This window comes from Telmatherina bonti (assembly GCF_933228915.1).
Source record: "Telmatherina bonti genome assembly, chromosome: 20".
NCBI classification, from domain to species: Eukaryota; Metazoa; Chordata; class Actinopteri; order Atheriniformes; family Telmatherinidae; genus Telmatherina; species Telmatherina bonti.
The window spans coordinates 11,570,029-11,642,117 of record NC_136618.1 but is presented as its reverse complement, the minus strand read 5'-3'; the positions used below and the strand labels follow the sequence as shown (position 1 = coordinate 11,642,117).

Here is a 72,089-nt window from a genome sequence, read left to right as displayed (position 1 = left end):
TTTCCCAGAGGCAGCAAAAGAAAATCTTATCACATCACAGGAATATTAAAAGCTTGTAAAACTGAAATGATCCACGTTGTATAAGAGGCTGACCTGGTGTGGTTTTATGATGGATCACAAAGAGCTCTTCTTCATATTATAAATGCTACATTTTATTATTATTAAACTCAAAACTCTGCTTCTCTTCCTCAGATGAAGACGAGAAAGCAACATTGGATTATCTTGAGTTTAAAAGCTCTACAATGGCTTCCAGACTAATTTTTAATCACTATTAGGTTTTAAAGCGGTAAAAGGCTTTTAGTCCAAAGTATTTATCCAACTTGCTTTTAGTTTGTAAGGTCTCAGATCACCAGAGACTGGTCTCTTTAAGCTACGTTCAGACTGCAGGCTGAAGTCATCCAAATTTAGTTTTTTGCCCCCATGTGATCTGTATCGGATCTTTTTATAACAGTCTGAATGACACAAATTCAATACTTTTCAAATGCAACCCGGCCACTTGGATTTGTGGTCCTAAATCCGATATGTGTCTTATCTTTTGTAACGCGACTTCAGTCTGAACAGCTAAGCGGAATTAATCCAACCTAGACGTCAGTTATGAATAAACTCCTTATCAGTAAAGGCGCTCATGTCGATCTCCCACGATTCCTGGCTGCGACTTCGTACCTTTCTCTGTCCAGATTTTGATGCCACTTCTCCACAAGATGCCATGGCCAAAATTCTGACTCTCCTTTTTAATTTTCTTAAATACTATGCCATGGCAAGTGTACTGGTTCCAAATTGGACAACAACTTTAAAATAGCAAGATACACTCTGCTGTTACCATCCATTAGGGCTGTAACAATATGATTTCGTCCCAATTTAATTCTATTACAATTTTATTGGGCATCGATTCAAATTGTGATTCTCGTGATTTTTTGATATTGCTGATTTTTTGTTGACTAAAAACAAACAAAAAAAATGTAAAAAACATTTTTGCTCATCATTTTTCTTATTTTCACTTAGGAAAGAACAACACAGTAGCCAGACCATCATTCTGCTGCTATAATGCCAAAGAAGACAAGTAAAAAAAATAATAGAAATGGTAAAAATGAAAAAATTTGATAATGGATTTGCTTTTATTTATTTGAGAAAAAAAGTCTCATTTAAAATTGTGAAGCAAAAAATTCCAATATTTGAGTTTTTCAACAGGATTCTCTACCCCTACCATTCATGTTAACTTCAGCACACATGACGACGTGCTAACAGTCACGTTGTTGTTTCTTCTACGCATGCAGGACACTTTGGTGTCCACGAGGTTCATACAGGGTATCACATACACGTAGCATTTAATGGAAATGGTAACGAACTCTCAAAAAATAGAATTCACAAAAAATCGGAAATGAGCATAATGCCCTGCAGTCTGAATGTCGCCTTACTCAGTCCTAAAGTAGAGACTAAGGATCTAAGCGTCTTTTAATTTTTACGGTCCTTGCCTGTGAAACAGCCTTCCTGAGGACCGGAGAGCAGACAAGCAAAGTTTAATACAAAAGGCTGCGATATACTTTCTGTGAGCGACGCATCTGTGTGCATATCATTGCAGCCACACGTTCTCAGCACGTTTGGCATGTTGGCCACTGGCATTGATGCGAAGTAACGTGTTGCGTGTGCGAGTTGCAATATTGACTTCACCGCTTGAGGCAATCCTGTGAAGAAGAGCACAAACACCAGATCAGAGCGCCTCTCAGGCCTTGTTCGCAACTACCAGCAGCTGTTGCACCTTTTCCTACTGTTGAACAGCGACAAGCAGTCTTTAAAAGTTAGCAAGAGATTGGTAAATAAGCCTTTTCACTTTTTCAGAGTCCATATGCTGTGTACTACCCCTTACTGGTGACCTCCAGAATTAAACGTTGTGGTTGCAACATTTTTTAGTTGTTTCCAGTGAGTATATACAGATGTACTCATAGTAGTAGCAATAGTTTAATTGAAGTTCAACAATATTCATAATTGGCATTTTACTATTGATTTAGCTCCTCGTGTTACATATTAGATCTGGTTTTATTTTTTGTTTTCCCAATTTTTTTATTAATGACCTAATTTGGACGTTTACATGCTGTGCATTATTAATGAATTTTTAAAGCAGTGTATAAAGCATTTTGTGCACATTTTTTTGTATAAAAAATGCTTTCCACATAAAGGTAGTTGGTTTGATTTATTATACTAGTCTATAGGATTTTTATTTACATTTTTTTCCCAATTATTGCTATATTGATATATTGTTTATGGTTTATTTTATTTATTTACATCCAAGATTGGTCTGACCTGAGATTGTTAAAAAAGTCTCACTAACACACATCTTGTCAGTCATTTAATGATTTTATTGATATGAGATTTTTTCATGTGTAAATGAATCCTAAGAATTTTTAAAAAAAATTTGTTCTTTTGCTGAAAAGCACTTTTGGGTGTCGTTAAAATAAAATTAATTTTATTTATTATCATTACTTATATAATCATGTCATCAATGCACCTTTTTCTTTATAGAATTCTGTTTCTTTTTTAGCATGTCACAACTTATTAAGTAGTCACAAGAACAAACTACTTGGTAGAATTCGTAATTAATTTATTTCTAATATATCTAATTAATAAAATTAGAAGAGGTATTGTCAGTTAACTGTAAAGTTGCATTTTTGAATATTAAAAAAGAACCAAAGCAAGAGAAAAATGTGTCTGCAGTAGCACACTTGTTGTAAATAAAAACATCCGAAGCATCGTTCGAACCATTAAAATGAAATCCTGATATTACACAAGCAATAAAATTGCTTTCATTGTTGTTGTTTGGAGGACAATCTAATGAAGTTATGGTGACACAAGATTCAGAAGTAACATTACGTTACAGACTTTGGCTTCAGTCTGGGTATCTGTGTAGATAAAACATGTCTGAATTGTAATGTTGTATCTCTACTCCAAATTCTACAACAAAGCATGAAAGTCCTGCTTGAAAGTGACTCAGCTTAATGTGATGTCACGTCTGCCTTACTGGTCCTGTGGATCATGAAGTGGTGAAGGTATGGAGTTTGCAGAATTCACTGGGTTAATTGGTTTGGAAATATTTTTACTTCAGCTGGTTGGGTCTTTTTCTGTTAGCCTCTGCTATGCTGCAGCTAAATGAAAGCTTATGGGGGTGATACAGGCTGTAATGGTTTTCTTATTGTACTTGTGAGGATTATTGTTGCTAAGCCTGAAACTGTAAATAATGTAATTTTTTTCTTTTACCAGGATGTCCCAGCAAACTTTATGATTAGGACCATTTAAACTACAATAGAGCGACAGAGCAGATCGTTTGTTTACACCAAAACCACGGAGCAATAACACCATAAAAACAACAAAATGACATGGAATGTCTTAATCCAACCCATCCACATATGCAGAAGTTATAAACTTCCAAGTTTTTCCATGATTTCATCTTCCTGGTCATGTAGAAGCTTGTCTGAAGCATCAGATAGTTTCAGATTTCTGGGAAATGAACTGACGGATAAATTGTTCTTGCATATTGTGTACAGTTACGTCATGTTTTTTAATTTGGAATGAAATCATTCGGAATAAACGTATTCTCATACAAGTTTACATGAAAATAATAATTCTGAATGAAGGTTTATGTGAAACACGTCTTCACTTAATTCCTCTTTAGAGCGGCGGGTTGGGAAGGTTCTGATTGGACAGAGGGTGCATGTGACGTATGACGTATACCGGAAATAAACAAGGTTGGCTCCCTGCTTCCCGTCTTTTCAGTCGTAACTTGTAAAAGCTACATAAGTACCGGTTTCACAGCTAGTTTTATCATAAATTTGAAGTACCAGCTCAACAAGAGCACACTACTTCACTTTTTGCAGCAACTGAGAAGGAGAAGAAAGATAGACCACCGAACACGGGAGGCAAAACAACGCGCGTCATCGGGACAGGACAAGGTAACAAGCATGCGCAGAACGACTGAAATTAACTTAGAGCGGAATTAAGGTTTATATGACAGAGAAATTAAATAGTTCGGAATTAAAATGCGAATAAACCAGCCACTTAGGTTGGAATTAAGTTTAATTCTGAATAGAAATTTGCATTAGGAATTAAGTGTTTACATGGTCGTTTTTTATCTGTTTAAAGCTGAATTAGCTTTTATTCGGAATTAAACAGGAATTAAAACTCCCATATAAACGTAACGATTGTGTAAAGATCTGAGCTATCGGATAGGTCATCTCTTCTAAGCTATTCAGTATGCAAACTCGCTTTTAAGATGTGGAAATACTTGAATAACATCTCCCATTAATAATTTATCTTTATTTTGATTTTGTTCACCAGATGTTTGTGTTTCTTCAAGTCGGGTGCTTGAATGTGAGGAATACGGACCAAAATCCACAATAAATGTTCCAGTTTGTAAATTGCTTTCTGAGATGATAATCTTCTGTTCGGCGGGTGCTTCAACTGTTGTTTCCAAGACATTAATGTGATTTCTTACATTTGCCATTTTTAGCAGATATCTCCCGACCTTATAAAAGCCAAAGTTGTTGTGGGGTCGTGGTTTTATGTGTTTTCTCAGTTCTGGTTTCCTCTTTTATTTAGTAGTTTTTCCTGTTTAGCCTTGTCTCTGTTCATCAGTTCACCTGGGTTCATTTAGTTCATCCATTTCACCTGTGTCTAGCTCTATTCTTGTGTGTATTTATACCCCTCAGTTGCAGTTTTTGAGTTACTTGTTCATTGTGTAGGTAAGCTGCTTTTTGTGTCCAGTTCTATTTATTGAAGAATATTCTTGGCACCACCTCTACTTCCCTGCCTTCCATCTCTGCGATTGCGTCCACTAGTCCACGTTTCCATGGTCTCTATAACAAAAGTGTTGCAGTACTACAGTTATTATCTGCTAAAAATTGCCCACCTGCTTCACTTCCACTTGTCCAAGCTCTGACTTTTTTTTTTATAACATACAGGAAATCAATTTAGGATCTTCCATGTCCTCATCTTGGAGTATCCAATCTTTAATAAAATGAAGTTTAATGGAAATATAGTGTATCCTCACAGGGGAATTATAAAGTATAATTATATATGACGATTAGACTCTACAGGCTCTTTTCCTCCCTGATCATAGGATCACTCTGAAAGCACTGTGTGTGGGAAAGTCTGCAATTACAGTGCTGAAATGATAATGATAGGGTGCTAAAAGGTCACCTATGCTTTGATCATTCTGTCAAATTGAAAATTTCACTGCCCACCTTATAGTCCCCACTGCACAGCAGCTCTCAGCAGTCATTTAAGCTGCTGAGTCGATGTCAATGGTGAGAATCAATGGATTTGTTGTGCTTTCTAAAAACTCGGACACATGTCAAATTCTGTTCCTATTTTAATTTTTGTTCCAGCCTAAAGATAAAATTAAAAAATGTAAGAAATAGTGTAAGAAATAATATGGAGCATCATTTTTTAAGAAAACAAAAATAAACTAATAGAAAAACTTATTTAGTAAATTTAATGTTCTATAAGAACTGAAAAAAAATTGTTTAATTTAATCATTATTGATATTATAATGCTGTGTTTTATCTTGAAATTACCACTTTAATAGAAGTAAATGATCAATTTAGCCATTTCTTCAGTGAAATGAATGAAAATGAATGACAAATACTTTATTAATCCCCAAAGGGAAATTCAACATTGTAGTATATAATAATTAACTAGAGGAGGTCTTGTTCCGGAGGCTGATGGCTGCTGGCAGGAATGACCTTGTGTATCTTTCAGTCTTACAGCAGACCTGAAGAAGCCTGTCACTGAACACACTTTGTTGTTTCATCACTTTGTTGTTTCAAGTCAACTAAAAGAAAACAAAATGAATTTCTATCATTTCCAAAATGCCAGAAGATCTATGAGAACAAGGATTAGTTCACAAGTCTACATAACGTTTCTGTATTTGCAGCCCATTTCTGTTTTTGCAGCACATTTCTGTTTTTGCATCGAGTGTCTGTATATGCTACACTTTTCTGTTTCTGCAGCACTCCTGCGTACTTGCAGCTTTTTGTGTTAGCATTTCTGTTTGTGTATGCAGCATGCTTTTGTGTATGAAGCACATTTCCACCTGTCAGCCACCATAGTTAACAGTCTCATCAAGAAAAACTATCAGCACAGGATTGCGAACTAGTACAGGATACAGATTCATGGACAATGCTTACAACACAACTGTATTTCTGGAAAACAGAAATAAAACAGAATAGTAACAACATGTGCACATGACAATGCTAACAACATGGTGTTAGCAAACACTAAACATCTGCTCAGGGTGGAGTATTGGAAAAATGTTTGAATAATTCTGATTAACTTTGAATGCATCATCTCTACTTTGAAGATACGTGTACTAATCATCTGATTTCTCTGCTCTACTTAGCCATAGAGCTTTACCTAATTTGACGATTAAAATTCAGAGCTTCAATCAATATAAATCAAATTTATACAGGGAGTTTACAATAAAAAATCAAGAAGCTCAGCTGATGTTTAAACAAGCAACTTATCATGACTGACCTGAGGCTTTCTTTGTTTTGATGGTTTGCAGAGCTGATGACTAATTGTTATTTCTGAGAGCCTCTTTGGGCTGCAGCGTTATGCAGCTAAAACGTGGTTAATGCTGTGTTCTTTTATACTTGAGGTCAGCCTTGCTGTGGGTGTGTGCCCAATCTGCCAACTAGCACTTACATAACCACAAGGATTCAGCCTGAATTAAAGAGTGGGTGTGAGCTCAGCGCTGACAAACATGTGCAATGTTCCAATTTCTGCAAATGATTTACATCATAAACTCCCTTTTTTAAAAGTTACAGTCAAAGGGAGTGTAATAACTTAGCATAGTCTGTGTGAGTCTTAACAAAAGGTAGCCAGGACAAAGTGAGACTTGTTCTTCTGCAGCCACACCTTCACTGCAAGCCAGGTTCTCAAAGAGCTGTTTGTCTTGCAACCTATAGGCAGGTATACATTGGCAGGTTTAAGGGGAATTAGCTGGAGGATTGCACAGAATAAACACAGTTTGGAGCATATATATGCACAAACAATATCTTTGGGTTTATATGGCTGCTTGCAGAGTTGGCTTTGCATGTATCAGCTCGTCTGCTGCAACACTGAACACGAACCAGCATCACCAAGCTGTTATCTAGTCAAATGTATGGTAAACACTCACTAACACACACTCAACCACGAAAAGCATCACTTTTGTGAATGCATACCGTCTCAGCCTTTGGAGTTTTGGAGGCTGCGTCACATTTTTAAGTTAGAAGAAGAAGAACTCCAAGTAAAACGTAGTAAAAAATTCTAGTAACTTGTAATAACTAACGTTTGTTAACCCTTTCTTGAAATATGATATCCGATGGTACCAATATTCGTCAAGATATCTTATAACTCAGACACAAGTTAAATGTAAGCATTATTTCAAAAGTTAAACCCGCCGTGATAAGCTGTCAAATGCAAGGCATACGGTGGGGGTAATTTTCAGCAGTGACAAACATATACATAGGAAAATAACGACACCACATCAATGCCGAATTGAAAGAAATATTATAAATAATTGATTTGCGTTTTAATTTGTGTAGAAGACACGCAAATATTTTCAGAGAAGCGTAAAATCGTTAAATGCGCGGAAATTTAAACGCGATTTGGCGTGAAGGTTCCTTTCGCTTCATGACAACGCGAGTAAAAGGCACACAGAGGCAGAAATATGGCTCAGCGTCATATTAAAGAATACTAAAAAGCATAGGCATAGCATATTAGTAAGAAACTAAAAGGTAAAGTGAACTTTAATGTGTTTTTTTTCACCTACTTTGCAGCTGGATTCCGTGTGGGTCTCGGGGCTCGACATGGAGGCGTCTCTCCTCCTGCAGCTCTGAGCTTCAGCTCTGCTGCGTCACTTGTTGACATCCTACTTTAACTGGTCCACTCAGCCTGCAGGGTTCCGGCCCGGAGCATCCTAAAAATGCAGCGTGGGATTCGCTGCAAAGCTCATGAGAGCCTGACACGTATCCACGAAGATCAAAGTCATGGTGGGTTAAAGTTCAACACCTCCCGTGACAGACAGGTGAGCGCGCGGCGACTCAGGGCCAGGTGATCACAGCTGGCCGCGTTCCCTTTTCTGGAAGTTTCACCCCCTTGTCCGTTTCCTTCCGGACTTCTTCCCAGTGTTTTCCTTTCTATAACCACTATGAGTTTTTTTTTTTTTTTGTGGGGTTAATTTGTTAACCGGCTGCTAAAATGATAATTTACAGTTTAATAACAGCCTAAACGTGAAATATGGCAACTGTTTCATTAGAAAGAAGAAATACATTTCTCTTCCTTGTGATAATTGTTTGATTTATCCTTATAATGGCTCGATTGTAAAATAATAAAATAATTCAAGGTGCATAAATAAGCATTATTAGTCTTAATACATTTGACTCATTTATTATTGATAAATCAGCTTGCTTGAATAAAAAAGGAATAGATGTATCTATAAATCTATTTTTTAGATTTAGCCATTCTAATAAAAAATGTGTAGCGTAAAAACATAACTTTTGATTTATACTCATGGACTAAAATAATTTAATAAAAATGAATCTGTATTTTAAAAAAAATCTTATTTAAGATAAGTCATTTAACTTAAACAATTGTAGATATTTTTAATAAATATTAATGTATTTAAATTCCCCAGGATTTTGGAGATTAATGAAAAAATAAACTTTCTCTACATTATAATCTGATTTATCTTTTTACTTTCTTACATGAGAAATTAAATTGTTTTGAGTCAACTCAAGTAAATACAGATATACTCATTTGTTATAAATACAAAGTAATGTATTACAAATGTATTTATTCAAAACAAAGCATCATATTAATTGAAGATTCTTTTAAAAAAAGACTTTTAATCATTAAATATAATAATTTACAAAGTATTAATCACAACATTTTGTTTCATTTCACTAAAATAAATCTATTTTTCTGGCTTTCCACCTCCAGCACCTGCAGATCTGTATCAGTGTTGGCTCAGCTTCTGTAGGGAGAACAGCACCCTCTTCCTCTACGGACGCTGTTATTTTTCCACTGGAATGCAGGAAACATTACTGAGAAAGTGACAGACAACAATGGAGAGTAAGTGGACAACAATGGAAAGATATCATGTTTGGGAGAAATGAGTAAGCTTGACGGTAACCAGTCAGTTCAGTTATTTTGCTAAAGTGAACGTTGATTTAAGTGGGAAAAAAAACAACAAAACAAAGAGCTTGACTATAATCTATAATATTTTCTGATGGCTTCAGTGACAACAGAAGAGAAAATAAAATTAAGTTTCTTTTATTCAACGAAGCGATAAAATCAGTCTTTAAAGTGTGTAACAGAAAACTGCTGAGCAAAGAGAAGCTGAAGCAACATTAAGGCTGAAGAGGAAGAAGAATAGATGGATGATGGACGGAGGACGGTGGAAGGGTGGGGTTTAAAAGAAGGATAGATTAAAGAAGTAAAGATGGATGAGTGAGGAAGAGGGAGGCAGGAGAGGTGAGGAGGAATGGGAGGATGTTTAATGAAGGGAAAGGAGGGATAAAAGGGGGAGGTTGGAAGAATGGATGATGAAATAATGGAATACTGAGGGATGGTGAGAATGGAAAAATAGATAAGAGTAGGGAAGGATGTATAGGTGAGTGAAGAGAGAGACAAGGGTGAGGATAGATGGATGGATGCATGGTGGATGGATGTATGGATGGATGCATGATGGATGGATGGATGTATTATGGATGATGGATGGATGATAGATTGACAGATAGATGGATAATGGATGGATGGATGGATGCATGATGGATGGGTAGATGGATGCATGAGGGATGGATGGATGTATTATGGATGATAGATTGATGATAGATTGACGGATAGATGGATAATGGATGGATGGATGGGTGGGTGGATGGATGGATGTATGCATGATGGATGGATGATAGATTGACGGATAGATGGATGATGGATGGATGATGGATGGATGATGGATGGATGGATGGATGGATGATGGATGGATGGATGGATGCATGATGGATGGATGCATGATGGATGGATGGATGGATGCATGATGGATGGGTGGATGGATGCATGATGGATGGATGGATGTATTATGGATGATGGATGGATGCATGATGGATGGATGGATGGATGCATGATGGATGGGTGGATGGATGCATGATGGATGGATGGATAATGGATGGATGGGTGGGTAGATGGATGGATGGATGGTGCATAAGGGAGAGAAGGACTAACATTTGTGGGAAAAAGAGGGAATATAGATGGTAGATGAGGGAGATGGAGGACTGGTGATTAAGTGGAGGGAGAAAAGATGACGGATTGATGGATAAATGAGGGCTTGGGATCAGAACGATAGATGATGGAAAAGAGGGAAGAATGGATGAGAAGAGTTGAGAGGATGTTGGGTAGGAGATAAAGAGACATGATAGAAAGGTAGATGAGGGAGGGGTAGGATGGATAGGTAAAGCAAAGGAGAGAGAAGGATGGATGAATGAAGGAAGAGAAGGAAGGAGGTATAAAAGAAAGTGATGAAAAAACGAGTGAAGATGAAATAGGAAAGACGTCATGATGGAGATCGGAGGCGTCTGAATCTCATTTTCTGAATTTTACAACATTTTAAATAAGAACTCACTGATCAAATTCACCGATTTCTTCGTGGGTTTAACCTTTTATCACCACAAACATGTTTTAATCAATCAGAGACAGAAAATACTCCCAGATAAAACCAGTTTCAGCATTTTTAATGACCATTTCTTTAAAACTGTTGAATTGAATGATACAGAAATGGTTAGAAATGAAACAGGATCATGAGACAGAAGATAAAATCAGGGTTTCTACAGTCGACGTTTGTTGTTCTGCCAAATAAGCAAGAGACTAAGAACAGATACTTCCTCTCCTACAAAACACAACTACTTTCACACAAACCCGGAGAAAGTTGGAAAGGAAACTGTGCTCTGTATCAGAGGAAAGCCACTCAGCACGAGAAGATAAAACTTCTTGTATAATAGAGGGGAAAAAAGCCTTCTGCATGGAGGCGTCTTTATATTATTTCTTATTATTCTAAAAAAAACAAACAAAAAAAAAAAAACCACATTTATTTTTATCCCCGTGATCACAAAGAGTTACAGAGCTGGAGAACAAAACATTCCCTCAGTGCTGAGCAGTGACTTAATGAGCCTCCAGATGAATAAATTCTGTATGATAGAGGAGACAACAGTCTCTCATCATGTTTACTGGTTTCAGCTACATGGCCCTGCTTTTTTATACCAGTCAGAAATAACAGTAGTGGTCATTTAAATCCCCCCTGTTGACGTCCTCACCAGTTAAATGATTATAACTAGGTGTTGTGCAGGAAAGACAAACCTGAAAAGCTTGGACTTTTTTAGGGATACCTTTAAAGAAAGGAGGGATGGGATCACCATTCCTCCCAGTGTCCACAGACAGAGTGAGTTCATAAAAATCCACATGGTTAAATCTGAACATTATCTATCGCAGTCCCCCCCCGAAGATTAAGGAGCCTGAACAGATATTCCAGATGGCACGTTGGCACGTTTCCATCCTCCATTTCGGATTCATGACGTTTCATATTTTCAGGACCATAAAATACCAGAACAGAGATTTTACGACCGTACAGCGTGGGCTCGGGACACCACCCCTCACTTTCTCTCTTTCTGTTGTTCTTACTGGTTTTAGTTTTTCTTGTTTTAGTGGGATCAGCTGCTGACATGAAGGCACAACTGGTTCTTTATTGAGTTGAAATGCTCTGCTGTTGCATAACTTTAATGTGCTGAATGAAGGAGATGTTATGTGAAAAACAAACCAGATGAGGTCAGTGTTGTTTCATGGAAGAACATCAGAAGTTTGGCTCCAAGAACATTTTTGTAGATCATTAAATCAATACATTTATATTTAAATTGGGCAACAATTTTATTGTTTAAATTAGTTTATTACGCGTTTATTACTTTAAAATTGTAATAATCTTAAATAAATTTATGCTAACTTGATAAAACATTTTGATTAAAGTATGTTTTCTAATATGAAACTACAATGAGTCTTATTTTATATTTGTCCTGTTAAACTGTTATTTTTTCTTCTGCATGCATCTGTAACACATCTGCAGAGTGTTAACAGTGTAGGATCCATCATGCTTGGCATGGAGGACCCCCAGCGCCATCATCCTCCCCCCCTCCCCCCGCGGAGGATGCAGGATGGAGCGGTCCTCCGGAGCCTCTGACGGCTCAGAGAAGCAGAGACCCGCTCCGAGTCCAAGTCGACCTCCTGGGATCCGACTCCTCTTCATTTTCTGTTTACTTATCTGTTTTCTGATTTCCCCTCCTGTCTCCTCTCTGCACGCGCCACCGTGTCTCGTGACAGCATGACCAAACGCGCACATTTGGGATAAATTTTTTTATTTCAACTATGGTTCGATTGAAGCGCAGATTTTGCCGGAGCTGCAGCTGAAGGTTTCATTCACTGTCCGACGTGGTTTCTCGCAGCGTGATGGATACACATGAGCTCGCCGTGCTGAAACTTTTTCTTGTTGGGGTTTTGGGTGAGTACACCTTACTTTTATTTGTTTGTGCATTTATTTATTTGTTTTATTAATTGCAGAGCACAAGTTGCAGACTGAAACCCTTCAGAGCATCACTCCCCATCAGCAAGTAGTCTCTCTGAGTTGTTAATGGGGGAGAAAAAAATGCTTAAACATCATTAAATCTCAGCTGGTTTCACCGACTTTTCTAATATGCTTTTATAATTTTATGCAACTGCACTGTCCTATGTATGAGGGCTGGAGTATCTCTCACAGGATGCACTGGAGGAGGAATATGCAGCATTGTACTATGGCATCATGCCCCAGTGGACAGACCTGACCTATATCAGGGTAAATGGGAATTTCTGGATCTAGCTCATTAGCTGGTGAGAAGAAATCATGTATGAAATTGTTTCTCATTTGGTGCCAGGAAGCGAGTGATGACTCCACTCCTGGATATGGCTTGACTTTGTGATTGAGATGGTTTAATTGATGCTCTGTACAGAAACAACCACCTCTGCTTGAGAAATCGAGCTTGAATTTTAAACAACTTGCTGTTCTCACCCAAAGCCACGTTTAGGACCATAACTGCTTGCAGTAAAGGCAGTGCCAGTAAGCTGAGGGCTCTTAGAAAGCAGATGTGTGCTGATATTCCGTCTTTGCACCATCTGTTCTTGCACTGATTGAATATACTTGGATTCCCCCAACGGACAAGCCTGGTAATGCAGGATTTTAATTTCAAGGTCTGTGGTTACGGACTTCAAGCTGGGTTTCTTATCTTGTAGGTGCTGCCCTGATTCTCTGGCAGGGTGAGCACGAGGTGAACGCAGTGGTGCTTGCAAGTCGAGAGATGTTACATTTCTGAATTAATGTGACCTAAAACATGAATGGATTCTCAGGTTGAGTCAGTTTCTCTAAAAAGTTTGGGACAGACTGTAAAATACTACAAAAATGATGGTTATGTTTTACTTATTTACTTTCCTTCTGATTTATCATTTGTTTGGCTGTAATGCTCACTTGCGCTAATGTTGACAAAACAACATGGTTATCTAAACTTGTAATGGATGGAATTGATTACATTAATCCATGGACTCCCATTACTCACAGCAGGAAAGTCCAGGAGGGACTCAGTTCAACTAAGCTGAGAAATCTTTCTTTGGTCTGGTTTGTTTTTACACTTTACTGAAGTAAAACAACCTTTCTTGAGCAATGCCATGTAGTTCCAACAGCTGTTTGCTAGAGGGCGACATTTCCCAAAATGACCACTGACCAATAAGAAAGCAGAAGAAAATCTGACTTATTGATTGGCCGGAACACAAACAATTTGTTAACCACAAGAAAATACTGACGGAACAATGAAGTTGGTGTTTGTCTTTTTGTTTGGTGTCATAAAGTTGCCTCTTAAGGTACAGTGAGCTAACGAGCATAAAGAAGCTAAATGGTGCATTTACATCAGGATAGTCCGCTCAACTCGGTCCGATTGGGGACTCGGCTTATAGTTGTAGGGCGGTGTATCCATTCAGACCGAGATCATGTTCACGCTGCACTTCGGTCAAACGAGCCAAACATTAGAATAATATATCCCCATTCCCACCAAAGGTGGCGCTGTGCTAGAATTTAGTGAAAGAGAGGACAAGAAAACTGTTTCTTCCACTTGCAAGTCAAAAATGGAGACGAAACTATCCCTGTTTTTTTGTTTTTTTTATTGTATCGTATGCAAGTATACTGCAGAAATACTCTGCAACAATGGACGCAGTATGAACAGCAGACAAGGCAGAGGACCCTAAACGCGATCGCTATGTCTTTACTTACAATGCAATGCTACGTCAGATGCAGGAAATGAGTTTTTGTAGTCCACTTTAGTCCACTTGAAATGGGCCTGTGTTTGTAGGCAGACAGAGTCCGCTTCTTTGACCCGAATCAGAACTTGTTTGGCACATTCACATTTCCCCAAACTAAGCGGACTTTCTGAGCAAACAGACTCAGATTCATATCAAAAAAGCTAATGTGAATGTGCCCTATAATGCCAAAACTTTATTTAGTTTTTGCTATTTTTGGTTCACTTGTTTTATATTATTTTTTTTGTAAATGTAAAACTTTTTTTTTTAGCATTTAAGCAAGCAGAATGATAGTCTGAATGGTGTTCTACTGGGCAAATTTACTTTGCCAAGAGGAGCTTTACTGGTATAATGATCCCATTAATTTTTCTGGATTCTTTTTATTTCTCTATTTATTTTGCATAATTGTTTGTAATACAGAGTTTCCACTCCTGGACCAGACTGGAGAGGATAGGAGAGACAGAAAGACAAAGGGAAAGAGAAAAAAAAAAAAACACATTTGCATGCATACGCATATAGACCCATACACATTTGCCTATATAAATGCATGTACATACACATATACACAAAGAGGCCAACCTTAGATTCATATTACCCCTGCGGAGGAGCGTAAATGTAAAACTCCATGTAGAAGCTGAACCTTTTGTTACAGTCAACATACTGACATGCTTTCAGGACAGCTTCAGCCATCAGAAAACAAGACTAAAATAATGTACAATGAATTTAAAAGCATCAAAAAGGCCAACTAAAACTACAAAATACAATTTATTACTGACACTGAAGGAAAACCAACAAAACTGTGTTGTACATTTTGACACTATTTTTTTCAACGTTTTATTTTTTGTTTTCTGATATTTACAGATTTTTACACTCCTGTTTACGTACTATCCTCACTAAGCTCAGTTTTGGTGACTGTGCATCAAAAACATCTTTCTGCTCTATTCCAGTCATATTTTTATTGACTCTAGTCTACAAATAACTCATTTAGCGACCTCCATGACAAGATATAAAAACCTGAACAACATGCACAGATCACCTAAAGGCGAAGCTATTAATCACCGTTTAACACTGTTACTGTTGTGGTGTAGGACAAACAAGGACCCAAGTGCAGATTGGATGTGGATACTAGGACAGGTTTATTGTTCTCCTGGGCAGAATGGTAGGTGGCCAGGCAGGCAGGTTGACGGGCAGGCAGGCAGGCAAGAATCATGCACTGGTGACAGAACAGACAGTTGTGAAACAAGCAGTTTAAATTCTTAAGCAGAAATGCTGCAATGGCCGAGAGCTGTTACCACAGATGAAACAACAATCAGGCGATGACTGGTGAACTGAGCTGGCCTTTTATCTTGCTGCTGCTGATTTCCCGATGAGAACCTGGTGTGGACTTGATTGCCAGGGAAACAGGCACACCCACTGCAGCACAGGTCAGAGCAGGAACCACAACAGTTACACACTAGTGTTCTAGAGAAAGGTTTGCTCTCAAAGTCTGGTTCACATCAATAACACACACATCTAAGAAGGAAATTCTGGTCGACATAAAACCCACCACCACCACCAAATGCAGGAAGTGGACTACAGCCTATCACATGTCTTGTTTTATCCTGTAGTGCTGCCTCAGATAACGAAGGGTTCCCTTAAAAAGGCTCAGTTCTTCTAAAAAGGCTTATGAGAACACAAAGTACAAGTGAATCCCTAATCCAGTGGACTACTAGGTGTGACATTACACACTTTCTGGTGAGACTGGGCTCCTCCTGCACTAGAAATATTACCGCCTCTGTGAAACACAGCGGTGGTAGCATCATGATTTGGGTCAGAGCTTTCCAACGTTGCTGGAACGAGCAAATTCTAACATAAAATGTAGAATAAAGAGTTAACAAAGAATAAAACAGTAAAGCAATAAAGTCCCGTATTTCTAATGTGGGATTTCTCAAAGGATTTGTAAAGTTATGTTTGTGAAATGTTGACATATTTAAATGGTTCACAGATTATCAAGCTAAAAACATCATTGTTAAGTTAAGGAAGTTCTGTTCTCATTGCAAAGAGCTGAGCTCGTTTTAGAAAGAGGTTCTTGTCCACTGTTTGTCCTGCCAGACTTTCAGTCTGGACTCTGCTGGATTTCTGCCACGTAGCAGCTGTGGCTCTCAGACAACTGTTTAGCCAAGCTGAAAATGAACTTACTTTCTGACTGAAAGCATGTTTTCATGCCCCATCTCCGTCTAAGCTGCAGGAAAAAGAAGCCAGGTGCACGCGGCGACTTAAAAAAGAAATAAATAGAACAAACATAAAAAACATAAAAGAGAACCTTCTACTTTGGTGCCGTATGAACGTGCAAGAGTGGTCTCCCATGATAGCTCCTGTCTAGACTGAAAGGTTTTCTCATCAGGATCCCCAGATGCAGTGTGTTTAACGGAAAGTAGAACACGACGCAGTGAGTCACGTTGATATGTGGCTCCTAATGTTGGGCCGGCGGTCGATTCTGCATCGTATGAGGTCTCCATCTGCACAACAGAGGAAGAGTGATTCCCTCTGAATGCAAAGGATCTGTTTTCCCTGTAAACAGCGACTCAAACAGGGAAGCCGCCTCGGGGCTCCATTGTTTCTCAGCAGTCCCAACAAAACATAGCTTTTTTTAAAAAAAAAAACTGCATGATCTCTGCCTATAAAGTGCTATTTATAGAATTTCAGTCAGCTTTTTATGCACACGCTTGATGCTTTTTTAAACACATGCATGTTGTTAGTGGTGCTCATCACGACATAACAGACCTGAAATGCTTTTAATGTTTTTGATTAAGACACATGTTAAAAAGAAGCCTCACTCTGCTCCACAAGCTTATTTAACAGTGTTTAGCTAAGTTTGGAGAAGTAGTGTTTTTAAAAATGCTGGCTAGAAATGAAGTTGGAAGATAATTTGAGTTTTTTTTTTGGGTCAAGGACAAGTTTGTAACACCGTCAGCATATTTGACCAATGTCAAGGATTCATCAACAAAATGCTGACTAATTATCCAGATTGCTTGTATTGGGACATTACACCCCTCTCTATTGTTAAGAGAGGGATGTAATGTCAGCTCGTTGTAGATCAGGGGTTTGGTCCCTGAGATCTACTATCCTGCAACTTTCAGACCTTGTCCACAAGGAGCCGTGCTTTTTTAAAACCGAATATTTTCCCCCCTCCAGCCAATAAAAATGAGTCCACACAACCTCGTTTTTCCAAATACAAATCCATCCACATATGTCCACAGAACCGCGTTGTTAAGCACATCCATAAGCATATGAAACCTTTAGAAGCGCCTGTAATCCTGTCCAATCAGAATAACCTTCCATCTCACGGCGTCACTTCCACCAAACAGGAAACATGCCTCCAACGTGATCTGGTTTGGTGTAAATGTAAAAGAGTTCATGTGTTCAGTAAGCGGTTTTATTTTGAAAAGGCCAGACCGGAAGTCTGCACTGTGTTGGTGAAAGTTGGACGGTGCAGACTAATACTAAAAGATGAAATCTGCATTTTGGTGTGGATGACAGGCCAAATCAGAGAATTTTGTGAGATACCTGCGACGTGTGGACATGGCCTCAGATTCATCCCTTCTCTAACACACCTGAATCGAATGAATGACTCATTACCGGGCCTCTGAAGAGCCGAATGACAGGGCTTTCAGGAAATTAAGCCATTTTTATTGAGTTGTGCTGGAGAATGGTTGCGTTTAGGAGCTGCAGGATCGTAGCTCTTGAGGACCAAACCCCTGTTGAAAATATTGTACATGTATACTGCAGTGATTTAAAGGATGAAACTATTACAGATTACTTCAGGCTGCTTAGTTAAGTCAATGAAAGATAGAACAAACTGAGAACTTTATGAGATGTCAAGAAAAGTGGCTTATTGACCTCTTGTTGGGATCAAAAGGAGGTGAGTCGGATCAAGTCAGAGTCTGCAGCGATCGCTTGGATAAAGGTGTGTAAATCTCTTAGGGCCCTTGTCTGTTAGCCTAAAGCTCACAAGCTCTAGTTGTTCCTTGTTTTACTCGTCAAGGTTGTGGTTGCTAAGATAGAAGTCAACAGCAACATGCAAGCTAAGCTAGTTTTAACTTGTGCAAATGGTTTTGCTTCATTCCTCAGGATGCCTCAGCAGGTTTTATGATGAAAACGACAGACTGGGCTCCTACATAGAATCTAGACCATGATAGAGTGAGACACATGTAGCAACAATGCAATAAAAAAACAAAAACAACAACAAACATGCATACAGGAGCAGAAGCAATGCAGGATTTATCGTGAACAGTCTTAATCCCAGTTACTTTCATCCATTCACTCATGTAAAAGTTATACCTTCAATTTCGTTTGGTCAGACAGCAGCTCGTCTGAAGGACCACGTGGTTCAAGATATCAAAGAGCTAAACTCCCAGATTCAAAGCTAATTCAAAGTTTAACTCAAACTTGGACATCCAGTGCAAGAACTCGCCTCTGAACTGAGAAAATACTTATATTTTGCATATTGGCCATTTTGCTTGTTTGACCACTTGACTGCCAGAGCCAACGTGTCGTCCAATCAAGTCATGTGATCAAATTCAAACAACTTTGGATTATTTCACTTTAAATTCTCTGATTCATCTCAAACCATGAGAGTAAATCCAACAGCAAATGGCTTTAATCTAAATCATAGACTGTATATAAAGAGATGAACGTAGCCTCTGTGACGTCACCCATAGGTTTCTGAAGAGCTGAATTGAAACTCGGTGGGCGGTTTATACCATCGCCATCTTGGCAGAGGCATACGTGTCGTCTCAAAATACAAATATGGGCAAAGAGGTGGAGCCGAGAGGGGGGCTGTGAGCGTCATGGTGGATGATTGACATTGAGTGAACTCTGAGCTTTCTGTAGCTAAGAGCTAACCGAGCTAACCCAGAGATAACAGGGGGTAACCAGCTAACGGGGGTGAGTGGGCTAAAGCTAAGTCACGTTGTTAACCGGCTAAAAACCGCGGTTGTTCTACATTCTTCTGACTTGAAGCGGGAGGTAGGGTACCTGTCAATCAAAAGGACACGCCGCTGGGGTGCGCTGGGTGCGCTGGGGTGCGACCTGGCTGCCGCTGGGTGGCGGTCTGGGGATCCTGGTCCTCCGTCGGTGTGGGCTGTGCCCTCTGCCTGCGGGGGCGGGGGGCTGCTCACGGGCTCTTGGGGCCCTGGGGCCTGCGCTCTGTCTGCCCTAGGTGGCCGGTGCCCGGCGGGATCGGCCCTTGCCGGCCTGGGCCTGCTGGGGCCTGTTCCCCCTGACTGCGGGGGACTCTGGTTGGGCACCTCCTTCGCCACCTCCTGGGCAGATGCATGGCTGGCTCTGGAGTGGGGGGGTTGGGATCTGTACCTGGGGGTGACTGTCGGTTACCCGGGTCTCTGGGTTCTCCTGGCCTTCCTCTAGCTGTAGGCGGGCGGGGTCACATTGGCATGATCACTCTTCTCTAAACACGTTCCACTCTGAATGTTCTGCATGAATGTTCTGCATGTGTCACAGTCACTGAGTCATCCAGCAAGTTTATTCACTAACAGCAGGTAGCTCTCTTTCTGTCTTTTTGACTTAACTTGCTAGTTTCTGGTCTTCATGATTGTCAACGGTTTTGTTCTCCACGAATCTAGAGTTGGCTTGTGTGGGTGTATATATTTATGTGTGTGGGTGGGTATGTGTGTGTACTTATGTGTATGTGTATGTGTATGTATGTATGTGTATGGATATGTATATATGTATGCATATGTGTGAGTGTATGTGTATGTATGTGAGTATGTATATGTGTATATATGTATATATATATATATATATATATGTGTGTGTATGTATGTGTATATGTATGTATGTATATCTATCTTTATGTATGCATGTATGTGTACATGTGTGTGTATGCATGTGTATGTATGTGTATATGTATGTATGTATGTATATATGTATATATATAATGTATGTGCGAGTGTATATACATATATATGTAGGTGGGTATGTATGTGCATATACATGTATGCATTGATCTCTTTCTTTTGTTTTTTTTTTTTTGTTTTTTTTATGTTCTCTTTTCTGTTCTCTTTCTGCCCCTTTCCTGTCCTTTCCGGTCGGGTCCAGTAGCATAAACTCTGTAATACAAGCTATTATCCAAAACAAATTGAAAAATAAAATAAGAATCAAGAAATACAAGGGGATCATTACATCTACAAAAGTTCCCCTTGGCAAAATAAATTTGCTCAGCAGAACACAGCATCCAGAACATCAGTCTGCTTGCTTAAATGCTGGACAAGACAAAAAAAAAAAAAAAAAAAAAAAAAAGACACGCCCCTAAATATGCCGAACTTCAAGATTAAATAACTTTTAAACGGGCGAGTTAGAAAAAAATTCACTCCCCCCACAGTTGTCATGAAGGTAAAACTGACATATTAAACCTAAAATGGATTTTTGAACCAGGCTGTAAACATGTTTATTTCTGCTGTGAAGTTGGTCTTTTAAACATGGGAGTCTATGGCTCTGTTTTGGAGCCCCTAGTGGATGAAGGGGGAACTGCAGTTTTATGCACTTCCGCATAGGCTTCACTTTTAACAGCCGGAGGTTGCCGCTTAATCTAAATGCATCCTGTACACACTTGCAAACAAGTGACCTGACTTCTGCTGCAGGTCCAGATGAACACTCGCAGGAAAACCGATACTTCTGTCTACATCAGCAGTGGGAAATGTGTGCAGATTGCTTCGTGGGGGAGGGGTTTGCAGGTGACAGACATCATCATACAGCAACAGCAAGCTTTGTGTTCGTATAAACAAAGGAACATGAGTTTCGCTCAACAGATGTTCTTAGTTATGATTTGTTCTGCCGTGTAACGGCGTACCCTGTCCCCTGAAAGCCATGCATCTCTGTAATTGTGCAAAAGTGATTGAATATTTTGTGAAATTTCCCTGGAACGTTTAGGAGCAGGATCATAAAGAAATAAAGGCTGTGTGTCAGAGGATATTCACAACATTGCTCTTTTTCTTCAAATAAAATGATTTATCTTATGTAATTCTAAAATTAATTTTGTATTCATGCAGTTGTGTCTTAATCTGAAACTACCTGGCTGAAGGTTGACATTAATTCAGACTCAGAAGAAACATGTTTAAATATAGTTTACATTGAGGTGCCTCCCCTGGTGTTCACACAAAGCACATTTTCTTATTCATATGCAGAACATCAGTGAATCAGAGCAGACAGTTGATTGTGTTTTATTCTTCTGGTCTGATGCCCACACTCTGGATATCTGAAAACCTTTTTCTCTGCCGCTGACACGAGACGACAGATTAATGCAGAAAAGACCTGAAATCCTCAAGCTTGAAAGAATAAATTCCTTCCGAATGGTTTTGCAGGAGCTCTCGGCTGAGCGGCTACTTAGCAAACAGACATTGCTAATGGCTAACACACTGATGACTTATCTGTGAGGATGAATCAGAATTTCTTTCTGCAATTCTGAATAACTTGACTAATTATGTTTTGATGCACCAAACGAGGCGAGAGCTCTGAAAGTGATTGTAAAGGGGGTGTTCAGTAGTTTAACTGACTGGTTGACTCAACATAAAACCATTGAAAATTTAGTATAAAACTATTTTACCAGTTGAGGTCAAACTCAATTATTCAATGCAAATAAGAAAAGCAAGGGCCTGGGTGGAAATACATGGCTGCTACAAGTTGCTTTTTTACCAAGATTTTGTGCTAGAAAGTCAGATCTCGTGTTTTAGTGGAGATTCTCATTCGGTTTTCAGTTTCTTCTCGTTTAGATTTGGGTTAACATCATGCTTTCTTCCATTTTTCTTAAATATTTTCCTCCCCTGTACCGTACACGCCATCTATGCTGTTAAATTGATAGTAAAAACTGCTGTGTACATGCTGACAGTAAAAGAACCTGCAATTTACAGGTGAGGCTTTTTCTGATTCACTGAAATGATCGCGCTTGAGCTTCAGCCGCAGCTCAGTGGCACTGAAAGTGTATATGAACGTTATGAATCTTTCAGATCCCTGTAAAAGATTCATGCACCAGAGGTGGCTTGAACTTTGTCTCTGCTCATACTTCTGATAATGCTGTGGACTTGCTGAGTCAAAGTTATTATGTGGAGGAGAGACAGTCCACCATGTGGTCGGCAGATTGTTGAGGAGTTTTTGGGTTTTTACACGCATCTCTGGACTTGTTACCTCATGCACATGTCATGACATACCGGTACAACGTTCACAAATTTAATAATTGTCCAATTTCGGTGTGCATGTATGCAACTTAAGCCTCAGTTCCCTGCGCCCAGCTGATAGGAGTTTTGTGTTCTTCTGCTGCTTTAGGTCAGATGTGTTGTGTGTTCAGGTCTATTCTGAGTACATGTTGGACCAGTGCTTTTTTGACTTCCTGTTGCCTTTCTGTCATCTCCGACCTGCCCGTTCTCCTCTGACCTCTGGCCTCAGCAAGGTGCTTTGGTCCAGACAACTGCTGTTCCCTGCATATTTTCTCTTTTTCAGACCATCCTCAGTCAATCCTAAAATATGTTGTGTGTGAAAATCCCAGAAGATCTGCAGTTTATGAAACACTAAAACCAAACACCATCCCACATTCAAAGTCACTTAAATCCCCCCTCTTCCTCATTCTGATGCTGGAAGTCATCTTCACCATGTCTACATGAGCTGCTGCCATGTGACTGGCTTTTTTTTACATTTGTGTTAAGAAGCAATTGCGCAGTTGTACCAAGTAAAAAGGCTGGTGCATATATCTGTTATACTTCCATGCTCTGATATAGATTCCTGACTAGAATGGATTATTGTATGTTTACTCGCTCGGACAACGCAGATGCAAATGAGCTCGATGCTAACTGGTGCAATCATGTGATTGTGCAATGTCCCTGTCAAATAAACAATCAAATAAGCTAAATAATTAGATTATCACACAAAAACAATGAAAATAAAAACCACTGCAACATTTTAATTGAATCAGAACAAGTATTTCACACCAGAAACTCCATAATGCATCAGTGTAGTAGATCCAATACATACTGCATCTTCCTTCAGTACTTACAAACATATTTAATCTCATTATACTAAATGACTGCCAACAGAACACATTATTTGTCTGGCAGCAGTAAACTGTCGGCTCATTATGAGATGTCATATGCTGGAACCATCAAACGTTGCTGGTGTAATAAGAGGGCAGAAGTGGAGCAGGATGGTGTAGTGGTTAGCTGACAGTGTACGTTTGGAGATCTGACAGAGAGATGGTCTTAGGTCACATTTCTAATCATAGAATAGGTGCTAATGAGCACAACTTGAGTGGAAAGTGAACTGACTGCAGCTCAGCATAGACTGCAGTGGCAGACTCCTGATGGGAGATTCACTGGTAAACAGGCCATTTATTTAAAGAAGAGGAAATCTTTTCAGTCTTGTGACTGGAAACGTATTTTCCACTGTAATTAGTTACAAAACAAACAGAAAAACAACAGCAAACTATGCACAAGGGGGCAGACTGTAATGAGACGAACTGATGAACTCCCAGATGATCTGACTGAGAAGAGCAGATTCAGCTAAGTGCAGCTCTTCATTAACACTCAGACGGCCGTTTTTGTGTAGAAACAAATCCAAGTGATGAGGTGGTAAACTCTTCATTCACATTTGTTCGTCACCAAAAGATTTGTAATAATCTGCAGCAGCTGTGAGGAGTCTGTGAAGATTACAGGGTCTTACAAAGTTTAGGGTTTATTATGTCATGAAACGTTGTGCTAGTATTTAGTTGACATTAAGAAGTGACAGTGTAAAGGATTACTGGGTTAAGCTTCGATGTCGAGCAGAGAGCAGTAGATGGAGTCATCATAGAGGAAATATTTTTGTGTAATTGGCTGAAATTTGGGGAACTGATTGGGCAGTATGGGAGTAATACTTATTAAAAAGCCTAGTTCTGTGTCAGCAGTGGAAAATGGTCAGTGACACAAGAAAAATACTTTTAGTTAGCAGTTCTTTAAAGAGCTGAAGGCCCAGAATGCAGGGATGCCGTCCATTGACAAAAGTGCTGGAGGACATGTTTGGTGGTCCTCATGGGCAAACCTTTAAGACTTTCCTTCATACAGATACAGCCACTTAAAAATGCCTCTGCCAGTCGAATGCAAGCCAACTTCAGACTGTCCCGAGACTGAATGACCCAAATAAAAATCACAATTATTTTGAGCAATATCCCCCTGACTACCAGGAAAAAAAATGTGGAACTACAAATGTCCACTATGGAGGACAGTGCTTAAACTTTTAAATATTGTGGTAAAATATAATTATATTTATCTTAGAAACGATTTAATGTGTTTATATGATATTCAATGAAAATATAACCACAAAATTTCAAGTAAAAATCAGCACAAAGAAAAGTATTATGCACATTTGCTCTTCCCATAAAGCATGCTTGTTGCAATGGAGGCCATTTTTCTTAGAGAGAGAGAAAGTTCATAAGACCCCCCCCCACCACCACAAATACGGTACCATTTAAAAGCACGAAATGTCCTCTTTAAAGACCAAAAGGTGTTAGTTCAGTAGCATTCAGGGAGATGAAAATAGTGACAAATTGAACTACTGGTAGTCAGGAGGATATAGTAATCACGATTATTAATCAAGATCATTCATTGTGTCTGGAAAAAAATGTATACATGCATACAAATATATACACACACACACACACACACATATATATATATATATATATATATATATATATATATATATATATATATATATATATATATATATATATATATATATATATATGGTTCTTGATTTTCTTTTTAATCTCATCTTTTTCAGTTTCTGTTTCATAAAGTCAGAGCTCATTACACTTCAAACTAAAGATGGTACACAACTACACATGAAACCATACTAACTTTATGTGGGGAATAGAAGCTATGATGTTAGCTAGTTAAGCTAACATCATAAGCTTACTACAACATTGCAGTCTCTACAACTCAGTGTTAGAAAAATAGAATGTTGTCAAAATGCTTTAGTGTAACTCAAAACATTTAGAAATTTAAGACAGACATGAACATTTTAATTTGAATACTTAATTTTTTCTTTATTTTCAATACAAACCCCAATTCTGCCCACAAGTTAATCAATTATGTGAAATTATAATATCCTATGTAAAGTAAACAACTCTTTATGGTAACTAAATGCTGATTGAACTAATGCAAAGCTTAATTTGAAGTTATTATAGTAGCTAAGTCTAGACTTATAGCCCCTGAGGGGCTTTTAGCACAAGCATTGACGTGCTCACAATGCCACGGTCTTTTCATCCTATTGTTGAATTGATGAATGAAGAGGTGTCCATACTACATCACTTTACTATGTTGGAGATTTATTAGTCACGCAATAAGTTTCAATTTCTTTGACAATGATGCACATTAGGCAACAAATCCATCTTCATCATTAGATTTAATGTACAAACAACTATTGTCAGGGTTTGGTGGAGATGAGGACCCAAATGCAGAGACAAGCAGGTGCCGAGGATGCTCCAGAATATATAATACAAAAAGGGAAGGAACTAAACTCAGGCTGCATACAACTCAAGTGACCAGCAAAGTAAAAGCAAAGGTAAGGGGTATAAATACACAACTGTAACGAGACAAAGGGGACACTGATGAACTAAATTAACCCAGGTGAACTAATGAACATGAAACGAGGCAAAACAGGAAAAACCACAAAATAGAAGAGGAAACCAGAACTAAGGTCACAGGAAAACATAACCTCATGACAACGATAGCGTTGGCGAAAGCAGTCAAACCGTTTGTTCCTCATGGGCAGCAACACCTGACACTTGATACATAGTACTTTCCTTTAATCTAGCGCCACCAACTGGATCAATTGATAACATCTCAAAAATTGGTCTCGCAGTAAAGATGCAGAGACACAGAAGTGTTTTGTGGTGGATTGCAATACTATTGTAGTGTACTGTGCATCGGCTCGTGGATGAGAGTGCAGCATCAATGCAGGCAGTTTCACCTTTCACTATCTCTCTTACCAGCTCTGAGATCCATCATTGTCAAGCCAGCTTCAGGACACCAATATGCAAGTAAATCCTGTGCAAAATATCCTTCAGACAGTTTTGTTTGTATGCAGTAAATAGTTCTGAAAAGCTTTTTATTGAGTTAAAACTGAGCTGGTTTGTGAATGCAAGGCCAAGCTTCATTTTTCTCTGAAAGAATGATGTTAAATTCTCAGATTTTTAGCAGCTTATAAACATTCCTAACATTGTTCCTACTGCCTGATACTTCTTGGGGTTATTTAGATCCTTTCCAGTTTTCTGCAAGCAGGTGAAAGACGCAGGAGGGTATCTTCATCGACTGGAGATGATGATGGAAAGCAATTATTTTCTCCTTTGGTGGAGGTGGTACAACATTAGACTCATTCTTTATGAGACAAATACAGAGGATGTGTGTGGGTGTTGAGAAAGAAAGTACTATTACAGAAGAAAGAAAATAAGCAAAGTCGGAACACTGTTTTGTTGTTGACTAGTTGGTAAATTAATGGAAAGCAGCAGTAGAGCGCTTCATATGAAACAACTTTATTTCATAGTGAATTTCCAACTAAATTAGTGATTTTAGATTTGTTTTCTTTTTTATTTGTGTGCACTAGAGAACAAGATGACAACATAAAGCTTTGATAGTGTTGCTTGTCTTTGTCTGGGTTGTTGGACCACAAGTAAGACGTCAATTACGGCCTTGGATTTGTTTCTGCCCTGACAGCCCTACAGTCTGTTGTTGGTCTTTGATGCAAAACATTCCTGCCTTTCCTCTTTTACCATCTGTTTACTGTTTCCCCCTCAACATTCACATTTTCTCCTTCACCCCTTTTCTGTCAAACAGGAAGATGAAGAGCTTGTTGGCGCTGTCCAAGTGTCAGTATCGGACACTGTGGAACGCTTCGTTCCTTCAGTGTGATCCAGGGGAAAATTTTATATTCGTAGTTCTCACTTTGCCATCATGCTCTATATATGTTGTATTGTTCTTGTATTTGTCTATCTGGCGCATCACATCCTTTCCCTGAGATTCCGGTCAGAGTTGGATAGATAATGCATTTCTTCTCTGTGCTGTGGCCTTTAAAAACACAGACTGTGCCAAGGGGGCGATAATTAATGGCCAGGACACGTTGACATATTTATTACAGATGCACTATTATATAAAGATCTGCATCACTCAGGGGGTGGGGGCAAACATTCATTCATTGTGTCATTTTAATGGAAGGAGCGAAAACATGGTGATGATCGGGTGGGGAAAGGTGTCCACAGCAGCAAGACGGCTTCATCTCACCCACCCATTTAAATCTAACCTGTAAATTTACAGCCGTCTCTCATTGTGTGTGACCATGCAACCGGTCCTGCTGGCGGTGGCATTTGCTCTCCAATCAGTTTCTAGGGTTTGAGAAAGACTGCGGTCCATTCCTGTTCACAATGTCCACACATCCCAATAGACTCTGTTTGTTTGTCTCAATTAATCAAATGACACGGATTCATGTTCTGAAGTGTGTTCCTGCCATCTATATTCTTTTAAAGCTCCCAGTCTCTGTTTTATTCCCAGTACTGAACATTTTAGTGTGACCTGCTCTATGTAACCTTCTACTTTGCAGACCCACGACCTTATCTAACCCTGTTGAAAAGATGTGACATAATTATCCATCAATGCTAACTTATCACTCCAAGCTAAACGCTATTGTAGCATTTACTTATTTACATTTATTACTGCACAACTGAACAAAGTGCAAGGCCTTTTAAGGTGGCAGGAAACCTCACGACAGAAAAGACACGTTTTTCCCTGTGTACCCGAATGGTTCCTCATACTACCTTGATAGCGCCTGCAGCACCGAAGGAGCGCAGTGACGTATGTTTCGCCCATAGACTGTATATAAAGAGATGGATGTAGCCTTCGTGACGTCACCCATAGGTTTCTGAAGAGCTGAATTGGAGCTCGGTGGGCGGTTCCTGCCGTCGCCATTTTGGCAGGGTCATGCATGTCATCTCGCCCAGAAAATACATATATGGGCAAAGGGGTGGAGCTGGGAGGGGGGCTGTGAGTGTCATGGTGGATGATCGATATCAAACAAACTCTGAGCTGCCTGTAGCTAAGCGCTAACCGAGCTAACTCGGAGATAACAGGAGCTAACCAGCTAATGGAGGTAAGTGGGCTAAAGCTAAGTCACGTTGTTAACCGGCTAAAAACCGCGGTTGTTCTACGTTCTTCTTACTTGAAACGGGAGATTAGGTACCTGTCAATCAAACGGACACGCCCCTAAATATGGCAAACTTCAAGATTAAATTACTTTTAAACGGGTGAGTTAGAAGACAATTCACTCCCCCCCACAGTTGTCATGAAGGTAAACCTGACCTATTAAACCTAAAATTGATTTATTGAACCAGGCTGTAAACATGTTTATTTCTGCTATGAAGTTGGTCTTTTTAACATGGGAGTCTATGGGGATTTGCTCTGTTTTGCAGCCCCTAGTGGATGAAGGGGGAACTGCAGTTTTGACCACTTACTGATCACTGAGCAGTGAGCGAGTGGCTCGCTGCTGCGATGCTCTGCCTTATTTGCATATGATAATAGCAGGCGGAAGAAGTAGCTCCTACCTATCCTCACAGTTTGATTACTTTCCACTGTGTTAATGTCAAATGACAATTATTAATATGAGAATGAGGTTTAGTCCCGAGAATCAGTTCTGGAATATATATAGCTGTTTTGGGAAGTATTGATCAGCATGCAGCTTAAAATCACTTATTTGATGTATTTTATGATGTAAACCACAGTGAGAATGCAGGCCTCGTTAGTAACTACTAACTCAGTAGTTAATATGGCAGTAGTTTGCTTCTTGTTGGATCCAGTTGTTTCCATTGAGCTCATGTTGGCGGTCTGATGACAGAAGGATAGCACATTTAAGAGGCTTTAAGTCTTTTTTAGCTGCTGCATTTTAGTATTTAATTCTTATTTGAACTTTAAAGCCTTTTACTGTCTAATTGTTGGCACTGCGATGGACTGGCAACCTGTCCAGGTGTACTCCACCTCTTGCCTGATGATTGCTGGGATAGGTTACAGACCCCTCATGACTCTTAATTGAACTAAGTGGTATAGAAAAATGAATGGATGACTGTCTAATTCTCTGTGCAAATAAAGAACAAGTGCAGCTTCCTAAAGGGTGCTGATTCCTCCAAGTCACTGTTGTAACCATCATTGATTCCTATCTATCTCCAACAGCCTGTGTGAGTCCATAACTCTAATCTGTATGTGACCATATTGTTTTCTCCATAAAAACAATGTGGATAATTAAACTCTTCTGTGTGGATGCAGGCAAAAATGTTCAGGAGGTGCTTGCTACCAAAAAAAAAAAAAAAAAACTGTAATAGCACATAAGCCTTCTCTGCTTGGCTGTAGTCTCCCCCTGCACATGGTAAATGGACTGCATTTATATGGAGCTGTCATCCTAAATGCCAGTCACGACGCATCACTTTCACCCACGGCAAAACTGCTTCACGACATCAGATGTGCACAAACCGAGTGTTGGGTTTAAATAGGGAGCTTGTCTCTGTGGAAAACCCTCCGTCATGGATTCTCTCCTTTCCACCGCTGGTATTTTATTTCTGTCTGCAGGACCCGGACTGGCCGTCGGGAACAGCGGGGCTATTCCCAGTGGCCTGAACTCTTTAAGTGGCCTAATTGGCAGGAAGAAAAAGGAAAAAGTAAAAAAGAATCATGGTGAACTACATTGGTGGAGCTGATTAGTCTGCAGAAACTGGAACCTGCTCGTCGATAAAAATGACTTGTTTGTCAGTTTTCACCTTCACCAGTTGGCGATTGATTAAAAATATCAGTAGTCAAGTTTTACTTTCAGCATTAGCACTAAACATGAGAGTGCATGGAAACGAAACAACAGAGACAGAGGAACGTGGTTCTGGTAATCTACTAACTGACCAAAAAAAAAAAAGAGGAAGGGGGCAGAAAAAAAGAGAACATATTAAAAAAAAAAAAAAAAAAAACTTGAAGAGGAGGCGGGGAAATGCCAGAAAATTTCCAATACTTTCAAATCCTCCACCAGCAGTGGTGTCCAGTCACCTGCGACGTCACGTGAGGTCACTGTTTAATAATAGTATACCAGTCCGGCGCTGTCTGTCTGTCTCCATCATAGCCATCGAGTAGCCCCCCCCTCTTCACCTCCCCCCACGTCTTCCTGCTTTTGTTTGCCAACTACCCAGAGTTCCCCTCTGTCTTGCACATCTGTGTCATTCTTCAGCCTCGTCTTCCTCTCCCTCCTCCTTGACCCCCAGATTCCCCTCACATGGAAGACTGTGATACAACCAGCCTTCAACTGGGGCCTACGGGCTGAGTAATGCAGCAAAAGAAGCAATTTGTGTTGCCTTAGTGTTTATAAGTGATCCAAACATGCACACCCCAGGGTGAGGTGAAATGCCGGTCGTCAGAGAGAGTTGGGAGGCAATGGGTTGTTTAAGAAATGAAGATGAGAGCAGGGAGGCTTCTCAGGAAGTTATTTACAGCGCTGCACTCAGCCGGGCCACAAACAGTTGTGTAACAAATGGAAATAGGTGAGTTAGGAGGGAGGCAGACCTTTCTCATGTCTGACAGCTGGTTATTTGTGGTGTGAGGTGGTTGAAAATAGGAAAAGTTTAGGAAAGTTACAAAGATGATGCAAGGGTGTGGATGAGAGTATAAAGTGCTGTCACTGGAGAAAAAAAGGAAAGGTTTGTCTGGATTTATTTTATACCAAAAGTAAAGAAAGGATACTGGTGTAAATGTATCTGTAAGAGACCAGAGTTGAATCCAAAGAGAATCTGCAGCAGGCTGCACTTGAATGAAAATGAACCATTGTATCCAAAGTGAAAAAAAACAAAAAAAAACAATTTTGACATTTACATTTGTATCCTCGGTCCCCGAACCTCAAAAGGGTCTTTTCTCCCAACATCTCCCTTTGCCTCGCCTTTAACATCGGCTTGTAGATGAATGATAATCACTCGGCTGTTACACAAGGACTGTTTTCAACAGGAGTGGGAGCAGACAATGATCACATAACCTCCAACTTGCTTTTTTTCCCCCTTATATTTATTTTCAAAAAGTCACATTGTGTGTCTGCCTGTGGCTGTGGGCATCTTTAGATTTGTGATAAACATCTTAAGCTTTTCTCCAAATCCAAAACCTCAGACGCCAACAGCAGTCAGAGGCCACGTTTGACTGAGGCTCAATAGAAAGTGTCTCCAGACATCTTGGAGATATAAATAATCGCTAATGACTGTTGAGTTTTTCACTAGCCTTAATTGTTAGAGAGCAAATAGTTTGTGACTTGTGGTAATATGTTACCAGAACCAGTTTACCTAGCTGTTTTTCAGCTGCTTGGACAAAACAGCAAGAATGCCTCGCCGTTGCTGGGATCTGCCACAAAGTGCTGAGAGATTTGATGCAAATGGTGCACAAATATTAGAAATAAGCAGAGCTGAAAACAACAAAGTTCTCAGTGGAACTTCAAGTTATTAATGTAAATCAAGTTTTAGTGCAAACTCGGTCAAGTCCAGCATATGATGAGGCTGCCATGACCAAGCATCTAACAGACAGACACCAACAGCTAGTTAATTCAATTCAATTCAATTCAATTCAGCTTTATTTGAAAAGCGCCACGCCACAACAATGTAATCTCAGGACAGTTTACACACACATCAATTAAAGCCAGTTCATACTAAACAGCCTAGCTAAGAGAAACCAACAGATTGCATCAAATCCCCCATCCTCAGCATGCATGAGGCGATAGTGGGAAGGAAAAACTCCTTTTTAACAGGAAGGAAAAACCTCTGCTGTCTGTAATTTGGTCTGTTTGCAAGGGGCTTAGCTATCCGTCACCGGATGCAGTCACTGGAAGATGCCGCAGACATTGTCAAATAAAAAGCACATGAAGAAGACACAGAAGCTGAGAACAGCAAAAAAAAAAACCTTTGTATTTTTTCTTTTACTTTTTCTGTTGTTTTTGGACACGTTACAACATTATAGCAGTGGATCACCGTGACTAAACAGTGTCAAACTCAGCACTGCCCTCTAGTGGATGAACTGACTTACGAACAATCGCAACGAGGAAGATGTGTCGAAGTATCAACGCGGCAACATATGACAACGTTTGTAACGGACGTCTCCATTTATGTATGTAAGGAGGATTTGAATTGCAAATAGTGGACTTTATCTCAAAGATGATTTCTTAAGAAATGCTTCCAAATGATTTTGTTGAAGGTTTCCAACACCTGGAGTTTGTTTAGTCTCTTCCAGGAAAACCATCAACACAAAACAGAAGAAACTATGATGATGTTGTTGGTAGCTGAATATTTAGTTAGCAAGTGTTTAAAAGATGTTTTCTTTTATTTTTTTTATCACCGCAGACAGAGTGGCATGTAATACGTGTCATTACATGCCACAGAACTGTTCTGCAGATCTAAGTCCTGACATGGTGACATACTGTTAAACACACAGCTATGCTTTCCATGGCTACTAAAGACTAAATGGAAAAGGGAACCACTGTTTTTGGCCCCATTTCTTGTGCAGATGTTTGGAGTTTTTGACCTTTTTTAATAATAGATTCAAATGAATAGTCTAATCTTTATTATTTTAAAATGGATCCACTTTTTCCAAATGCATTTTTTAAAATTGATATCTCCCCATTACTTATGAGAGACTCTGCTTCACTAAAACACTGTTTCCAGTTATGTTACTGACCCGAGGAAGCTCGACTACTCTATGAGACCACACTCCTGGTTTGGACCGACTTTGTTTATACACAGGATCTCATACAGTGCTGCAGCGGCCGACCAGGTTGGACACTTGAGGTCACGTCCTTTTCCTCCAGGGCCTCAGCACACTTCTGCAGATAAAACCAACCAGGAGGAATTCCAGTGAGCTTCAGCTGTATCAGTCAGTCTCACTCCTGGAGCTTCCTGAAGCACAGCTTCACTCTCCTCCCCATTGTCGAGGTCCCTAAGAGACCACCACATGGCATTTTAGCCGTCTGTTAATATAAACAAATGTGCTTTTCCATTTTTTCCTCTTCTTGCTTTTTATTGTCAATAGTAAATAAGTATAACCAGATACTGATGTTTAAAAACGCCGAAGAGGTATTTTCTTTTAAACTTGTAAGTCTGACCCAGTGTTGTCTGACAGGTTATCACTTACTACCTTTTTGTTGTCAGTCAGGTTTAGACATTTTTAAGATGTTTACAAACATTCCCTTTGCATATTTTCTTGGGTCAGGCAAATTCTTAGGTGTGGAAAAAACCTATTGTATTGAGTTTGCTTCTTTGATCCGAATCAGAATCGACGTTTTCCCAGATGAAGCGGACTTTCCGAGTAAACGGACTAGGCTTAGAATCAAAAAGGCTGATGTGAATGTGTCCTAAATCGGCTAAGAAACCCAAGGAAGCAAGGAAAAGAGAGAGGAAAAGTAACAGAAGAGAAGAGACAAGAGTCCACATCACTCTGACTTTTACTCATTGGAGAGAGCTCGAGGAAGAGACAGGATGCAAGGCGACTGCTTGACTAGCCAATGTTCAGAAGTGCCCTTTATTCATGCAAATGAAGATGTCTTAAAAAGAAAGACTTCTTCTTAGTCGGTGTAAACGAAACATTTCTTTTAGCCTGCTGTAGCTCAGACTTCTCAGTATTTCTGCTGCAGTAAAAACAGCAGCAGCTTTGAACAGAAAACACCAAATTCAATAAGTCGCTCAAACACAAAGCTAATTACACTTAAGTCTGAGTGAATCAGACTAATGGAGTATATCTTCTGTTGCAGCCCTGTACTCTACCCTTTCTGAGACTGAGCATACACTTGAGTGAACAGAGACTTTTTTTTATTTTTGCTGTTGAACAGATACGGACTAATCGCATTGATCATTGATCAGACTCTTCAGCAAACGTCCAGATCAAGTTGTCGCATTTGTAGCGTCATGCTGGCAGAAATCAAACTGTAAAATTTGTGAAGTTTTTGCAGCGTGACTTCACACGACCCTGACGGGTCAGTGTTTCTGCGACATCCTCTCGCTGTTGTTGTGTCACATAAGGACACTGCGGTGACCACTTATATCAGTCCTCTGGAAGAAGGTCGTCCATCTTCCTGTCAGGGAGCTCTGCTGATAAGAAGAACATCTGACAGTGAGCGTGTTTGTCTGCCACGACTCGTTACTGCCGAGGCTCAAACTGAGACACTTAACTTAAACTCACAGTGTGTCACGCATCTTATTTCTTCAAGTTAATGTCGATACGTTTGGGCTTCAGGATGAAAAAAGGGAAAACTACTCCATGGAGGAGGAATGGGGATAAACAAAAGTCAATTCTTTTTGCCAAGTAAAGTGTGGAGAACGCTTGATTCTACTGATAAACACAGTAAATGATTTCCTGGAGGCATTTCATAGATGACCGATAGCATGTTTGCTTCCTGCGCACAGATTCACTTCAACTGTTTTTTTTTTCCCCAGCAGGGTGTATTTAAAAGCTTGCCGATGCATCTACAGGGAAGTGAAGGTACTCCTTTAAAAACTAGCACTCATCCAGCTGTCTGCAACAGTGGGCTCAGCTTGATAACCTCAATCTGTGTTTGAGAAGCAGGAAATTTAGCTGAAACTGCGAGTGAAAAGAATAACCGATGAGGGACGAACTTTATCTTTGTAAAAACAGATGTTTTTAGTTGGTGAACATCCAACCAAACTGTATCAGAGAGAGAGAGCTTTGATAAGCAGAACGGATGTGGTCATGTAAATTCACCGCTCAATTTCTCAAAAATCTCCCATTTGAGTGAAAAACTAAAAGTCCAGCATGGTGTTTGTCACAGATGTCATGTGGAAAGCAAACAGAACATCAGCGGTTTGCGCCCGCACTGATCTCTCATGCATCGCCGGCTCGTGAACACACACAGTCGGTCGTCTTCAAAGAGCAGAGGTTAATGAACGCTGAGTGGTGCTCGCCGATGAAATGAGCTGTGAATTCACTCAGACGTGCAGATTTTTTGCCTCATTTCCATCACACCATCAGCTTGTTAAAAAAAAAAAATGGAAATGATCTTCAGTGTATTGTGCCTCATTCCTGAGAGCTGACAAATGATTTCTGTAAGAAAATCAGTCACATTTGTAGCAGAAAGTGTTTTTTTTTTTTTTTTGTGCAAAGGATAATTTAATCACCCATTGTTCTCTCCTCTGTGCTGCCTGTGTAAACGCTCTCTCTGAGTCTGCTCAATTCTGCCACCTTGCTTGCTCAATGCGTTGCAGCGCCATAAATTTGCCACAATTCCAACCAATCACAGACTGGAACAAAGACACCCTGATTGGCTGCGTTATGAGACGACTTAAACAGCAGAGGTGACCTTGTGAAAGTGACGGAGCAGTGGAAGTTCTGTTGAGATTGAATGCATATTGTTAAAGTGATACATGTAAACTTGAGGAAGGTACGGTGGTGTGGTGAAGGAGCTACTTTGGATTGTGTTTGAGGGTGACAGCTCCTCTTCATCATCTCTGTTTTAAGCTTGTTCCATCCTGCACGAGAAGCAAGAACTTTTTTCTTGTTCTCGAGGCTCTAAGAAGAAAATGACGTCATGTTGTTCTTGTGGACGCGTTTGAAGACAGTTCTCAACCCACCGGGCTGGCAGAACTTTTTTCTTGCGGAGCTCCGAGGAGTATCGCGTGATTGGTCGGACATTTGAGGTGGGTGAGGTTAACACGGAGAAAGCATGAAGCGGAATTGCTGCTTCCGTGTTTTTATTGCTGCAGGTAAAATGGATTGTTTTGATAAAACCGCTTATCGAGGTGGTGAGAAAGTAGGAACATTTTTACATGTGGCAATAAAACACTCAGACCCAGCCGCGTGCACGACCGGCCCAGCCGCCAATGAAGTTGCTCGTTAAATATGAATCTAGAAAATCACGCAGAGAGCGGAAACCTCCGCCAAGCACAATGTTAAAAAATCCTTTAAAAAAATTCCTGGATCCAAATGGTGATCCGGATCACCACCAAATCTTTTCTTTAATCAGTTCTTCATTTTCACATTTCCAACAACTTTTGAAATTTTTATAAAAATCCCTCTCTAAACTTTTGAGTTATTTTGAACACAAAGACGGCGGGAAAAACCCTTCGGGGCACTCCAGCGAATATGTAAGAAAATGGGAAAATAGGGATAACATGCTGTATATTTCATTCATATTTCTTATTTTACAGATCAAATTCAGTTCAACTTTATTTATAAACATTTTAACTTTGTATTAAAGATATTTGACCTTTCATAAATTATATTATATTATATTATATTATATTATATTATATTATATTATATGATTATTTATGTGTATATTTCAATTTTATGTTGTTTCAGTGACATATTTTATTTATCATACTTAAACATTTAGACATTCATTAAAACTTACAGATTACAATGCATCTACAAAATTACAAAACATTAAATTGGACAATAACTTTCTAAGATATGGAAGTTATTTTAAATGTGCATACATCTACATTTCCACGTGTTTAGTAATCCTGACCACCTGAACTGACTCGCCTGATAAAACAAACTGAAATATGATATTTAAAAAATATATGAAGGATATAAAAATTCCCATTTTCTTCTTTTCACACATACCTTTTGGAGTATTCTGCCTAAAATGACAGAAGTTGTCATTTTAAAAATGTATATAAAACACATTTTGGGTTTTAATGTTAAATGTAAAGGATAAAAAACATTTTGTACCGACACTTTTTAAATTGTTTATATTTTATTAATGCATGAAAAAAAAAATTGATTCCAGCTTCATTTAATTGACACGTAACAGATTTTGTTCTTCTGACATGCAGTTCAATAATAATATTTGTTATCTTTTCATGAAAAAAGAAATTGACTGGTTTATGGTAAGAAACCTCATCTCTGAACTTATTCTCTGATGCAGCAAACATTTCTCAGCCTATTAGTCACTGGAATAATTTAGAGATTGATTAAATAATAATTTCCTGCAGGCCTCGTCTTACCCCTGACTTTTATACCTTGGCTGCTAATTTGTACATGTAGCACTAAATATAGACTTAAATTATTTAAAGGGACTTTAGGGTAGAGGCTCTGCTATTTGAGACAGAAATGCTCCAGTTGTCTTTGAGCAGGAGCTTCACAATGGGAAGCAGAACAAAAAGAGACGTTGGATTTATCAGAAGAAAACATCTGCATTCGGAAGATGTCTTAAATATGATAAAGAAAGGAGTCTTATTAGACTCTACCATCATTAATACAAGGTCTTGGCAAATGAATTAATAGGCTACAACTGTGTTTTTAAATGTTTTTCCATTTTATCAGCAAACTGAAAGGATGTGACAGAAAATTCATGCCATGATCAAAGCCAGAGATGGTCAAACACAGTTTTTTCCTTGTCTGGCATTATTTAATGAATGCTACATGAGCCTCTTTGCGATGTTCACAAAGTTGACGCATCTCTTATTCTCCACTCTTATTCATCTTCTATGCCGTATTTGTTCTTCCTATCTGTCTGTGGAAATCTCGGTATATTTTTGGTGGCTTGGTCTATTAATCTGTCTGGAAAAGGAGAGACAGTGCAGCAGAAAGACGCTTGATTTTTTTTCCTCTCTTCTTAATTAATCCAGCTAGATTTTAAAAACAGGACACACTTTTGCTGTAGGCATAGACACAGAGTCAGAAAAGGCTGTTTTTAATTTCCCGTTGAGCTTTTTTTTGTCTTTACGTGTGTTCAAAATAACAAAACCTTGTAATTGGCTTATAAATCTGAAGCTAATTTAAATCTCACCGTTATGACAACTCTCAATGTCCTAATGACACGGAAAGGCTAACTTGAGGTAGGTTATTTGCGAATCTGTCTCTTCAGGCTTCATTTTTCTAAGGCAGTGCTGATGACTTGTCTACCTTCTTTCATCTACTGTATATTTATCTAACAGACAGTAGATGACGGCATGCAAGCTGCTGCTCAGGTGGCGTGCTGCCAACCAGCATCTGCGAACACAAAGAGTTAGTCCTTGCCAAGTCTAAAAAAAACATTGCTCAGTCTGTTTAGTTCACTCTAAATATAGCGTTTTAATGTACATACAGCTTGAGAATACAGAGCTGGAAGCTCCAAACGCACTTTTTCCCATCCATTTAAATAATTGCATAGCATCTGTGTAATGATCAGCGCTTACAGCTTCTTGCTCACATTGAAATGTTTTTTATGCATTTCTTTAGGAAGCTAATAACTGCAGCCTCTTAGCGTTTTGCTTATTTTAAAAGGCCACATGGAGAGAATCTAATGAACATCCCTCGCTACAGGTCATGTTTTGCTTTATATAATGAGAAAATAAAAGACTTGAATACATTTGTGGCTACTGCTTGTCTGTTTCAGCCTCAGATCTAAGCATCACTTTCATGAAACAGGAGTCCTCCACCTTTTATCTTGTTAAATAAGCTATTAGCATGCTAATTCAGTAGTTTGCACTGTGATGTTGGAAAAAATCATTTAACGGCAGGATGCAATCAGTTTCCCTCTTCATTACTGCTATTGATTGGTTTATATAATGATAAGCTGAGTATGTATCACCAGCTCCATTCACGGTGGCCAGGAAATGTCTCATCAGGAAAATGTGTGTCCTCAGACCAGTTGTTCCTCAGCAACACCAGTCAGAGTGGCAGACAAGATGTTTAACTTGGCTTCTGTGTTGAGTTTAAAAGGTTTTGAATGAATGGATTAATATGTAAAAATGGATATTTCTCAAATATTTGATTATTTTAAATGGTAAAAGTACTTTACAAAAAAACAGATGGTTCAAGCTTGCTTAGCTTAGCTTAGAGTCACTTTTTCTTTTAATACATTATCAATATGCAATTAGTACAAAGCTTCCTGGTAAGTAAATTCTTTACACAGCATAACACAGGAAAAAATTTAAGAAGCAAAATAATAAAAAGAAGGAAAGTTTTTTACATATTTAGAAATGAGTGAGAACAAACATAGCTTGTTAGTGCCCATCCCTTTGTCTAAATTAAAAATAATTTGACATTTTTATGTACATGAATATACACAATATATACAAATAGCTATATACATGTACACACACATATAAATACCTATACACATACATATATGCAGCTACATACACACACATACCCAAAGGCTTCTTCTCCATGCATATCAGTTAAGAAGTAATGAGTAATTGTCACCAATAATCATCAATGATAATTTCCTGCTTTACCCACTAAACAACATATTTTCGTACATTATCTTGAACTGGTCAATATTTGGACCTAGCCTGAATACCTCAGTTGGAGTTTTTCCATACACTGTTTATGGACGAAAGATGGACAAAGTCTCTGTGACATCAGCTGTAGCTTTCTGAAGCGCTGAATGGAGGCTTGGTGGGCGGTTCCCAGCATCACCATTTTGGCAGCGTCATGCTGTTGCTCCTGTTAAATACAAAAATTGGTGAAGAGGTGAAACTGAGACGGGGGCTGTAAGCGTGGGAGTGGATGATTGACATCTGTCAGACTTCAAGCAGCATGTAGCTAAAAGCTAATTGAGCTAACGGGAGCTAACCGGCTAATGGAAGTAGATAGGTTTAAGCTAGGGTACGCTGTTAGCTGGCTAGAAACCATGGTTGTTGGGACACTATTAAACCTGAAATGTTTTTTGAATCAGGCTGTAAACATGTTTGTTTGATGTAGCATGGGAATCTTTGAGGTTTGACTCCCTTTTCTCTGTTTAAAGTTGTGTTGATGTTTAGGACAATGAATTTGTTCCCTGTTAACAGGGTGTTGCTAACTAATTAGTTTTAATGTTTTAAGTTTTAGGTAACGTTCAGCATATGCTATCCTTTTGCTTCAAAATAATACTCAAAGTGAGCAACTTGCTGCTAAAGAGACGAATATTAAGCTGTACATTTGCAGCTTTTTATATTAAGCTTTTCATGGTCAAATGTAAGGTGAAAGGCAGCATATTTAGTTCATCTTAGCATAGGGACTTTTTAATTTTCCGAGTAGGTTTGCCTGTTTCTCAAAATGCAAAAATATTTTTAAAACCAAATAGTTGGCAAATGTTCTTTTTTCGTTGTTTGATGTGTGATGCTTTCATCTAGCTCCAGTGCTTTCAAGCAGCGCAAAACAAGTGATTCTGCTATAAAAAGCAGCTTCTTAGATTCAGTGTCAGGGACCTTGATCACACTCCAAGATTAACTGGTATAAATCACATCATGAATCATTCTACAAAGTGACTAAATGTCTCTCTTGGACCTGCATTGGACCTCCAACTCCTGTTGGACACGTATCATTTCAGACTTTCCTCTGCTTCTCCTCTGCTCATTATAAGACAATCCTGCCGTTACATTGCAGAAATGGATTAATCGTCTTCCTGCTTGTATTTACGGTTTTCGCAGAACAGAAATTTCAGTTTGTTGTAGGAAGAAATTGACCAATTATGCCAAAATTACACTGAGCAGCGTTGTACTTAACATTAAAACAAATAAAGTTTCTCACTCTGATGATTCAAGTCTGTAACATCCTCCATAAGATGTGAGGACTTTTTCTTGTTCTGACGTAATTTTTCTTCTCGGGGACATGATTGAAGACAGTTCCCGACAGGCTGGCAGAAGTTTTTTTCTTGTGGTGCTCAGAGTAGTACCGTGTGATTGGTTGGACATTTGAGGTGGGCGCGGTTAACACAGGAAAGTTGGAAGTTGCCGCTTCAGCATTTTTGCTGATGCAGGTAAAACGGATTGTTTTGATAAAACAGCTGATTGAGATGGTGAGAAAGTACGAACATTTTTACAACGTGTGTCATTAAAACACACGGACTCAACCGCGTGCACAACCTGACGAAGTGTCTCAAAAGATATGTAATAACTGGTTTTATTGCTCCATAAAAGCAGACATCGCTACCCGCAGTGATCCCTCCCCGCTGCAGACGAAGCTTCTCATGGAATTTGAATGGACCGGATATAAAAAGAATTTTTTTCTTGTTCTTGCAGCCTCAAGAACAAAGATCTTGCTTCTCATGTAGTATGTAACAACCTTTCGTTGGACACTTTTTCCTCAAAATATTTCTGGTGGACAAAGATTATTTGTCCGTTTAACAAAATGTAACATAACATTTACTTTTTTGGGGTGGATATTTGCCATTCGTTATTAAAGAGATACAACACTGACGATATGTCTAAGTTGCATCAAGAGCAATCCCTGCTTCCTTGTAGCATATCTCTTTGGGGGCAGAAGACCGTTATCAGAATGTGTTCCACATTCCACCATAAAATGATGCTAAAATGATAATGTTGCAATAAAAACCCAACATAAACTATCTTTTTTATTTTTAGAAAACAAAACTCTGAATCATGAGTCAAAAATTGAAATAAAAACTTTTAAATTAACCTATTATATTTCAATTTCTCTCCTTATAAAAGTATTTTATCCCCAGAAAACACAATATTTTCAACTTAATTAATTGCAATCAACACCAGACATCTGCTTCAGTCATGACAATGTGAATGTGTTTGAATTGCCTCCTCTAGTTGCCAAGGTGAAATGCTTAATCTGTACATAAACATAATCATGAGATTGTGATCATATCATGCTGAATTGTTTTTGCACCGTGCTGCTATGAAAAGCTGAGTCTCTAGATGTTTTTATTTGACATTCATCTTCTAAATCTACTTGTTGAGTCCTGATGAAGCCGCCACAGAGCTTGCATTGCGTAATGCAGTTTACTCTGGCAGTTCACAAGTACTTTTTGGTGTTTCCACAGCAGTTTATTTCCTCCAGATGGATCTGTTATGTTGCAAACAAGAAGTTATTTTTGGATTTGCTTGCATAAGACTTTACTATCAGGAGAAAAGAAAAATGCAAGTGGAGAATGATGGAACAAGATGTCTGAAAGCCAAGTTTTAATGTCAAAGGACTGAGCTGTTTAAAGACAAGTGCATTGTTAACCACCACAATTTGATTTGATATATTGATGAGTTGTCACAAAGGACTTATTTTCTCTGTGCTGCTGTAGTACTGGGAATCCTGAGAAATGATTTTCTGTCTCTGTGTACATCTTTACCGTCCTCCTGATTCCCTTCTGAAAAGAGGGCAAGAAGGGTTTAATCTCTAGAAAAAGACAGGCGTATGGATTTGACTCTGTCACCTCTCATGAGAGTGGATATTCTTAGGCTTTTAGACAGAGATGTCTCTCAAATAAAGCAGCAGGTCCCTTGGCTGTAACCCTCAAAAGCTTTTTTTTTGTCCCAGAATAATTCCTTGATTCCTTAAAATCCCTCACAGGACCACATCAGTCACATTTAGCATTTCAGGAACTTTGAAATCTGAGAAAATCAAATAGAATATTATTCTCATAAAGAGCATCACAGTAAGCACGACACTCTGTAAACTGTGTAGAGTTTGTTGGCTTTTAGAAACTGTCATTAGGTTAGTATGTTAGTCTACATTACAGATAAAATAATCAATATTAATCTCTTAAGAAATACAACATATTGTTAAGAAATAACCAGTGTGACTTTAAAGATTTAATTATGTAACTTTCTGACCTTAAAACTCCTCCTTCTGGACTTATTTGATGACAGCAGCGTCCCGAGGCTGTGAAACTGACACAATACAACAGGCCCCTTCAAACGGCAGCCCGTGGGCCACATGCGGCCCAGAACCAACTTTTATGTGGCCCAGCTTATGTAAAAGAACAAAGATATTAATCAAGAACCTTCAGTCATTCCTACGCTGATTAAGTAGCCTACAATCCTACAGTCATGCAGACCAGGAATGCAACACTTGGTTGCCTAGCAACCCCAGCGCATGTTGTTGTGTTTTGAAGTTGTGAGAGTAGCGCTAGCTAGCACGTCGCTCTCTGTCCCAAAACACAAAATTGACAACGAAAACCACAGATTTAACCCTGTCTGGACTGAAAAGTATTTGTTTATTTTTTATCCGTCACATTCGAGCGCCAAACAGATGTGTTTAATATGCAATGAGTGTGTGGCGGTGTGTAAAGACTATAATAGGAGGCACTACATCAAGAAGTTTAGTTGGATATGACCTCTTTATGTTAAAAGTTAGGAGAAAAATAGGATCTGACTGGAATTTTCATTATTTTGCGCATTTGCCCATGTCTTATGGGACTGAATTTAAAATAGAAAAATTAATAAAGTAGTATTTTTTTTCCTAATGTAAATGTTTCTTTTATTTATCTATGTATTTACTGATTTATTTTCCCTTACTTTATTTACAGGCTCTGATCTTTTTTTTTTTTTTTTATTGGAAAATCTGGCCCACCTGAATATCTAATTGAGTAGCCCTGCTATACAACATGGTGTCAGTTGCTTCACGGTATTACAAGAAACTGGCTGTTTTGAACATGCAGCGTCGCTGATTCAACAAAGAAACGCAAGAAGATTAAAAAAGAGAAGGGACAAAACAAGAGTCATCGTGAGATCATCTTCTGGTGGCTGGAGAGAGCTAACAGGTCAGGTAGGATGCAGGATGGATGCTGGATTAGCCGCCGATCAGTGGTATGTGACAGAAAATGGCAAAAGTTCAGCCCTGTGTCTTTAAGCAAATGTCGATAAATTCTGTTGAAGTTTTTGTTGAATCTGCTGGTACTACAGGTGTGTATTGGCAAGAAACTGGTGATACGATATATATCACAATACGGGGGGAACATTACAATATATTGCAGTACAGTAAGTAAGATGATGTAACAATTTTTCTTTACTGTAATTTAATGGTATAAAAACTGTTACAAGCTGTGTTTCCATTACAGGTTTTTGCTAAATAAAACGATAGGATTTGCAGATTTTTCTATTTAACAGTGGTTACCTTATAAGCTGCAAAGTCTCGTCCCACTGGTGTGAAATGGGCCATAAAAAGTGCTGTTAATGTCCTGTATTCTGTATTATATGTTCATGTAGCTGTAAAAAGTAAGTTATAAAATTTTGAGGGTGTTTATTTTTTTTCTTGCTAAACATTAAATGAAGACTTTGCAGTTTTTGTAACAAACGAGATGAGAAGTGTTCATTAATAAAATGAGGGAGACTTGCATTTTCCCTGCTTTGCAGTTGTTAAGCTATTTCAGGATTCATCATGGGGTTAAGGGCGATTACTCATAATAATATGTAAACAAAGCATTTATGTAAGGAGAAGCAACACAAAGTCCCAATGCAAGAAGCTTCTACAGGCAGTGAGTCACATTTAGGTCAAACAAAAGCTAAATCATCTGATCAAACCACAAACACCTCAAAACATCCTCGTTTGTCGGTCAAACAGGGAAGTCTCTATATTTAGTCTTTGTCCGGCGGGGCGTCTTCCAAAACGATCCCCCTCTTTGTACGAGTGGCTCTTCAAAGGGAGATTCACCTTCCTGTGCTGCAGCGTGTTTGGCTTTGGCCTGAGCTGCTCTTCGCAGGATTTTGGATTAGAGGACAGAAAGAGGGAATTAAAACGAGAGGATGAGGGGAGAAATTTGTTGGACAGTTGCACGGTTGTGTTGAAGGAGTCTCACTGAGACGGAAAATGTTCTTTTCCACACTTTTTGATTCTTCTGCTTGGAAATGCAAATATACAAAGGAATCAGAAGTCACTGCATGATGCAAACAATTCATGACATTGAATTTTGGTGCTTTGTTTAGTCGCTGCAAGCCTGAACTTAATAGTTCAGACAATGTGGGGGTGGGGGGAGTTTGTAAGTCACCGTTTGACCTTTACAGCACAGCTGTATGAAGGAAAGCCGAGTTAATCATTAATGACAAGATGCGTCCACAGTGAGTTGGAATAGCTCCCGATGTGGTGAAGCAACTGACTTCTTTTTATTCTATAATAATGTGGTTAAAAATGTAAAGTAAATGACTACAGAATGTACATTTTGGTCTTTTCTTTGTTTGTTTGTCTCAGTCATTTTGTTTTCAGTCTATTCCTGTTCTTGTTGTTTCTATACTCTCCATATATGTTGCCTATTTTTCATGAAAAAGCCAATAATGATTTGTCCATTTTCTGACCACGAGAGGCGGGGTACACAATGGACAGGTTGCCGGTCCATCACAGACCAGTAAAGACACTGATGAGAAAAAGAGATCTAAAGCAAACATAAATGCTTTAAGTTGCTCCAGCATGCTGGATGAAACGGTGTCCAGGTTTATTGATCCTGCAGCGTAGTTTCCCCATGAAGACTATGCAGCTCAACGTTAGAGAGAGATCTTTGGTTTGTCTATTTGGGAATTTAAATGAAGAGACTCACCTTTTTCTCATTTCACATAATTCTGAACCAAATACTCATATTGTCACATATCACCATGGCAACACCACGCTTACCGTAATAATCTGTGGTGATGTTTTAATCTTGAGATGTAATTCTTAAATCATCCTAAGGGAGAGCCGTTAGTCTCATGCATGCTTTGAGGCGCCTCCTTTCCTTCGTCCCAGAAGCATCTCGTTGGCAGCACAGTCTGTGTCGTTCTGAGGCATTTTGATAAATCGGTTCAGATGTCTGCTTCTGACACCTTCATGTTGTAATCACGTTCTTGGCAACTGGAAAGTAATAGAAAAGTTAGTTTACGGTTAGACTGGGAATACGCCAGTTTAACCCCTGTTTATCTCCTTAGTTTTTACTGGGATGTAATCCTATGATACCATGTAGAACTTTTTAAAAGTTGATATTCCTCTAACTTTTTTTCTGCTTCTAGTCTTTCTTATCTCAGTATTTTTTTGTGTAGTTTTCTCCCAAATGCAACAACTTTTCCTCAGTTCTTCCCCCGGATGACCCAGTGAATGTGATGTTGTTATAATCCTTTTATTTCATTCGAGTTGGAGTCAAACAGGGGGCGATTTCTACAAATAAAGCCTTGTTGACTGAGTTCCTGTGTTATATATAAACTGAATTTTAGGCATGAAATAGGCTGAGTTAAAAGTGGGCTAAATTACAGCCAGACAGTGATGAAATCTGTCATGGTTTGGACTTTTCGTGTCTTTCAGATTTTCCTGTTTAGCTCCCTTATGTCTTGTTCAGCTTTGGTTCCTGTTGATTTAGTTCACCTGGGTTCATTTAGTTCATTTGTTTCACCTGTGTCTTGTTGTGTTCAGTGTATTTACTCCCTCTGTTTCAGTTCTATGTTGCGGATTCATTGTGTTAGTCTCTGTATCGCTGTCTGTGGCGCTGCATTTGGGTCCACACCTCACCTCCACCAGCCGTGACAGAAATCATGTCTATTTGTGATTTATGCATGATATGTATTTTGTCAACGTTAAGATTGCAGCATAAAAAATGGCATCTTTATATTTGCAGGTATTATTTAAAGGCTCTACATGAAGGAGACTGAATTTTTAGTGTCATTTACTCCTGAACTAAAGCATCTCTTTTAAATGACGTAGCCATGCTAACCATGAAAATATGAAATAAAAATCTTTCACAGAGTGTCATGGTCATTTGTTTTTAGGTTTTTGTATTCTAGTTGTCCAGAAGTTGCTCTAACTTTTACTTTTGTTTGCTCTGATTCACAGTTAATGCCTGGATGATGAGAGCGGTGTCAGGTGAGCACATCCATGTATCTAAAACATTAATAATATCAGCAGAAGGAACGACAGGATACAGCAGACACATACTGTCATTTCCATTATTCCCACAACATAATGGACAGAAATAAAACTCTTGATAGACAAAGCAAAGACTGTAATATACAGCTTCACGACAGGATGTTATGAGATAAAACTCCCATGAAAGTCTACAAGCCAGACATCGGTGCACATCCATGTTTGTGATGCTTCCCAGTCACTGTCCTATTTATCCAGAATCTCACACACACGCAGCAGCATTTGTTGCATACAAATGCTTTGTTCTTTCCTCTTTCTGACAGCCACTGACAGTTTAAACGTAGAGCTCGCGACCAGCTGGCAGAGAAGACTGTGCAACGAATCTCGCCTCCAGTGGGAGGTCCAGGTCTGTGGAGAAGAGTTCAAGCGGGACATGGCTCACATAGATCCACAGTACTGGTGTAACCTCACGCACTTCATCAGGTAGGACAACATCAGTTAATGATATCTGTATACAGGTGACAAAGAAAAGTCCTGGATCTTTCTTGGCAGCTGTGGAGGATGTTTCTTTCATGTCTCACAGGTGCCTCTGTGAGTTTAATTCTTTGTCATGTTCCTGAAATAAATCCAAAACATTTTAACAGTCTGGAGAAGGAAATACATCTGCAATGAGGCGGTGAAACGTATAATTAGGAGATGTGTGTGAAGCTAACATCCCCATGAATACCTCTGCCTGCAGAAAACTAGCCAATGCATCTTCCTTCCTCTCTTCATATGTCACCTTCTCCGTTTGCTGCAAGGTCCAGTGCTTACTGAAAACATTTCCGATGCAAGGCAAGAGTCAGTGTGAGCGCTCGACTGGTTCCAAGCTCTGCAGCTTTCTAAACAGCAGAGATGCATTTTATTACGGCATTTCTGTGAAAGCAGTTCTTATATATTGGACTCCACATGCTTGTTTTTATCTCAGTATACATCAGTAAACCTAAAGTGTCCATGCCCTTGTCACTTCATTGATCAGTTATTCTTTGACAGCTTTTGGTACATGCTAATACTTGTTCTCCAGCTATTACTGCACATTAAACTGTACATTTGTAATCTTACAGAGAAATTAAATTGTCGTGTTTTAAATTTCTAAAGGAAAATGTAAAAAGTAGAAGAAAGAGGTACTGAGATCAAGCATTTCATCCCATCCTAGTACAGAGGGATCATATGAAGTTGTTATTGTGGGGAGGAAAAGACCTTCTATATCTGTTAACATTGCAGTAGAGCTGAAGAATCCTCTGACTGAAACTACACTTCAGGCACTATGTTGAATAGGGGGTCTTATCTATTACATATTGCAGTTTTTGTGGCAGCTGTAGCTCAGGTGGAAGAGCAGTTCTCTTCCAACTGGAAGGTATGTCGATTGATCACCTGACTACATGTCTTTGGGCAAAACTCTGCAGTGTCCCCAATGTGCCTATCAGGGTGCATGTGTGAATGGCTGTCTGATATATATAGGGTAGTGTAAAGCATTTTGAGTGGTTGGCATGACTGGAAAAGTGTGATATAAGTACAAGTCCATTTACCATTTGCAGTTTGTGCAACATTCATTTGTCTCCAAGCATCCATGTTTTCTTAAATCACTGGCTTTGATTTGAACAACTAATGGTTGTGAGGCAATGCTCTCTACTACTACAAACTTAAGATACTTACAACAAAAATAGCTTTATCAAATGGGTTTTACACATAGATACACTTGTTAAAACATACTGATTAGAGTTTATAGTGGTTAGGAAAAAGATCTAATTTCTTTTAGGTCATGAGTTGCTGTAAGTGTCAGTAAATGATGTTAGTGTGTTTCCGTGAATGAAACATGTATTATGTGTTTTTATTGCCACTATGACAGTATCCTGGTTGAAAATGAGTGTGTACACCCAGGCCTTGTCTTCCTATTGATGCTAGCTGAGCTCGAGCTGCTTATCACCTTTATCTACTGCAGTCATGTCGCTTTCATAATGGATTCTATAATCAGATGTTTGCAGATGATAGTGGGATTTCTCTTCAAAAAGCTGTTCTGTAAAAAGAGATTTTCAAAGAAATACAGCATCTTGAAGAAGAAAGCGAAGGACCAAAGCTTCATCAGAAAGAACTGATTGTCCATCTCCCTTGATGGACGTGGTATTAGGCTTGTTCCTGGTCCCGAATAAATGTGCGTTCACATCAGGATAGTCCATTAGACTTTGCCCAATTGGGGACTCGGCCCAGTTGTAGGGGTTGTGGAATAATCTATCCCCATTCTCACCAAAGATGGCACTGCACTAGTATTTAGCAAAAGAGAAGACAAGACCCACATGAAGAAGAAAACTCTTGTCTCCATAGTGATTAAACATGGAGACGAAACTATCACTGTTTTGGGTTTTTTATTTTGTCTTATGCAATTATTCTGCAGAAATATAGGGCAACAATGGATGCTGTAGTTCATCAATTTGTTTCAGACAGGTCGAAATACTTATACAATCGTATGCAATCCTACATATGTACACACATACATATACCTACATATATACATGCTTACATGTATACCTTCAAACATATAGACATCTAACAATACCCATGTACTCAGTTGACAAGTCCAAAAAGGGGTCGGAAGAAGTAATGGACACAGTATGAACAGCAGACAAGGCAGAGGACTCTTAACGCAATCGCTATGTATTTACCCACAATGCAATACTTTGCCAAATGCAAGGAGAGACTTTTTTTTTTGTAGTCCGTTTCCCGTATTAGGTCCACTAAAAACCTGCGTTTGTAGGCGGACCGAGTCTGCTTCTTTGATCGAAAACAGAATTCGTTTGGCACATTCATGTTTCCCCAAACGAAGTGGACTTTCTGAGCAAATGGACTCGGATTCAAATAAAAAAGGCTGATGTGATGTGTGCCCTAATTCCACAATCATTTCCTTTTTCGGGATTCTGAGCTGCACCTTTTAGCACCAACTCCTGTCTGATAATGAGGCTCTGAAAGGCGTTTACTGGCTTCATGATACGTACATTAGGGGATCTGTTCTGTCATCATTGAGGGGCAATAGATGTGATTTTGTTTATAGGTGTCACGGCAGTGTTTCTTTCCTGAGAAGTGGAACGCCCTCTTGATTGAGGCTAAGCGTGAGAAGTGCAGCAGAACCCTACAAAGCTGAACTGAACAGGCTTTTAAGACCCTGAGGCCGACACCGTGTGAACCTGAAGCCTTGTTTTGGTTCAGCTCCCTCTTCAACTCACTGCTGGAGTAAAGGCAGCAAGAGTATCATCATGTCCTGAAGTGGAGAGAGATAGTAATAGCACTTAGGTTCCATGACTTGGTCACAAAATTGATATGCTCTTGAAATAATAACTTAAAGTAGGGAATCATCTAGATTCCTAGTTTGCAGTTCTGTTACTTTTTATGGCCATCTGTACTCCAAGTTTATCTTGGACATTATTTATCTGATTCTGAGACACTCCCATGCATGGGTCATGCACGGTGCAGTTCTCATGTTCAGTCTCTAGATAAACACAACATCAGTACAGCATCTGACAAGCCATTAATCTCCACTTCTTTACTGTGAATAATGAAGAATAAAGGTTAGATTGTGGTTACGGTGAACTTGGGGTGTTAGATTATGGAATGTAAATGTGTGGATGTGTGTTACCTTTACATCAAACCAATGGGTTGACTTGCAGCAGGGATGGTATCTGTGTTTGTGTTCTCTAAATGTCGTATTCATTTGTATTCTTGCTGCATCTCATCCTACATAGCCATGCCCTCATTTTCATCACTCGTACCAGACTTGATTTAAGAGACAGACACAATCACTCCAGTTTAATTGCTTTTGGATGCATTTACTGCCATGTAACCTCGTTTTGTATATCCCCATAATGGATTATCCACAACAACACATACTACTTCTCCTTCTCTATGTTCTTAAGGAGATTTCAGCACATTGCAAACATATCTGGTCCCATTTACGTAGTTGTTTATATAGTCGCTGGGGTCTTTACTATGAAATGTCTGCATTAATATTTTTATTTCAAAGTTGTCCTGAAACAAAAAGAAACAAAAAATGTCATGTTGGCTCAAAATTGGGGCAACAGTTGACCCCTCCTTTATATTAAAATGTAAAATGAAGCTGTATAGTTAAATTTGCTCACTAGGAAATTATCTATTATAAGGAAATGACACTAAAAATGCTTTATTTGGGGAAAATTTGTCATTTTGTATAAAAGATTTGTCAGACAAAAGATTTGGATTCTGAAAACTTATCTCTTCTCCGTTCCGAAGCGTTGCTCTTTCCGTCTGAGTCTTTATTTGTAGTTGAGGGGAAGCGTCAGTCAGTCAGTCACGATGGCATTTTCTGGAAAACACTCACAATAATAGAAAGACGGATCTATCTTTGCCAGTTGCAGCGGGTTAGATGTATGTGGGTGGGAGAACAGTTTGAGTTTTGCTCTCCAAAGCCGTCCTTTTTTCAAGAAATCTCAAAGTCACGACCACCTGTCTGAAACTATCTTTATCCAGCGTTTCAGCTTCATTCCTTCTTTTCACCTCTGGCCTCCCACACTTGTCTTTCTTTTCTTTTTCTTTACTTTAATAGCAAATTCAGAGGGCGAAGGAGTGGGCTTTTTCTTTCTCGTCAATCCACCAGGGAGTCAAAATTATTATCTGAGTCACTGATTTCCAGAAGAAATTTCTTTTACAAAAAGGAAACAAACTGGCGTCCCTACAAGAGACAGGAGAGATTTCCAATCTCAGACTTGAAATACCATTTAGATAATTTAATCTTATCCTGAAAGCCACATAAACATTTCCCACCTAAAGCAAACCCTATTATCTAGTGGGTAAACTCACAGCTCATTAAAATACCCATGAGGATAAAATTGAAGGTCGGATGGCATCAGTACCTGTGATGGACTGGCGACCTGTGACTGCTGGGATAGGCTCTAGCTTTCCCGCGACACTTAAAGCTTGTTCCATCCTCCACGAGAAGTTCTTGTTCTCGAGGCTGCAAGAACAAGAAAAAAGGTCTTGTTCGTCAGGTTCATACATTCTCCACGAGAAGCAGGTCTGCAGCGGGGAGGGATCACTGCGGGGGGCGATGTCTGCTTTTATGTGCAATGAACCCGGTTGTTACCTCCACCAGGTTATGTTTTTCCGGCGTCTTTTTGCTTGAGATACCTCAAAAGGTTACGGACGGATTTTTATAAAAATTTCAAGAGTTGTTGTAAATGTAAAAATGAAAAACTAATTAAATTTTGGTGGTGATCCGGATCACTGTTTGGATCCAGGAATGTTTTAAAAGGATTCTTTAACACTGTGCTTGGCGGAGATTTCCGCTCCCCGAGAGCTTTTCTAGTTTCATATTTAACGAGCGACTTCGTCCGCGGCAGGACGGGTCGTGCACACGGCTGGGTCCGAGTGTTTTAATGCCACATGTAAAAATGTTCGTACTTTCTCACCACCTCGATAAGCTGTTTTATCAAAACAATCAGTTTTATCTGCAACAGTAAAAACGCAGAAGCAGCAACTCAGCTTCATGCTTTTCCGTGTTAACCACGCCCACCTCACATGTCCGACCAATCACACGACACTTCTCGGAGCCGTGCAAGAAAAAAGTTCTGTCCGCCCGGCGTGTCGAGAACTGTCTTCAAACGCGTCCGCGAGAACAAAATGATGTCATTTTCTTCTCGGAGCCTCGAGAACAAGAAAAAAGTTCTCGCTTCTCGTGGAGGATGGAACAAGCTTTAATCAGAATAAGCAGCTCAGAAAATGAATGAATGTACACACCACTCACCATATTTTTCACTTCCATTCTCGCAAATTTACTCTGTTCTGTTTTACTTGCTGTTGTAGCATCAGAGCTTCTTGCCTGGGGAAGATGAGAAACAGTTAACCAATATTTGTCCGTAGGAGGGGGTCACCTTGTCAGCAGGGATAGCTATGCTAAAGCTAACGCTAAGTCTGGAGTTGCTCCCGTGGCGTCGGGTCAGATCCACGTGGCTGACGCAGATGAAGTGTGCGGGTATACTTCAGCGTAGGGTAACAATATTGTTTTTTTTTCCCAATAGCTATGTTTTATTTATTTTAAAAAGGCACATATCACTCTTTTCCTTAACAGAATTGAAGTTTGTTTTGGCGAATTCATCCTGACCAGCGTTGTTGCAGTTTCTCTTCTGTAGATTTCTGCCATCGTTCAGCAAGAAGATCCAAAAACCTGGAAAGATGTAATCACAAACTGACCAATCACAAGGGATGACCCCATGTTGCTGTGTTTGTGTCACATGACTGCACGTCTGGTGCTCTTTTTAGCCAGTAGAAATCAGTTAGATGTTGACTCATGTTTTGTCTCTTGCTCTGCCTCTTTCTCTTTCTTTTTGACTGATAATGTCCTCTTGTGTTTCTTTGAATCAGCCTTGGTGCTTAAACATAGTGTTGATATCCAGTTGCTGGCTGGATTAACAGATACTCTGCTATAATGTGATATTCAAGGCTAAAAGAAAAAAGCTGTGAATTGTGGTTTCTCTGCTTTAGCACGCTACCCGGCAATAAATAAATGGGACCATGTCATCAAAAGTAGTCAGAGCACACAGAGTGAAGGTCAGAAAGTTATTGTGCTACTTTAAAATGTCCATTATTAGATGTGGAATTACATTAATTGCCTTCTTCACCATATCTCATTAAGTTGTCCAGAGTGAATTTACCAACAAACCAGACATCCAGACACACAAATCTGCTACTTTAGAGAGTTAATAGCTTTGGAAAATAAAAGGAGATATTTTTAGTTTGCACTGTTGGCTCAGTGTAACTCCAGGGGTTTGTTTTGTTGTGCAACATTTACGTTTAAAAATCTGGCTAAATTAGCCTTTTTTTTTCCTTCCAAAGGAATGATATGGACACTTTTACACACGAGCCTGTCTGACTTTAGGCAGAGTAAAAGTCAGACATGCTCCTGAGTTTTCCTTCCTTCTTGCTTGCTAGTTCAAAGGAAATTACATAAAACGCGGCTGTAAATCAGAGCTATAAATAGTAAAGTGGTATTAGTTGTTAAACTCTTTCAAGTACTGTTTTTTTGCCAATACAGTTTACCTGAAGTGCAGGATGGGTGGTGTAATGTCCGGCCTCTGCTTTTCTCCTTTTAGTCGCACTTTGTTGTTTAAGTTTAGCTTAATAGTTGCTTAAATCTAAAGAACATGAGTGGGGGATTTTTAAAGAACTAGAACAGTAACTAATACTAAATGTGATTGATTCAGATTTGATGTAAGACAATTTGGAGTTTTTTTCACCCCAGATTGTAATAAACAGACTTGTTTTCCTTTCCTTTGTCTGCAGGAGTTTGTGTTTTTATTTTTAAATGGTTTCTGCACTTTGTATTAATGTTGGTGTGGAACATGCAATCTTGAACCTAGTGAGACAGTCGGAAAAGGGAAGAAGGATGTATGAAGGGACAAAAGGAAGCAGAGATTGGTGAGAAAGATCACATTTGGAGAGCAAAAGGCGTCCTGTTTTATAAAAGCAGTGACCCCTGCTGCATTTCCTCCATTTGACAAATGAGCCGTGCGTCCCCGCAGTGATTGCTGATGGCCAAACACGCAGCCAGCTTTACCTTTTTGTGTGAAATGAGCCGGTCAAAGCGCATCGGTGTGCAAAAAAAAGGCTACAGATAGGCCACTGAGAAGCTGTTCATGCATTTATGCTTTCCAGTCATTTATTTTAAATAACATATTGATTTTCCACCCTGAAGAGTTTATAGCTTGCACAGCGGCAAAATTTAATGTGGTGTGCACAGTAACAAGGGTTGTTTTCCACTGTTAATTACATATGTGGTCCAGGTGAGAACTTTAAGGTCAGTTTATTTTTATTTTTCATCCAAGTCTTTAAAATACACAAAGAAGAACAAACTGTTCATCTTCCATCAGCTGCTTTGCATCTGACTCGGATTGTTTTGTTTTTACTCCATGTCCGCATATGGAAGCGCATTTCCCCAACTGTGATGAAAACGGATAAATCATGATGAAAATCCTGACTTTGTAATTAGATTTTATTACATCATAAATTTGAGATGAAGACATAAAATTTTAACATCCTCTTGGTCCACTTTGTTTTCTTTCTGCTGCGGGTTTTCTCGGTTAATGTAATCTAAAATCTTCTGACCTGTGTGCTCAGGTGTTCCTCTAAGTTCTGTTCAGGTTCCTCTGTGTATTTTAATCAGTATATTTAATGTTATATTCTATAACTTCTCTGTAGAAGACGATCACTTTGTGATTTTCTTTAAAACACATTTACTTAGCGTGTTACGTGTTTTCTCATGCAGTGGTGCAGTTTTTGTGGAAATCTCTAATTGTACGTCACATTATCTATAAATAATAATCTATAAGATGAAATACAAAGACTACAGTAGGTTATAGTAGGATTTCTTTTTTTTTTTGCCTTATGATATTCCCAAGAAGCTTCTATGTAACCATTTACGTTTATGAAGCTTTGAGTTATTATTTAAGTGAAAAGTGTAGTTTAGTCTTTTGAACGTGACGTCTGGCAGATTTGTGTGTGTGAAATCATGTCTGGTGCATCCATGCGAGGCCACTCAGCCTCCTCTCTTCTTCTTCTTTTTTTCTTTTTAAAATTTTTTTAAAGGCCTCCTCTCTTCTACCAAAGCTGTTTTTGCATCTAAAGTATTGTAAAATACGTTTACCAAACTTTAGGAACAACAAGCCTCAAGATAATATACTTTGGTGCTCACCAGCCCTAAAACACCAGTGACAGCGGAGGGGTTATTTGTGTGACGCATGAAACGGGTCGACCGACCACCCTCGAAGATTACGAGTTGAAAACTGTAATTAAAAAAACAGAGATGTTGTGATGACATCAAATCTTTGTCCAAAGAAGCAACTCCTCACGTTTAAAAAGCAGAATATAAACTTGATAAATGTGAATTTATGTCTCCTATTTTGTGAAAATCCTGACAGGAACCATTTTACAAACTCAGTAAGATTCAAGTCTAAGGTCTCAGTTAGCAACATTTTTTATTTAGTGTGTTTCCACAACTTCTGTCCTCTTAATTATAGACGGAGATCGATGGCGAATGCAACTCTGTTAATATAGTTTCAAACAGAGGAGTCCAAGTCCTCAGGATCTACTATCCCACGTTTTCTCTCCAACACACCTAAGTCAGATGAGTGTCTCGTTACAGGCCTCAGGTGGAAGACGGACTTCAGCCGTTTCATTGTGCTGGAGAAGCGATGCATCTAAACGTTGCAGGATAGATCTCAAGGATCGGACTTCTGCTTTAAAGCACGGTGTCATGAGACATTTCCTGTCTCTCTGGCATTGCTGCACTTCCCGGCTTAGACATAATATATGTAGATATGGAGCATGATTCAGTGTGACCGTATTATTGGATGGGTTTCGTCTCTACGCCAGCACCAGAGCCAACACAGTGTGAGGAACTATGGCAGCCTGCAGCACGGTATCCAAATCAGCTCACATGGAATTAACTTTCACAAGTAATATAAAATAATGATTTAGGTTTTTGGACATTTTATAATATGTCATCGTAACTAATATCCAAACTCTGAAAATCTGGAAAACATTTGTGGAGTTACGATGGTCACTGGCACTGGGGGTTGATGGGATCACCATCCAAAATGGTGGCTGCGCCGTTACGTTACATCTCCAATAGGCAGCGCCAGTCTATGGTTGCATTTCAATTACAGTTTCCTTGCAATATAAAAGTTTTATTTGTAAGTTTCAACAAACAATTACGATCTGCAGGTGTTTCCATTGAACTGAGTTTAGTCCATAAGCATCAGATCTCGTAAAATCTCATCCAGCTGACGAGATTTTATGAGAATTGCAGCTCATGCAAGGTAGCCACGTCGCGTTATTTTGTTTTTTTTTTTACTTGCTAATTTGCGACAGCTTTTTAAAGCCTTTTTTTTAAACTAATTTTCTTTTCTTTTTTTTTATTGGAAAACTCTGCATTTCACTGTCATTTGTTCCGTACCGCGCCATTATTTAGCGGAAATCAACTGGTCACATGACTCCCTACGTGACATAAATGACACGTAACTGCACAAAAAAAAAAAAATGTTTCCATTATACTTTTGTGACATCTAAACCTAAACGTCTAAAAACCTCATGAGAGCAAGAAAACCTTTTCGCCATATTTAAATTTTTTTTAAAATTTAGATTCCATTTTTTTTTTCATTGCGATATTTCTTTATTGCGATATTTAGGTTAAGTTTAAGCTGTGCATTTCTAGGTGTGATGGAAACGCAGCTTCTGAGGCATCTATGTATATGATGTCTGTGCTTCCTGGTCTCACTCAGCTTCTCCTCCCTCTCCACCTGCAGCTGAGCCTGACGGGATAAACACACCTGCACCTCATCGCTGTCATAATAAAGCCGGATCTTTCTACTCTTCTAGTTACTCGGCTGTCGTTGAACTGGGAAATCCTGTTCCTCAGTCCTTTTTTACCAGATATATTGGTGAATAAAAATCCTATTTGATCATTTGAACTTTTCACACACTGAGACGACTGAGTTGTGACTTTACCGTGTAAACTTGATGTTTTCCAGCCATTAAACAGACATTATGAGTAATCTTTCAGCTCTATGAAGGACTGGATTATTATATCAGCAGCTCCACCAGATTATGTCTCAAGGGAGGAGCGAAATTTCATTATCTGACTGAAAATATCATATTGAGGCATTATTTTTTAATTAGACTACAAACGGCACAAAGGAAGAGTTGCGTTTCTATCTGAATTCACCTTGATGTGAGTTTCTACGATTGGATTTTTGATGAAGAGACCTCCATATGAGTGTTAGTGTGTGTTCTATGTTTTTGCACGAATCAGCTGGGAATCTGATGAAACCTTGCTCTAAAATGCTCTCACTCCCAGCTGACTGCTGTATGTAAACGAAGGTTGGAAAATGGGTTCATTGCCGTCTATTTCATCTGGAAAATAACTTCAAAGTCTGTGTTTCCCTGCAGTCTTTAATGCTGCGTTCAGATCTGCCTGAAGCCCTGATACATGCATTTTTCATCTGTCTGGCTAACATTTTGTTTCCCTCAGTCATCCAAACGCTCTCTCTGCTGTCCCTTTTTTCAGCTTTTAGCTGGTGGCAAAAACCCACCTCGCAGCGAGATCAGCTCATATATTATCGCTGAACAAACTAAAACCTGCTGCTGATAGTCTGTGTTGAAATGACTCGAAGAATTGTGCAGTTTCCACTTTAAATATATGCTATTGCTGAGTTCAGACAAAGAAGGAAGTTTTTCTTTTTCCGCAAAAAAGCAAAATAAGCAAGAAAAAAAGAGCTGAGTAATTTTCTTGCTATACATCCGTTTACATGTATATCCAGCTGCAGACAAGCAGGGTACATTTGATTTGCTGCATTTTAGCAAAGGTCATTTCTAAACAATGGCTAATGTTTGACGTCAGAGCTCAATTTATACGTGCTATATGGAGGACAGCAGGTTGAAACAGCCGTAACTTTAAGTTAATGTAATAATGATCCATTGCTCCTGGTAATGGCTGCTGTTTTGTGTTAGTCTGATAATTATGTGCAGCAGTTTTACATAATTATCTAGATTTTTATCTTGGAAGTCAGACAGACTGTCTGCCCTAATGTTTCAGTTTAATTTACTTATAACATGGCTCTCTGGCTGGAGTTGTAAGGGATTATATGGTCTTCGTTTTTTCTCTCTGGCCACGTACAGATCTTCCTATATGCCCGACTGACTGCTGGGGCCACATGTAGCCTGACAATAAACTCATGGAAACGACAAAAAACAGCTCAATTTTAGAAACAAATGTTTTAGTTTTATACAAATGACACATATAAAACAAACAAAAGGATAATATTAGGTTTGCAGTTGATAATCAAATTAAATAAAACATATTGGCTTTTTAGCTATTATTATATCAAGTACAGTTTATTATTTTGACCTCTTAAACATAATAAATGTTTCGTCCTATTAAACGTGACTTCTTTAGTTTTTTTTTGTTTTTCATACTGGTATCATTCATATTTATGATTTGTTTTCCTGATAATTTTAGATTATTATGATTTTACTATATAATAGTTCATAACAGACCCCAGAGTGTCCAGGAGCTGCTCAACATAATGGGCAACAGTGCACACTCATAATGTGGCGATCAGACAGCATAGGTGTTCAGTCAGAGGCTTCTTCAGATCTGCTGTAACAAAGGTTCATTCCTGTCCACAAAAATAACACAGTGGAGTAAAGTGCACAAGTTGAACTCCAGTAAGTCAGAATCCAGTAAGAATCTGAATCTTTAGGTTTTGTTCCATTGGATTCTTCTGTTAGTTTCTTTTTACTTGTATTTCCAGCCTTTCCAGAAGATGTGGTCCCTGTATCTTTACTGTAAGGCACTTTGTATCTTCGCTGAGAAGTTTCCATCAGAAACCTGCATCTTGTCACCTCAATAATTTCAAAATTCTTCCTTTTTCAATGGTGAAATCCTCCCAAGTGATTCCTGATGTTAGTTGTGCTGAATACAATGAAATGAAATGAATACTTGCCCCCTGAGGTAAATTTGTAATGTTCAAGTTAATTTCTTTTATGAGAAATAAATAAATAATTCATTCTAATGCTGAAAACTGTGCTGGACTTAACCTATGGAAGAACATATTCAGATTCAGCTTGTTTTTTCCAGACTTCCATCTAGCCTTAAACTCAACTTTTTTACATGCATTGTTGCCATCAAATTCAAATAGAGCTAATATTTTCCATGAAGTGATAAAATGTTGGCGTTTCAGCATCTTATGTGTCGTTCAGGATCCTTTGGGAACACAATATGAGATTAGCAAAACATTGCATTCTGTTCTTATTTACATTTTAAGACCGCTTCCTATTTCTTTTGGAATTGCGGATGCGTATATAAGCCAAACTACTTCTCTGAAGCCTCAAGCATGCATTGCATACATTTCTAAGTGATATATGTAAGGTTGGCACACTCCCCACACAGTAACTTTATGCTTACTCTATGTTTTAGCTGTTTATTTTAAAGATCCCATATTATACTTTTAAAAACAAAACTTACATTTTTCTTTTGTCATATCGGTGTCATAGGTCCAACAAGATGGTTTTCAAAAAAGGTTTTGCCAAAAATTCAGCCTTGGTCTTTAATTTCAGCAAAAGTTTCTCTTGTGATGCTGAGAACGGGCTGTTTCTGTGGAGGAACTTTTAAATATTCATGAGCAATGCCTGTCCACGCCCACTCCACGCCCACTCACTCCACGCCCCCTCTCATGGAGAGGATGTGGTTTCTGCTGGTGCCTGCTATGTCTATGGTGGTAACTACTAGTGGGGAAAGTGGTTATTTCCCTTCGTAAGGGCACAAAAATCTCAGACTCATCTGTTTGCTTCAGTGAATTAAACAGTCTTTCTTTATACATAGATAAAGCAAGTTATGAGGGCACATATCTCATTCATGAAGAAAACAGTGTAATGTAATTATGTATTTTATTACACTAAGGGTACGTAGATGTCTGCTAGGACCTGGGGGAATAAAAAAAAGATTACATATGTCCATTATTGTCTGTATGCATTAATGTGACTGCTCTATGTCAGAACTAAAATGAGACAGGTTTCGTGAGTCCAGACTTACTGACACCCATTATATAAAGCTTTCACATTGGGTTGATCACATTACTAGTTTGATGATTAAGCTGAACTAAGACAATGCTACACAATGTCTGGTGGTGGTGTTAGGACCCCTGTTTTATAAACAGCAGCTTTTCAACTGTTAACAGTGAAGCATGTTAGCAGATATTGTCAGGTTGCGCGTGTGTAATTGTGAAAATAAAACATTAACATTGAAATTAAATTGAATTGAGCAGACATTTGCTGCAAAGTTTAGCAAGCAAGTGAGAGAGGAGACAGAGTTTCCTAACTTTTGGACCTCATAAACAGGGTATGGGGACACCTATGCCTGTTAGAAAAACTTTAGGGTTAATTTAGCATTATATGGGACCCTTAATATAATCAGATAAGACTGTTTAGTTGTAAATGGTTTAGCATCAGAATATTCTTGTGTCTATAAATGTAGCCAGTCAAGGGAAGTCCTGAACATATCAAACAGTTTTTTTTTTGGCAGTTTTCTTGTAGCAACAGACAGATTTGACGTGACAGATTACAGCTGTCAGTGTTTCAGAAATACAGGAACATCTGTTTCAGCACAATGCTTCAGATTCAAGTGACGAAGAAAAACAAGACATTTTGTGTTCAGATCCCGAGCCTGTTCCTGAAATTACTGTGCAGTGAGTGAGAAAACAGCAGCTCCTAGATGTCAAGAGAAAAAAGAGAGACTTCAACAGAGAATTCAGGATGGAGGAAGAGGGATTAGGACTAGCTGAATGTATTCATCAGAGCTGAGCTGTGGGCCTGGAAAGCTCTGGGGCAGCTGAGCAGCACGGTCGAAATAGAGGCGGGTAGTGGGCCAAATAATGGAGTAAATAGCAGTGTATCCCTGAACACAATGATGGATCACTTACCGAATCCCAGAGGCTCAGGTTAATATAAAATAAACCACAGAGGCGTTGAAATAATTCTGTGCCCATCAGAGACTCTTTGTAGAATAACTGATGTAAATTTTAGTCTTGATATAAAACTGTCCACCCTGCATGATTGCAGTTTTACACCACAATCTGTGTCCATATTTGCAAATGCATGCTTTAAATCTGATTTTAATTTTTTGTATTTTTCCTCCCCTGTGTGTCTCCACAGTGAGTACCACCTCTTCACCCTCTGCACAGAGACAAAGTCTCACATCGTCGACTGCTACTGGCCCAACCCGCTGGTGGAGAGCTACATCATCCGCATACACAAGCACTTTTTCTCCAATTGCACCATGGAGCAGGTGGAATGGGTCGACCCACCAGACGAGACACTCACCGTCCTCATTCTCATCCCAGTTTTCCTCACCTTGGCCATGATTGCACTGGTGGTGTGGTGTAGCAAGAGGAGCGATCTCTTGGCTTAGGTCACAAAGATGGAAGAGATTGACTGAATTTAAGCACCAGATGTCTTCTTGTAGGCCAATGTGGTGCACAACTAAGAACTTCAGACTGTTTCTATTGGTCAGATTATCCCCGAAGAGACGCCATGAACCCCCCAAACCTCCTCTGACAATGACAAAAGTAATGCCCAGTAGTTTTGTTTTCTCTAATATTATGACCCATGACAGTTTTTTTTTTCTGGCACTGGCTGAATGTCATTTAACTTGTAACTGTATAAGTGTGAAGCTACACATCTGATGTGTAAATATACCATAGAATTTTAGGCAAATATAAACTATGATACGGCTCTAATGTCCTCATGTCTATACAGTAAATATAGAGTAGCAGCTAACAGCTAGCAAACGTAGCTTAGCAGGACTGGAAGCCAGAGGTTTTATCCCAAGATGAAAAATGAATTAAAGTGAAAATGTAATATAAGAATTTATAATAATCTATCAAAACCTCTAAACTTTATAATCAGCTTGTGGCATTTATTGTTTTTACAAAAACAAAATGTTTGGAAGCCGTAGCTGGGTACTGATACTCGTAGTCATGATGAGCCTGAAAACTAATGAAGTCCCATGTTTATGTGCAAAAAAAAAAAACCCCCAAAAAAAACCCAAAAACAAGATGAAACGTGTGGATAAGTGAGTTTTGAAGGGCTTCATACAACCAGTTGAGTGATTACTTTTGGTGGAGCAATGCCAGCTGTTCCTCTGTAAATCCAGGCTTTTTGCTAAGCTAATCAGCTGCTAGCTGCACAGGGACTCATAACTCTGGACAAAAAAAACCGCAATGTGATTTCCCAAAACGCTGAGCTATTCCTTCGAGGCGCAGAGGATGCCGGCTGTTTGATATGCTGTCACTTAACTGGGGTGATGTGACCTGCGGGAGACATTCCTGAAAGCTCTTGAATCCAGACTTTTGACCTTGGAGATTCTTGTCGTAGCTCTGAATCACTGCTGAAGGCCAAACTACCAACCAGTCAGTGACTGATCTCTAAACTGGTGGGAAAAAAAACTCACTGAGGAAGCTCTTCACACTGTACGATCACCCAAAAGGAAGACAGATCTGGACTTTGTACTGTTTCCAGGAATATAAAGTTGATTATTACTGAAAGGGAGGATATTCTGCCCAAAGACACTGAATTATCAGCGATATACGGGACTTGAATTTTATTTGTGACTACCTGAGCTCCAAAGGACTGTTTTTATATGTAACTTATCAGATATTGTTGTTGATATACTGTTAATACTGACAAAGAAGAGTTTTCCTCAGAGGCAACAACGATGAACCGACACGAAGACCTCATACTGTACAGTGATGCTCCCTGTCTGTGCTGTCTACTGTATCTGTGTTGCCTCTCCAGCGTTACTCACACCCGTAAGAAATACACTGATGCTTTGAAATTAATTCCTCAAGAGAGAGGTTCGATTTAATGTATACATTTCATTCCCAGCCAGCTACAAGGCAGACTACACCATGCCCGGCTTTTTACTCGACATCAAAGCAGCATCCCTGACAGCTCTCACCCACACAGCGTCTCAGTCCTCGTCCACATGTACACTGGTATTTAAAAAGGGTTTGACATTAAAAACTCCGTTTGTGCTCGCAAACCATGTGACTGTTCCCATGCACATGATTTATACATTGTGTAAGATAGTGTGTATGTTGCTCAGTTATGGCATTAAATTGAAAACTAATAGGACATTAAATAAAAAAAATCTAATAACATAAATGACATGAAACGGTAAATAATTTCTTAATTTCCTGAAGGGAATTTAGGAAAGTATTTTTCATAAATGATTATTATCATTATCATTATTGTTATAATTATTACTAATGATGATAATAATATATGATAATAATAATAATTAATAATAAGAATAATGATGATGATGATAATAATAATGTTAAATAAAAATATAATTAATACCATAATTTATTCTGATTTAATAGTTTTTTACATAATTAAATTATTCTAAATTGATCTAGTTACAAACAAACAGTTATAAATTTACTTTATTTTCTTCTGTGTTTGAGCTTTTGAGATAATCTTGCGTACATGTGGCGACGGAATCACAGAAACTTAATTATAGAATCATCTTTTCATTTATTATTCAAACAAATCAGGAATCAAAACCTTTTTTTTTTTTTAAATTTGTCATGTGATGTTTTATATAAATGTGCTTTAATAATGTTGTACACGCTCAGAAACATCTGCTGTCACGTTTTCTTTCTCCTCAGCAAGCTTTTAGTCATTAAATAATAATAATGTGTGAAATGTATGAACTGATTTGTGTGAGAATGGCACTATTTATCTTGTAGCATTGGGGTCATTGTAGGAAGGAATAATGGAGGATGTGGTGGATAAATATTCAGAGGAAAAAACTGAGATTAAAGTCTTATAGTTGTAAAAAAAAAAAGAAAAGTCTAATATAAAAGGCATTAAGAGGCATGAAAAAAGTCATGGATTACACTGCAACCCACCAGGGAAGCAGTGTGCGCAAAGCTGCAGGGTTTATAGCACAAAATGTACCAGTTTCTAATAAAAGCTCATATTTTCTGATTTTAAATCATTAAATTTCAACTGGACTTTAAAAATATTAAGATGTCAACATCTTGCATCATGTAATACACGCAAAATAAATGTTTACTGCTTCAAAATGTCCCACAAACAACATGAGACGGTAGCAGTCCTGTGGAAGCTTCTGTTTTGTTACAGAGCGAAAGATGGAGGAAGTGTGTGTTACCATGGCAGCAGGCCAAAACACAGAAGCTGTTTCTGTTGCAAAGTCATCATCATTAAAGACGACAAGAACTGATGAAGATTATGTACCCGAGCAGTCCCGACTCCAGCTGCTGGCTCGTATTGAAGTGTTCTTCCTCGTGTCATGATGTTTTATTCTCTTTGTTAAGGAAGATTGGATCATCTTTAGTTATTTTATTTAAATAGTTACATTTACGTAATTGGCCTTTTTGCTCTAAAATATTTTATTTTATATTTTACTTTATTTTTCATTTTCAATATGTTTATTCTGATTGAATATTTAATTGTAACATTGCATGTCAACAGCCGCATCATATTTGCTTTGGTTTCTGAGTCCATGTTAAAATACTGATGAGTTCACCAAAGTTTTTATCCACATAGCATCCAGATTTTAAAGAAATATATGAAAGGTTAAATTCACTTTTCTAATCTCAGCATCTAATCTCAGACCTTCCAACTCTGTTATTATTTTCTACCTCAGACTTTAAACCCTGTCATTATTCTGCCCACCAACACTTATAGATTCAGAGGAAACGCTGCTTGCACTGATTGGATAACTTCACTTTAAATGACTTAGAGTCCACCATAAAATCAGTTCTAGCACTGTTTCCAGTGAATAAACCCACACGGACATGAAGCATGGCGCAGTTGCTGCACATCCATGATGGGAATCTCCCGTTCCACCACATCCCAAAGCTGCCGTGCCGAACTGGGATCTGGTGACTGTGGAGGCCCTCTGAGAACGGTGAACTCAGTGACATGTAAGGAAAGCAGTTGGAGATGATGTGAGCTTTGTGACGTGGTGCATTATCCGCCTGGAAGAAGCCGTTAGCAGATGCTACACTGTGCTCGTAAAACCAGACTCAGTTGGAACCAAATGGCCCAAAAATGGACCAAGATAACACTCCTCACACTATTACACCACCATCAGCCTGAACCGTTTACACAAGTCGGAATGGATCCATGTTTTCATGGTGTTTCCACCTAATTTTGGTCTCATCATATGGCTTGTGCAGCTAAAATGGAGACTCACTAGACCAGGTAACATTTTTCCATCTTTTATTGTCCAGTTCTGGTGAGTCAGAGTGGATAATATCCTCATTTCCCTGTTCTCAGCCGACGGGAGTGGCACCTGCTCTGGTCTTCTGCTGGTGTAGACCATCTAGCTGGATGTGTTGTGTGTTCAGAAGTTTTGTTTTTGAGGTGGCATTTCATTTAGCAGTGGCTCAGGTGGTAGAGCGGGTTATCTAATAACCACAATGTGAGCAGTCAAAACCTGTCTTCTTCCCAACCAAATCCGTCGTCGTGTGCCTGTGCAGGACACCTCACCCTTCCACCCTCCTGTGTGTCTGAATGGTCGGTGGTGGTCAGATAGGGCGTCTTTGCAGATTCTCTGTCCTGATTCTGCATGCAGATTACTGTCACCAAATATAAAAGCGGAGTAAAAGATTAATGAAGTGTGATTAATCCATCCATTCATCCATTTTCTTAACCGCTTGTTCCAATTAAGCTGCTGGAAAGCTGGAGCCTGTCCCGGCAATTATTGGTTGAGAGGCAGGTACACCCTGAACGGGTCGATTAGAAAGCTAATCTGTTATTATTATTCTGTACATCATGGTTGAAATCAGTGCTTTTTTAATTACTGTTTCCTTTCTATAACCTCCCACCAGTCAGACCATTCTCCTCCCACATTTCGCTCCAGAAAACTGCTGCTCACTCAATCTTCTCCTTTCTGATGCTCAGTTTGAACCTCAGCTTCATCTTGTCTACGTGACTAAATAAGTTGCTGCCATGTGATTGGCTGAGCAAGTAGACTTGATATGATGGTCACATTGTAAATTTAAATTGTTTCTTTGCTCTGAAACTGTACATAAAATCTTTTATTAATTTCAGCTGTTCATGATCACAACTGAGGTCAGTAATCATCTGGTTCCTTTTCGCTGTCAGAGAGGTGTGTAAATGTGTGAAGGAAAACACTGCTGGTTTCAGCTTGGGAAAGGGGTTTGGGGTCCCTGTTTGCCGTCTCACGCTGCCATCGCAGTGGTCGGTGAGTCAGAAATGAGCTGGAGAACACTGAAAAACTGCTGACACGTCCTGTCTCTAATCTATCCAGATTGTGCTGCATTGTAGGAGCATGAAATTAAGTTTTTCTCATCTTTAAAACCCAAAAACACCAACTTCCAGGCAGCAACGTCACTTCAAAGGCATTACAGTCTTGCAAAACCCTTTAGATAAACATGATGGGATGTTTCCAGTTTTGATTTCAGCATCTCTGTCGAAAATTTGTAGGTATTATTGAAACTGTGTGAGTCAAATGGATAATAGTTTGTCACAAAAAACCCACGTCCTATTATAAATCATTCACTATCCTGCACTATTCATACCTGGAATATTACATATTTCTGGTATGTACATTCGCAGGAAAGCTCCTCACTGTTCTATGTACAGGTAAACTTACAAACTGAAACCATTATCTGGACTGTTTTTCTTATCCTTTATCTCTATTCTATATTTCTCATTATCTGTATTTTATTCCATGGCTTGCCCTTCTTCCTGGGGGTTCTCTTTTGCTGCTGTTGCACCATAAATTTCCCATAAAGGAATCTGTAATCTTGAGTCAGCTACTGAGGTTGCATGTGGTGACAGAGGAGCCTGGTGGGCAGCTGTCGATAGGAAAGATGGATGAAATGTAGAATATAGAAATGGATCAATAGAACAATGAAGAGACAAATAGATTTTGTGTTTTGGTACAGTCAAATGGGAGAATTACTGCGAGTGTACATCACCATGCGATGTGAACGCTGGATGGAGGAACCGTCGGGATCCATCGCTGCATCCGTTCAGCAGTGTGACCAGAACATTTCCTCCTGGCATTTTCATTTTCAGACACACTCAGATATGTCAATTTCATGGTGAACACATCTAAGTGTGTGTGTTATTTGGAGTGTTTACAGCTTTGACCCATTCTTGAGAAAGCACTTTAATGACTTCGGTAATGGATCATGTTTGCACAACAGTAAGCGATGAGTTTGTTTAGTGAATTGAAGATAATTTTCTATCAAAGCCGTAAATAGGCAAGTTTTATGTACAAGACAATTCAAAGTGCTTTACATGGAACATTACAGCAGAGAGAGAGAGATAGATGGATGGATAGATGGATAGATAGATGGATAGATGGATAGATAGATGGATAGATTGATGGATAGACGGATAGATGGATAGATGGATGTATGGATGGATAGATAGATGGATAGACGGATAGATGGATGATAGATGGATAGATGGATAGATAGATAGATGATAGATAGATAGATAGATGATAGATGGATAGACGGATAGATAGATGGATGATAGATAGATAGATAGATAGATGATAGATGGGTAGACGGATAGATAGATTGATAGACGGATAGATAGATGGATAGATGGATGATAGATGGATGGATAGATAGATGGATAGATGGATGGATAGATGGATGATAGATGGATAGACGGATAGATGGATGGATAGATGGATAGATGGATGATAGATGGATAGACGGATAGATGGATGGATAGATAGATAGATGGATGATAGATAGATAGATAGATAGATGGATGATAGATAGATAGATGGATAGATGGATAGAAAGATAGATAGATGGATAGATAGATAGATAGATGGATAGATAGATGGATAGATAGATGGATGGATAGATAGATAGATAGATAGATGGATGGATAGATAGATGGATGGATGGATGGATAGATAGATAGATAGATGGATAGATAGATAGATGGATAGATAGATGGATGGATAGATAGATAGATGGATAGATAGATGGATAGATAGATGGATGGATAGATAGATAGATGGATGGATAGATTGAACTAGAACCTTATTCATCCCTAAAGGGTAATTCAAAGACAAATTTTAAAAAAACATCAAAGAAATTAAATGAAAAGAGAAAAAGCTCAAATAAAGTGGCTAAAATTTAGGTTAAAGACTGGAATTATATGATCTTAGTCTTAGTCAGGACTCAAACGAAGCGATCTGGATCAGCAGTCTGGACTTTCATGGAGACCAGTAAGGACAAGGTTACAGTAATTTAGTCTAATAAAGATAAATGAACGGACAAGTTTTTCTAAATCAGCAGTTATCTAATCCCCCAATATGTTCTTGAATCAAATCAAACATTATTTATGAAGCTCTTCTTATACAATAAAATGTGACACAAAGTGCTTTACAGATTTTAAAAAGGACCCCCCCCCCCCCCCCCCCCCCCCACACACACACACACACACACACACATCCACCAACACCCGTTTTAACCATCACACATACACTGGAGTAATATGTTGCTGAGCACGGAAGAGCTCGGTAAGGAAATCACAGAAGCCGTCTGCATCAGACATCGACCAGACCACAGCGACCGGGGCACCGGGTGTGAAAGGCGCCCCTGCAGCCATGACCAACACAAAACTCGGTGCAGAGGTCTCCCTCTGAGGAACACCGAAAAATATGCAAAATACATTTTTTTTAAAAACGTAGTAAAATAGAAAACTTAAACAATTTTTATATATAAAAAGGAAAGTAATATTATTTATTACGCAGTAAGCAGTAATGTTGTTTATAAAATAGAACTTGTTAACCAAAAAAGTAAAATGCTCGTAAAACTAACCAGACTAAAATAAATAAGCATTCCCACTAAGACAATAAATACTAAGTAAAAGCCAAAATGAAAAGGTAAGTTTACATACATGACTGTTCTCTGCAGCCCTGATGTGATAAAAGACCAAAGTCCTAATGTAACAGCTAAAATTTATGTCTGAGTCCAGGACTACACCAATAAAAAAACTGCATTTTCTACCAGATTGCATCACCGAATGCTTGCTGGGATAGGCTCCAGCTTCCCCATGACCCTTAATTGGGCTAAGCAGGAAGAAAATTGATGAATAGATGGATTGCATGTCAGAAGAATCATATAAAGGCCAATTCACATTTATGGTATGCTCTGTACCCCAGAAGACTTTATGCAAGAGCCAATCTTGCAGTTCTTACAGATAAACAGTAACATAGAGGAGTCTATTGCTGATGTAATTCTTTCGGCTCGCAGGGATTAAGACATTTCTATTAGCAAACATGGACAGTGATAAGGCAGTGCCAGCGTTATGTCAGGGCTGTGTAAGCGCCTGCAGGCATCGGTCCATTATTAGTGCAAGGGCTGTTTTCTTCTTCAGATTCTCTGAATTTAATTGTGGGGAAACAGTAAACTGCTGCCTTCAAACAAATAAATTTTCCCAAACCTCACTGCTGCATCCAGCCTGAGACCAAATGCAAAGCAAAGAATTCAGACTTTACAGTCATTGTCTGGCTCAGGTTGACGTTCTGCTACCCAGCCTGCAAATGCATTATGTCTGAAACGTGGCAACATTCACACCCTGCTTCTAAAATTTAAAACGAAGATGAAAATCTAAGCAGCCATGTACAACAAATCTCTGACTGGCCATCTGTTTTCTTTACCGCTTAGTCCAATTCAGGGTCGTAGGAAGCTGGAGCTTATCCCAGCAGGCATTGGGAAAGAGGCAGGGTACACCCTGGACAGGTCACCAGTTCATCACAGGGCCACACAGAGAGACAGACAACAATTCACACACACACACACTCACTCCGAGAGACAATTTAGAGTAACCAATTAACCTAACGTGCATGTCTTTTGAGTGGTGGGAGGAAGCTAGAGTTCTGGAGAGAACCCATGTATAGAGTGGGAAAACATGCAAACTCCACGCAGAAAGGCCGCCGTTTGAGCCTCCCTCCCAGCCGAGGTTTGAACCAGCAACCTTCTTGCTGTGAGGTCACAGTGCTAACCACCACTACAGCCTCTGGCTGTTTGCAGGCTAATTAAAGAAACAGCTTTCCAAGTTTGGAGTCCAGGTTCCTCAAACCCAGTGGAATTAGTTCATTACTGAGGCAGTTTACTGTGGGATCACCCAACAGGTTTGACAGGAGTGATGGTTTATAAATATCAGCCAAGTACGTTTGTAGTCAGTGATAAACTTGTGGCAGAATGTGTTTTTTTTTTTTTTTTTTTTTTTTTACATGATAATGTTTGGATTTGTAGAAAAAATTACTGATTAAAAAAGTCCACAGATCCTGCTTTACTTCATAAAATCATAGTGTTTTTAAGTTTTTCCTTTTTTTTTTAATGCATCTGTTCCCAAAGTTTAATTAAAGAAGTAGAAAAGATCAAACATCAGACATTTGGGTTATTTTTAGAATAAAATACTGAAAAGGAAAAAGTATGCTACACTACACAAGTTAGCTTTGAGTAAACATATTAAGGACAATAAGTTACAGAAAATGAATGGTTTTGGTTGCATGGTTGGGCAAACAATACGGTACATTTATGATCAGTCATTTATTTTGTTGGGCTACTGTAACTGCTTACCTCCATCTCCACTTCGCATTGTGATGCAGGATGTAGAGTTGCCAGCATGACGTTCATTCACTGGACAAGTGGCCTAAACTGCTCACACATAGTTTTAATCTTAAGGGCCAATTACAAAATCTTGAACATATTTCAAAGGAGAAATTTCTACTTATCATTTTACTGTTATTTGAAATTACCTGCAAAGTCTTGTTATTGCTGAGTAGAAATAGAAGCTGATTTTATGGCATGTTAAGCTAATTCCCACAATGGATTGAATACAACAAGATCGGTAATCAAACATATATACTTTTTAAACAGTGCAGGTTGATGCACATTAGTGCCACAAAAAGCATGATGTAACCATGCTGGATTATGGCAAAGAATGCATTTGGCTCAAATTATTGGGTCATTAAGCCACATGGAGAGGCTGTTTGAGAAGCGTTTAATTTAAATCAGGTGTGTTGCGTCACTGAAACAGCTAACGCCTGACGGACACTGGCCTAAAAAGGCCTGAAGGCTCTGGAGTTGGTGATCCCTGCTCTGAACTTTGGCTTCTCCTCTTTTGACTCTTCTCACAAGTTCAGGTGAGGCGATTACTTGAGACTAAAGTTGGTTTCCAATTTTGAAATGTGTTTTAAACATGTATTGTGATGGTCTGCACTTATATAAAATAGTATAAAAAGATACAGAACCCTCTGAGAATGTCCTGACCAAGAGCAGACTTTTTTTGAGAATAAATTTTTCTCACTTAAATTTAGACAATTGTTTGATTAAAAACTAATAAAATAACCAGTGTTCCCATCCCACCTTGGGAGCGTCTACATCAGCATTTGTGTCTGTGTGTATCTAGACAATATTCTTGTATTAAGATAACAGTATTATTCCAGCCTATACAAACATGCATGCAACTGTAAGTCTGTGTAAACCTTTGAAACAA

The 72,089-nt window shown here is 39.0% G+C and overlaps 1 protein-coding gene across 1 annotated transcript; it reads left to right on the top strand.

The window, feature by feature from the left end:
- The first annotated feature begins 12,355 nt into the window (after positions 1-12,355).
- On the top strand, positions 12,356-63,676 carry LOC306770895 (receptor activity-modifying protein 3). The gene is made up of 4 exons (XM_079259910.1): positions 12,356-12,571; positions 46,905-46,934; positions 47,258-47,417; positions 61,701-63,676. The coding sequence occupies exons 1-4, from the start codon at positions 12,520-12,522 to the stop codon at positions 61,954-61,956; spliced, it is 498 nt and encodes a 165-aa protein (XP_079116036.1). The 5' UTR covers positions 12,356-12,519; the 3' UTR covers positions 61,957-63,676.
- Positions 63,677-72,089: the final 8,413 nt, after the last annotated feature.

Bases quoted from the DNA above. Each gene is read 5' to 3' on its own strand.
- LOC306770895 (XM_079259910.1), top strand. From the start codon at position 12,520: ATGGATACACATGAGCTCGCCGTGCTGAAACTTTTTCTTGTTGGGGTT. The intron at 12,572-46,904 runs GTGAGTACACCT...TCTGATTCACAG, and splicing joins TTTTCTTGTTGGGGTTTTGG to TTAATGCCTGGATGATGAGA. The intron at 47,418-61,700 runs GTAGGACAACAT...GTGTCTCCACAG, and splicing joins AACCTCACGCACTTCATCAG to TGAGTACCACCTCTTCACCC.